The following is a 72,089-nucleotide window of genomic DNA, read 5'->3' as shown; positions in this document are numbered from 1 at the left end:
ATTCCCAACTCTCAGTACAAAATGCCTTCTAAGACTTTGCTTAATACCCCGCAGTGCAGGATAATGACTCCCACCTGCAAAGGCTTTAACCAGGCTGTTAACCACATAACGCTGGGAATATAGAATGCTCACAGCTTCTGCTAACATGAAATGCCTCTCTCACTTAGACATGTAGCTAAGATGGCTGCTATTATTGGCATGAAGCATGAATCTCGAAAGAAAAAAAAACATTTTAATAAAAAATATGAATAGGTTATGATGAAATATTAACCAGAAAGACATTATTTGGAAAGAGGAGATTGGCAATTTGAGAGGTGCTAATGTGTTCACAACTAATCAATGAATGTACTTTGCCTAGCTTGTTTAACAATGTACCATTGCTTTAAATACTCTCATAAGAGCAGCAAAAGATCAGGGTTCAAATAGGAGCAAGGGCGGGAAACTACAGACAACAGCCAATAGGAGGAAAGAGGCAAAGTATGACGTAATCGCGAGCAACGCAAACGTGTATCCTGCGGGATAAACTTTTCTATTGGGTGTCCAACTCCATAGAAATCTCATCCACCATACTATTTAATAATGCTTTAGGGTTTTGCACAGCATTTTGGTGTCACATACAATGTATTAATAAATTGCATACAACAGCAGTTTTAAAGAGCTGGAAGGCAAACACACTTGGTTTTTTTATAATGTATCTCCACATTTAAAGGACACCCACGCTGGATTCCCTTTGCAGAGCTAATATTAACTGCACATAAATATGCATACAGCTATACAGAAGCTGCCATGCGTTGTATTGCTGTGTTAATAATGTAATAATGTTTTATTGTTCGACTGTTGCATTAAGCCGCAGATGTCACCTAACATATGCACAGACATTAAGGTAATTATAAGACACAGGAAATGTAAATTATTGTTATTTGTTTTTATATTCAACTTTCGTAATGGCATGATATCCATTGCAAATGCAGCTTTACATTAATACTGTTAATTAATAAACATTGTTAATTTACTGCAGTAAGCTCCCAGTCAGCAGAAAGAACTGTAGCTAAGACAACAAAATCACTGACACCCCTAATATAAAAAATGTCTAATAAAGTACTCTGTGTGTACTTTATACCTTTTTGTGACAAGTTTTTTTTATTTTTTGACAAAAATGTTTTTTTTTATTTTTTTCCCCCTTTGTGACAGTGGGAGTTTTGACATTTCTGCAGTGTTTGTAAAAATATCCTTTTCTAGAGACCATTCTTTTGATCATATCATCTAATTTACAATAAAAAAATTATGATGAAAAATTAATTTATACTCTCACTCATTCACACAATTCATACAGACATTAATTAATTTATTATCTCACGCTTTCACACAATTCATCCACACATTAATTCATTTATTCTCTCACACATTCACAAAATTCATCCACATACCAATTCATTAATCTTCACGCACTCACACAATTCATCCACACATTAATTCATTAATTCTCTTACTCATTCTCACTCTTTCTTTCAAGATTCTTACAACCTCTCTTTCTCACAATCTCCTCCCCTTCTCACTATCTACCCCCTCTCCACAATTCTTACTATCTACCCTCCCTTTTTACTATCAACTCCCTCCCCCTTCTTACTATCTACCCTTCTCCCCCTTCTTACTATCTACTCCCCTACTCTTACTATCAAGCCCTCTGTCCGTGCCGAGTGCCCGATGCGTCAGTCCCTCACCGGGTATGTGGCCTCTGAAGGAGTGGGGACGATTAGTAACAGTGCTACAAACAACACATTTTAATTAATTGCTGTCTCTGGGGTATGAGACACGTTATCCCTGAATGTCTGTCACTAAAATCATTATCAAACTATGAAAAACTATTATTATCCAGATCAGACCTGTGTGAATCTTGGTGTCCTAAGTGCAATTTATAACCCCCAGGTGTAATTTATGCATCTTACAAAGCATTATAAAGCATTATGGAATAATATCAACACACCCCTAATATTTCTGTGACATAATACCAAAAAAATACAAAAAAAACATAATACAAAAACAAACTGATCTTTGTTCAAGTACAAAACATTTTTTAACCAATACAAAATGTAAAATTAATCCTACGTAAACATAGGATTTTTGACAATGCCAGATTATTCCTGTATCTGCCCAGGCAAGTAGACGTTGTTGCTGAGGAACTGCTGTGCCTCCAGGTGGGTGTTGAATAGATTAACCTGGTTGTGTCCAAATATTTTTAATTCTGCAGGGTAGAGCATTGCAAACCTGAACTTTGTTGAGACCAGCTACTGGCAGGCCTTGTTGTATTCCTTACCCTTGGAGGAGACTATTGCTGAAAAGTCCTAGAACCTGAAGATTTTTGGCCCTTGTAAAAGATGGACTGTTTTGTTCTGTAGGCAGCCAAAATTGTCTCTGAAGTTTAATAATTTAAATAAGTGGTCTCTAAACAGACTTGTAGCACATGCAGTAGCCATTGCTGTAACACTGCAAACAGATGATGTTAGTTTACCACTTCCACAAGTCCCACCAGTATTGTTGTTGCATCTGCTATGGTTCTTCAAATTGTCTAGTTTATCAGTGATCACCTGTAGTTGTTTAGTTTGATTCAAGATTGCATTTTGAAGGTCAAATACATTATCCTCTAAGTCATTGTGTCTGTATTCTAATTGTGAGACGTACTTGGTATGAGTAGTGACTTGGGACATTGTCTCTACTATGTTAGCTTGGAATTCTTGGAGTCGTTTGTCCAAAACCAATGTTAAGACCTCTTTTGCCAGTTCCATAGATTGACCCCGTAAGCTTTTCCCCTCCTCCTCCAGAGATCCCGGTAAGGGGTTTGGCAGGCTGATTGAAGGTTGTGAGCTAACAGGTTCCACCTGCTTAGATCCAATGCATGTTACAAACATACAGTGGCTATAGTTCTTTTTTCCCTGGATCTGCCTGCATTATTCTGGTCCGGTGTAGTTCTTCAACAAAAGGGGAGAGTCTCAACCCATTACTCAAAGCTTACTGATATGGGATAATGAAAAACACCAAACCCTTGTATTATATCACTGCATCAGGCATACAATGCTCCTGCTTTCTGCTCATTAAGTCTCTACAGTAGAGAAAAAAATAGATTTATTTTTTTTACTTTTGTTGACTTGGAATGACATAATGTGATTAGATCATTGGATTATGGCAGCTAGTGCAGCACAATAAATCTATCTAAAATCCATTCGTCACACACTGACAAGCAGAAAGAAGATCAAGAAGAGCATTTCTGAGCTTTTATCATGGTAAAATACGACCACACTGGCATCTAAACACTACAAGACCTGTTTGTTTTATTTTTTTCCCTAAAGTCTAATATCTTGGTAATTTTATAAGGGTTTTCAAAGTTAAGAGGAAAAAAGTTAGTTTGTATTAATGTGTTAGGTGCTATTCACTGTGTTTTGTAATGTCAGGATGTATGTGTGCATTTTGATTAACTACTGCTGTGTATATAATTACCAAATCCACACCCAGTAGCTGTTAATCCGATTCTTACTTGTATATATAGTTCTGTATTTGGTTCAAATAAAGAGTTCCTGTTTTACCTCAACACGAGTTCTGTCTTGTTATTGGGATAAACCTTGGTGCTGTCCTTGTCAGGACAGTAAAGCACTGTATTGCTACGTTACTGTGCCACGGAGGTTCCTGAGAGGCTGTATTTCCTGCTGTCGTCAATGCTATTTCCACCTGATGATCCAAGCCTTGTATTTCTGGCGGGTGTACCCAATTGGGGTACAGGTCGTTTCCATCACAATCATCTCTATTTTTCTTAACCCGAACTACCAGTTTTTGCCAGACCTTCAAATGCTCACTGATGTCCCATACACACTAATGTCTGAAGGATGCTGACATTCACAAAAAAATCATCCCTGGTATTCTTCTAAACCTAAATTTATATTCCATGTTCTGTGCTACTTAACAAAAAGCTTATAAATATTAAATAAGATGGATTACTTGCTATTTTAGTAATTTGCTATTGGAACATTGAACTTAGTTTAAGCATTTGTACATTGTTAAACCAGTAAGTATGTTTCATTGTATAAATAGTCATTTCTTATTTACAAAATCATCCATAGCAAATACTTTTTGTCATTATTCACTAATAAAAAAACTGCTTTGGGTTTTATTTTAGTGAAATTGTAGTAATTCTATCAATTTACTTAAAATTATGTGTTTTTACATTATATTTTTTGCTAAACATCATTTTCGTTATTTACTTTGGGTTTTAAATAACCTCAGGCAATCGAGTTGAAGAACATGTGCAATATTTATAGCGTCCCTAAGCTCCCTACATTAGTTTTCTGAACCAGCATGCCACGCATATCAAATAGGGGCTTAATATTTAGTTAATTCTTGAATCACAGCACCACCTACAGACAGTCACTCCCTGGAGAGGCCCTAGTATAAAAAAATATGTTTTCTTTATTAATAGAACAGTTATTTTTTGGTTCCATTTCTACTTATGTGTTAATCAGCTGCATAAAATAAATAAAAAAAATGTGTTAAATTACATAGCAATAATAGGTACCCAAAACATATTATATGAGCCAGTTGTCCCACATAAGGATTGCTCTGGTATGACATGAAAACAGAAGTAGTATGCTTACCCATTATACCTTATGTGTAAAATGGGTAAGCAAGACCTTTTATTTTGCCATACCTTCAAACTGAATGGGTTAAAGCTGACTAAACTTCCCAGTAAACTTAATTCAAGGTAAACTGGGACAAAGTTGTTAATAATAAAAAATTCCATTGTCAGTTTTAGTCAATTTTTAAACATTATTTGCTGGGCTTTTTGTTTTTTTTTCCCCATTTTGGGCAGGGCAGGGGTGCCTACTTCCACATCTAATTCACTCCTACTACATGCCCACGTGTCCTCCCATTAAAAGCTGTCTGGGGCTAGCTCTGCTTCTTGTAGGCCTAATGCCCCATGCATGACTAGCTCTGCCCCTAAAAAGCCACTCCCTTAGAAGAGGGAGAGATCTGGCTTGCCACGAGAGGTTTTCATGCATAATTATTCCAAGTAAAATCAGTTAGAAATTAAACTTATTTAATCAAATCTAAAGTTTGTATATTGCGCTATGCACAATAGTTGTTATTTATCTATGACCAGGATGGACAGAACATAAAAAAAGAATAATATCACGTACACACAAGAAACATTGTAATGCAGAATCATATAGCAAATTATTAGTAATATAATTAGTGGAATAAACATTTGTGCAGTGTCATTATGGTAGCTAATTGTGCTGCCATGTAAAGTTTCCAGCCTACAAATTATTAGTAAACAGAATGAACAATAAAATGTACCTTGTGTCATCAAAAGTATGCACATACTATTAGATTAAACCTACCACAGTAGGCAGACTACAAATATACTAATGGCACCACGGCCAACAATGCTCCACAGTTCCCCGATCTGCTGCTTAAGTGGCAAATAGGGTGCAGTAGTGTGTGGTCACCAGCTGAGTAAGCCCAGCCACATGCTACGTTAGCATGAAAACCCCTCTCATATCCAGCCGTTGGTTGCACTTATGGTATTTGGTGGCCAACTTTTCTATTCTTTTAGCAAACATCATTCATGTAAACTCTGTAATGTAAAAAATATGTACCCAGCAAAGGCTTACTGCTTTTGTACAATCACTTTCCACCGACCACAATTGTTTCCATGCCAATCTTTAGCAGGTTTTTCAATACAAGAACACATGGTTTTCTGTAAGGCAGTCTTTAATTCATAAAGGACTCTGCTCTGTAGACGTAAGTAGAACTACCTTCCAAAAACATGCTGACCATACCTGGGAACCTGGAGAGTTCTGGGAACCTGGGAACCGCTTCTCTGGTTCAATGCCTAATCCTCCGGGTTGCGGGAGCAGGGTCTTGACATACCCTGCTCCTCACCCATTTCCTCTTTAAATGGGGGTTCCCAAGATGTCAGCGGGAACGTCCACTGACATCGGCGGGAACACCCCTGACCCCATCAGGAACACAGTGAATAACAACAAAAAAGCTATATAAATAAGTTATAAATTGATTTGCATTTTACTCAGTAAATTAAGTATTTGACCCCTTTGCAAAACATGACTTAGTACTTGGTGGCAAAACCCTTGTTGGCAATCACAGAGGTCAGACGTTTCTTGTAGTTGGCCACCAGGTTTGTACACATTTCTGGAGGGTTTTTGTCCCACTCCTCTTTGAAGATACTCTCCAAGTCATTAAGGCTTCAAGACTGATGTTTGGCAACTCAAACCTTCAGCTCCCTCCACAGATTTTCTATGGGATTATGGTCTGGAGACTGGCTACTCCAGGACCTTAATGTGCTTCTTCTTGAGCCACTACTTTGTTGCCTTGGCCATTGTCATGCTGGAATACCCATCCATGACCAATTTTCAATGCCCTGACTGAGGGAAGGAGGTTCTCACCCAAGATTTGAAGGTACATGGCCCCATCCATCGTCTCTTTGAGGCAGTGAAGTTGTCCTGTCCCCTTAGCAGAAAAACACCCCCAGAGCATAATGTTTCCACCTCTATGTTTGACGGTAAGAATGGTGTTCTTCGGGTCAAAGGCAGCATTCCTCCTCCTCTAAACTCAGCAAGTTGAGTTGATGCCAAATAGCTCGATGTTGGTCTCATCTGACCACAACACTTTCACCCAGTTCTCCTCTGAATCATTCAGATGTTCATTGGCAAACTTCCGACAGGCCTGTACATGTGTTTTTTTGAGCTTGCATGGAGCCCCAGACCAAGGGAGATTGACAGTTATGTTGTGTTTCTTCTATTTGCAAAAAATAATCGCACCAACTGTTGTCACCTTTCTACCAAGCTTCTTGGCAATGGTCTTGTAGCCCCTTCCAGCCTTGTGTAAGTCTACAATCTTGTCCCTGACATCCTTGGACAGCTCTTTGGTCTAGACCATGGTAGAGAGTTTTAAATCTGATTGATTGATTGCTTCTGTGGACAGGTGTCTTTTGTACAGGTAACAAAATGAGATTAGGAGCACTCTCTGACACCTGGGAGCCAGACATCTTGCTGATTGATATGGGATCAAATATGCAAATCACTTGAAATGCGTTTATTATTTTATTTGTTGCTATTCTCTCTCTCACTGTTCAAATAAACCTACCATTATTATTATAGACTGATCACGTCTTTGTCAGTGGGCAAACGTACAAAATCAGAAGGGGATCAAATGATTTTTCGTTCATGTAATTTCTATTTCTTCACCGAAAATAAGCATACACTTAGTCTCCATTATTGTATCTAATATGTTAAGTCTATTAGACATGCGTTGGCTCTGGGCCCCAGTTGTGTTAAATCTATTCCTGCATTGAAAACTAAATTTGACACTTTTGCCAAAGTTGCTTTTAATTCTCTTATGAAAAAATCTAAATTTTATGTAACTCCCTGACTAACCAGGTAATCAGTGGGGCACCTACAGAGAGACCATTGTTTTGGATTGTACTATTGTCTGCCAGAAGACAGTGTTGTCTTCTCAAAGAAAGCAGCTTCAACTTTTTAGGTGAATTATGCCTTCTTAAAATTACTTCAACATTGCAAAAATGCCTATACCTCCAAGAAGACAAAGCAATTTTTAAATTTAGTGGCAATGTTGCTAATGCTAACGTTGAAGGAAATGTTTTTTCCCATTTATACAGGGAATTATTTTAAATTCGTGAAACAAATAACACTTTTCAGGTACCTTATTGTTGCCTCAGAAGTAAGGCTGGATAAGAAAACATTCCTCACCTTTGCAACTGCAAACAAGATCAATAGTGAAGTTATTTGATAAACTCTAGAATGTTTCATGCCCTAAATCTTTAATATAATTTTCTCATTTTGTGTCACATGTTGATCAGAATGAAACATTCACAGTACATACTCTAAATTGCACTGTACTACGTATATCTCAGTATTTTGGTTGTGATATACCGTATTTGCTCGATTATAAGACAAGGTTTTTTTCAGAGCAAATGCTCTGAAAAACACCCCTCGTCTTCTAATCGGGGTCGTCTTCTAATCAGACCTCAAATAGAGGTCTGATTATGAGACAAAGATCCAGATCCCCCGCACCGCTGCAGGGGACCTGGATCCTCCTGTCTCCCCCCCCCCCCCACACACACACACTTACCGGTGCTTCCTGCTGTATTGCCGGGGCAGCGGGTTGACGTCTACGTGATCCGCGTAGACAACGTCCGCTGCAGCCGGAAGGAGGTGTGGCTAGCAGCGGGGGTTGTCTGCATCCGTCGCGGATACCTTCCCCGACTGTCAGAGATCAGAGTTCCCCGCACCGGTGCGGGGAACTCTGATCTCTGACAGCCGGGGAAGGTATCCGCGACGGACGCAGACAAACCCCCGCTGCCAACTCCACCTCCTTCCGCCTGCAGCGGAAGGAGACGTCATCCCGCTGCCCCGGCAATACAGCAGGAAATTGGAAGCACCGGTAAGTGTGTGTGTGTGCGTGTGTGTGTTAAATGGGGGCATAGGGCATTTCTGGAATGCCTTATACCCCTATATGCCACTCTGGCATTTAGGGGGTTAAAAGGCATATTATGGGGCAGAGTGGCATATAGGGAGGTATAAGGCATTTCAGGAGGCAGAGTGGCGTTAAGGGGGCATTTAATAGAGCACTCTGCCTCCTGAAATGCATTTCTGGAGGCAGAGTGCTCTTTACAATGCCTTTTAACTCCCTTAATGCCACTCTGCCTCCTGGAATGCCTTATAGCTCCCTATATGCCACTCTGCCCCATAATATGCATTTTAACCCCCTAAATGCCAGAATGGAATATAGGGGTATAAGGCATTTCTGGAGGCAGAGTGGCACATAGGGGGTCAAAAGGCATACCATGGGGCACAGTGGCATATAGAGGGTTAAAAGGCATATCATGGGCCACAGTGCCATATTGGTGTGGCAAGCCTGGGGGCAGATGTGCGTAACTGGGGGACAGGTTGGAAAATACAAGGAAATAAAAACAAAAAAAATATTTTTCTCAATCATAGCTTTTATTTAAAAAAATAGTTTACATGAATTAACATTTACTGGTAAAACTTTTTTCCTTTAGGGTCGTCTTATATTCAGGCTTTTTCTTTTTTTCCTAAATTAATATTCAGATTTTGGGGGGTCGTCTTATAATCAGGGTCGTCTTATAATCGAGCAGATACGGTAGTTTCTTTTTTTTAAAATATTTTTTCTATGATAATTATCACTATTATAGTCCAAACTAATACCTAGAACTAGTCGAACCTATTCCAAATAGAGACAAACATTACACCAATTTTGGCTGATAAGTGAATTCTTTTTATATTTTTTTCAAATTAATGTTGTATATAGTAAATTGACACTAATTACATTTACACTTGATAAACTAGTGTTTTCTGCATGGTTCATCAATATACATTGGTGAAATTAGCTTTCAATAAAGAAGAAATGCCAACATTTACTACAGAACCAAGAAACAATCACATTATATACCACAGATTTGTATCGCAGTTATTTTGTCTTACACGGTTGCAACTACGTAAGTAAACTCATGTGTTCATGTAGCACCCCAATTCAGTGATCTGCACGTAAAAACTTACAAAAGACCTATTGGATTCAAGTTAAATGTCAGTATTCTTTGGCTCAAGGATATTCCTTTTGGGAAATATATTCATACTAGTCTATATGCCCGTCATAAAAATTATGTGCACTTTTTTCATCCCTTTGCTATCTCTTCCTCTTCCATTCTCTCTCTTTATTTCTTCTCTCTCATTCACCCCTCTGTCTTCTCTCTATCCCCACTCTTGATGTTAGAGAGCCCAGAGAGAACCGGAACACAGCGGGGTCACATAACACAATGTAATGGGCCCTGTAGTAAAAGCAAGGCAGCATACACGGTGTACATGCTGCCATACAGAAAACTGTGGATGAGGTAAGGGCATAAGGAAGGGAGTTAGTGAAAGGGTAAGGAAGTATTTATTAATATATTTATGTTAGAGTGAGAGTATGTATTAGTGTCTGTGAGTAAAAATGTGGAGGTGTGTGAGAGCAAGTATGTGTGTGTGGTGCATGAGTATGTATGTGTAAGTGTTTGTGTCCTGTACACCAACCATACCCTGACACATACAGTATAGAATAGCAACCTCCTGCCCCTCTACCTGCTCACAGTATGAAAGAGCAGGACAGCAGCTTACTGCTAGTAGTGCTGGGCTTAGCAAGGCAGTCCAATCGGATTACAGCATTTGTTCTTTATTAGATTCTGTGCCCTTTCTTATCTCATATACATGCCTTGTGATCATTGAGAATTGCCGTTTAGGAAAATTATAGTATTTATATCTAGCTCTGGTATTGAATGCTGATCATGTTTCATGTTTTTGTTAATTATGGATGAATTGTTATCCTGCTGCAGCCAGACTGGTCATATTCTTTCCATTTCTAGACTCTTTAACCTTCACAAATATTTTTATTAAATTCTATATCTAGTTACAAAAATGCATTGGATAAATATTCAACCAGTGCAACTTAATTGTACAAACCAGGAGAACAAACATGTTTGCCAGAAACAGTAAATACTATGTAACAGTAATAATCTTATCTTGTGTTGATTCCTGTGCATTTTTCTCAGTGTACATTTTCAATGCATGCATTAATTAACAAAATTGTGTAATATTAAGGCTGTTTTTTTAATAAACTATTTCTAAACATTAAGAAAATGAAACTACTTCCCAACAGTTAGATAGTAATACCAATTAACTTTGTACATTGTTAGCTGCCATATAAACACCCCAATTAAGATGGATTATAGGGCATTTAATTGAAATTAAATTGATATGACCCAAATCTTTAGACCAATGTAAACAGACATTTAAAATAGAAAACTGTTAAATTTGCAATTATTATTCCCTCTATGATATTCCAGATTTTACATATGTTTTGTAGAGTGTTCATTTTAATCAGATTGGATGCCTACTGGGCAATGCTTAGAGGGTCTGGTGAATTTTCTGCATAAACTAAAAGCAAGCTGTTAAATATTAGATATATTTCCAAGTCATCAACCAGCTAAAACCCACAAGGGACAAGTCAGAGCTTGGCACATATGCTTATTTTACTGCTTAAAAATATTAATTAGAAGATCCCAGTGAGACAAATACTGATCTTAAAGCCATATCAACCCTTGGTATATTGTGTAATTCTTATTAAAAAAATCATGCAGGGAGGAAGTTTCTAAATGAAAACTTTCATCTTGGGTTCACTAAAAATGGCCCCCAAATATGTAGGGAATTCTGCAAGGTGCAGGACTAACTAAAACTCATAAGTGAAGCATTATGCAACTCTAGTCATAAAAGAAACTATAGTAATTTAAAAAACCCTATCTGCTCACGTCAGTCAATATAATCTAAACTTGCAACAACTCGTGAGTGCAATGAGATGCTTTAATAAATTGTGAATTCCTAAAGCATTTCTCCTTTACCACTTGCATATTCTTGCACAACGCCATACATGTGAGTCTAACAGCTACAATTTAAAGTCACTGGTAATCCGCAAATTAGTGCATGCAAGGTTTTAAATTTTTTTGCGTGTGTCAAAGAGAGTTGGCTTTAGTGAATTTAAGAGTTGGATTTTTGTCTGCTGCAAACTCACATGCACTGATACCTCAGTGAATAGAACCCAGAGATCAGCAATGGTCAAATGAAGCTGAGCCACGAACACAGAGATTAGAAATGGTCAAATAAAGCCGAGCCAGGAACACAGAGATCAGAAATGGTAAAATAAAGCCGAGCCAGGAACACAAAGATCAGCAATCTTCATATGAAATTATTCTGGGCATACAAATGATCAGTGATGACCAAACGAATACAGAGGTAGCAGGGAACACAGAGATCAATACAACTGGGGAACAACTAAAGCAGAACTACAAAAGGGCAATTAGTGGCTAATCTGTCATTAGATGATATCATACACAGACATCATATGCCACAATATCGTATGCATGAGGTGTTCTTGCAAGGAAAGGGTGAAATATGCCTTCTGCAATATGGCAATGAGGATCATCCACAGGAGGAAGGGTAGATGCAACACGTGCAAGTATACAGCAGCCTGTGAACTGACAGGTTATAGTTATAGTTTGAGAGAAGATAAATTGTGTTTGCAGAAACAGAGATCTTCTTGCTCTACATTGAGCATACAGTATGTCTTTAGTAAGTACATTGCTGATTAAGGATATATATCAGAACCACCATCTTTTCTTCATGTTTACGACCAGGGTTATAACAGCCCCTTAGTGAATGGATTTTTTTTTGCTATTTTTGTTCCATCATGACTCCCTTTTCCCATATACTGCTTTTAAAGGAGAGATAAGGCTTTCTTTTGATAGCACTTCTTTGTATAGTAGGTCATTTAGTGTAAGGCACATTTAAAAAAAACAGAAATGCAAATTATCGCTATTTTATCTAGAACAAAATGTCTTACTTTTTCACTTTGATACCCACTGCTGGGCTCCTTTCCCCTACCCTGCAGAACCTAGTACCTGTGATCAGCCTGCAGTTGAGCTCTGGATAGGCAGGCCTGGAAACTATCTTACCTTGTTTGTTTTAAGCATTGTTGGCATTAAAACCATTGGCAGAGAATACTGTGGTAAAAGTTTGGGCATTCTCATTACTTAAGTATAACTGTTGCTTATGCCAAGTCCTGTTACACTTGATCTATCAGTCTGGAACCAGTAATGCCTGCTCCTCCTTACAGGGAAGACCCCAGGATGATTAATGACAGTCTGATCTCATGTATAACAGCACAGAAATGTCCTTGCTGGTGCAAAATTCATAGGACGTACCATTATGTCTCCAGTCATGTAGACCATGTTTTATAGGATGTAATAATATGTTCTGTAGTTATTGGACAGTGTAAGCTTTTATATCTGTATGTTTACAATTTGTTTCCAAATATGCCATTTATTACTACATTTAGTTATAGAATGCTAGCAGATTTCATATACAGTAAGGTGACAACACAAAATAAACAATTACATTAACAATATACAATGACAACCATAACACGAGCAAACTGGCATAGAAGAAGTCTAATTGTGCAAGCTTATAAAGTATAGAGACACACAGGAGAATGTGACTGTATTAAGAATGCACAAATTATTAAAACGTGAAATAAGAGGGTTAAGCAGTATTGAATTGCATTGTATACATAACCTGGAGAGACAGAGACATGGTAGGATTAACGAAGATTCCAGTTTGCAAACTGCAAGATAGTATATGGACAGGTGGGATATGTATTCAAGAAACAGCAATGGATGCCTCAATAGTCCAGTACAATCCCGTCTATTCACTTGTGATAAATTCAGTTTAAGAAGTTAAAGCAGACGGAGTCCAATAAGAGTCAGAAAGGTAATTAGGCCAAGAGGTCAGGACAAGTGGAGTTCAAGCAAATTAAAAACACTAGCGTCAGGAACCAAGCAGAAGTACTGTACAAAGAATGGACACTAAGAAACAGATCCTGGGAGTACAGATAGCCATGCATCATGTGTGCACAAAAAAAGTCACAGAACATTGGCCGTCTATGCACGGAAGATACATATAAATAAATACTTGGCTTAGTGACAGGGTGCAAAGAGTTGTTAATGGTAAATTCTCAAGCTGGACAGCTGTGATAAGTGGGGTGCCTCAGGGTTCTGTTTTAGGTCCAGTTCTCTTTAACTCATGTATTAATGATCTTGCAATAGATATTGGAAGTCACCTGTCTGTGTTTGCTGATGACACAAAATTAGGTAAGGTTATAAAGTCTAACCAGGATGTAGCTTCTCTTCAGAATGATTTGGATAAACTAGGGGACTGGGCAAATAAGTGGTAGATGAGATTCAGTATATGAGAAGGACTTGGGTATAATTGTAGCCCGTAGACTTAGCAACAAAGTGCAGTGCCAGTCAGTGGTTGGAAAAGCCAGTAGAGTATTACATCACGAGATTAAAATATAATTTTACCTCTTCATAAAGCAATGGTGAGGCCTCACCTTGAATATGCAGTGCAATTTTGGGCACCAGTTTTTAAGAAGGGTGTTATAGAGCTGGAGAGAGTGCCGAGGCAGGCTACAAAGTTAATTAAAGGCAGGGAGAATTTTAGTTATGAAGAAAGTCTAGAAAAACAGAACTTGTTTTTACTTGAAAAGAGACGTCTTAAAAGGAGATTTCAGCATCAGCATAGGAAAGGCATCTTCACACTAAGAACAATAAGAATATGTAATTCTCTGCCTAAGGATGTTGTATCATCTAACTCTGTGGATATTTTTAAGAAAGGTCTGTATGCTTTCCTGGTTAAGCATAACATAAAGGGCCAAAACTGTTAAAAGGACAGTAATATTAGAAAGTTAATCCAGGGAGTAGTTTTTTTTTTTGCTTTCCTTTGGATCACTTTTAGAACTCTAGAAGTGGGTATATGTGAAAGGTTGAACTTAACGGACTGAAGTCTTTTTTTCTTTTTAGGTGTTTTTTTTTTAGGCGCCCTGTGCAAACTACTCCTCTGGTGCCCCCCCTCACTACCCCCCCCGCCCCTTCAAACTACCCCCCTCTGCCCCTTCAAACTACCCCCCCTGTGCCTTCAAACTACCCCCCTCTGCCCCTTCAAACAACCCCCCCTCTGCCCCTTCAAACTACCCCCCTCTGCCCCTTCAAACTACCCCCTCTGCCCCTTCCTTCAAACTATCCCCCCCCTCTCCCTACTTCTCCTTATCCTAACTTACCTTGAGGAGTCCTCATTTTCAACATGAGATCCCGGCACCCCGACGGAGTCACGGAGAGTAAGGGGCGTCGAGCGGTTGCTGAGAACTTCACGAGCAACCGCTCGGCGCCCCTGCCCGGGACATAAATGAAAACATTGTTGTTTTTTTTTGTTGTTGTTTTTTTTTACTTTATTTAACATCCTCCATGTTAAATAAAGTTAAAAAAAACTTTATTTAACATGGAGGATGTTAAATAAAGTTAAAAAAAAACAACAAAAAAACCCAACAATGTTTTCATTTAGGTGCAGAGGGGGCGGCCGCGGACCCCGCAGCGGCGCCCCCTGGAGTGTGGCACCCTGTGCGGTCACACAAGTCGCACACCCCAAACTGGCCAGCACAGCCTCTATAGCTGCAACTATATTTATATTAACTCTTCTAGAAAACCAAGTTACATTTCTGTGCTAGATACTCTCTGCATTTATTTCCAAAAATAATTAATCATTCTCATCCCACACTCCTCTGACATTTTATATTCTACAAGAGTACCTTCATCCCACTGTGCCACAAGCACAGTCTGTGACATTTCCAGCAGCTGTTTTAGACAAAGAATGCAACTCTTTAAAAGGCTTCTACTGGAAAATGTTCTATTATACTCTGTATTGGCCTCTGGATTTGAACTGAAAATGATAGAACGCAACACAAAATGGACTCAAAAGTGACAATGTCTGTAAAAAAATGTTTACAATTTGTGAAAAAAGTAATTATTAGACTTGTGCATTCGTCTTCGGGCGAACATGAAAACGAGCACGAAGAGGCCGTTTTTTTGTTCGTTCCGAAGGAACGTAGAACAGAATACAGTGCCGGCAAACCGTAGGCGAAGACGAAGACTCACAATCACGAAGATTCGAAGATTCTTCGTGATCGTCTTCGTTTTTGCCGCGCAACCGCCAAAATTTCAAACAGGAGTGAGCTGATCCTCGTCTGTCCAATCAGCTCACTCTTGTGACGTAACGCTAAGGGTCTCGTCCAATGCCTGTGCTGCTGTTTTTTGAATTCTGAAGGCGCCTTTATAAGACCAGAGCTTGCCTGAGAGATCCATTCATTTTTCGCTGTGACTGCTTTGGCAACACTGCTGTGCTGCATCCGAGCGTTACAGAGAGAGATTGTTCTGTTCTGTGTGAGACTGGTAAGCCTTAGCCTGCCATTTCTCACTGTGTACTTCATCCTCACTTCAGTGCTACTTAATTAATATATTTAATAATAATAATTTGATTAATTTAATTTTTTTAAAATTAATTTGTCATCAACTTTAGTGTAAGTGCTGTTGAGTTGACAGTGCACCCAGTGCCTCAGTGGCACTGGGGTGCCCTTGCCCTGGGCTGGCACTAGTGCCTATTGCCTGTCCTGCTTAAATAAATTAAATAGAATTTATAAATTACAATTTAATAGAATCTATAATTTAATAGTTCATTATAATATTATATATATATATATATTTGTCAGTCATATATATATATACTATAGTATACTAGTGTAGAGTGTACTGTAGACATTCATCTACTAGTGTCTAATTTAAAATCAGTAATATTAATTAATATAATTAATAATTGAATTCATTATAAAATTATATATATATTTGTCAGTTATAGTTAGTAATAGTATACTAGTGTAGAGTGTACTGTAGACATTCAGAACATCTACTAGTGTCTAATCTAAAATCAGTAATATCAATAATTCTCTAATTCTTTCTTATCTTAATAGTTAATTAAATTAGCTATAAATAAAAGTAATAATATTAATTAATTACTACTAGCGTATAGTTCAGCTAATCTTATTAGTACTGGTGCTGCAGCTCTATAGTTTGTGCTTTGTTTTAGCAACAGTAAGAGACCAAGTCAATTTTTCTTAATTAATCTTTCATTTTATTTCATTTGTTTTGCTCACCTCAGTCCATCAGTGAAGTGAACTTGTTGGGCTAGTGAGTGCAGCCGCATAAGTGCTGTGTTTTTTTTTGATCAGCAAGCAGTGACGTTAACTGTTTTGCAAAGATTTTCTCATTTATTTTACATTTTATTTCAATTTTATTAAAAGTACCCTTAGTGTTTTGCTCACCTCAGTCCATCAGTGAAGTGAACTTGTTGGGCTAGTGAGTGCAGCAAGCAGTGAAGATAACTGTTTTGCTGTGACATTTTATTTTATTTCTAATTCTTTTCAAGAAAAATTGACTGTGACGAGCTGTACTAAGCAAAGCTTCAAGCTACTAGCTGTAGTACTAAAATAATTCTAATCTTCTTTAATCTTAATCTATAATATATTATAAATAATAATATTCTAATTCATAATCTATAATATAAGTAATTCTAATTCTAAATTCTAATTCATAATCTATATTCTTCTATCTATAATACATAATATATAAGTAAATTAGTTCTAATCTATTAATATTATATAACTTAATATTAATTAATAAATCATATACTGAATCTGATTTAACCTCACTTTAGCTTAGTGGGTTTGAGAGCGTCTGCCTAGAGGTAGACTTATAGTAAGGAAATATAGCTTTAGGCTAGCATAGTGGTAGGCTAAGCTCTTAGGCCCGTGTAAATTCAAATTAAAAATAAAATACTGCTAGTTATTAAATAGTTAATCTTGAGTTAATAATTTCAATAACTTTAGGATTTTGGCAGATTGCACACAGCACAGTGCAGTAGTGCATAGTTTTACTTTTTAAGCAGTAGCACTGAAGAGAACTTCCTCTAATTTTTTTGTCTTTAATTCGTTTTTCCTTTTTTTTATTTTTATTTTTTTATTTTTTTTTTTATAGTTTTTTAAACACTACACTACACTACACTACACTACACTACACACACAACACAAAATTTGAAATGGATCCTCCTTTTGGGACTAAGGAGGGACAAGCTCCATCTACCACCACCACCACCACCACCAGCACCACCACCAGCACCACCACCAGCTCTAAGATGCAGCCTTTGCGTCAGTCTAGTCGGCCAAGTAGGCCAAGCTCTCGCTTATCATTTGGGGAAGCATTGCTTGAAGGATCATCAAGTAAAGGAAAGGCACCAAAAGCAGGCAGTAGTAGTGCGGCTAGGCCCACAAGCTCTATGGTTTTTTACGGAAAGCCTAAAGCACCAGAAGCACGTTCAAAGTTAAAGGGTAGCACAAGTAGTACCAGCCCAGTGACTAAAAAGAAGTGCCTTTTGCCCCAAGCAGCATCTTCCCCATCCACCAGCAGCATGCAAGGTACCAAGCAGAGCCAAATTAGCAGCAAGACTCAGAGGGGTCCCAAACCAAAGCGATCTCATTCCTTTGTAGGGAAAACCACCACCACCACCACCCCCGCCTCTACCACCACTAGTGCTGCGCCTACTGTTCCCACTGGTACCGCCACGCCATGTCCTCCTAGTACCTCTAGCAAGCCACCAAGTCCTTACAAAATTTTTGTAAAGACAGTTAGAGAGAGGGCTACACATAGTGGAACTCCACCTAGCGAGGTAGCAGAGGAGCCTGAGACTGAGAGGCCAAGTGCAGAGTCTATTCTTCCTGCTCGCACTACTACTAGTCACGAGTCTCACGACGATATCAGTCTTAGCTCCAGCCTAGCAGGAATTCCATTCGATCTGGCTAATGAAGAGCTAGACTATGAGCCAGAGGAAGTAGAGGAGATGAGTGGTCAGGAATCAGATTCCTCAGGGAGCAGTGTCCAAATGACTAGTGCACAATTTTCCCCTGAGCCTCCACCTTCTCCGCTACGATCATCACCATCACCACCACCAGCAGCAGCAGCAAAACCTAGCAAATCTAAAGCAATTAGCAGTCCCACTATGGCCAGTACTGTTACCACCAGTCCCACCACCACTAGTTCTGCCTCTGTTCATCCACCCCGAGCAGTAAGAGCAGCACCCAAGGCACACTCCAAGGCTATGCGCGCCCCAATTTGGGAGCACTTTGAAAATGTTGAAGAAGGGCGCTATGGAAAGTGCAAACATTGTGGGAAGCTAATAAGCAGAGGGAAAGTGTCTGGCCATTTTACCAGTGCTAGCATGAAGCATCACCTCAGCACTCAACACAACGCTGTGCTATTGGGGAAAGATGCAGAGGTAAAACTTAGTGCAGGCAGCATAGCTGGTGGCCGTGGAAAAACCCCAACAGCTTCTTCTTCTGAGCCAATAGCAGCAGCAGCAGCAGCAGCAACTAGTGCTGGCAGCCAGAGACCAAGGCAGGTTGGAGCACTGCATGCCCAGCCCACCCTGGAAGAATTTGGGGCATTCCACTCCAAGAGAACGATGCCCAAACAGCAGGCCAATAAAGTAACGCGACTTATTGGTCAGTTCATTGCTGTTGGAGGGGCATCCTTCTCCATGATTGAAGGGGAGCCTTTCAAACAATTGATGGCGGCTGTGGCTCCACAATACACAGTTCCGTCACGTTCCACTTTCAGCAGGAACATTGTCCCCTCGCTGTATCGGTCCTGTGTTGCAGCAGTGAAAGAGGAGCTTTCCAAGGCTGCTGGTCAGTGTGTTCATTTCACTACAGATTTGTGGAGTGCACCTAGCGCCCAGCATGCCTTTCTTTCTTTGACAGCACACTGGTGGCAGCCCGGTGTGTCTAAGGAAGTTGCTGCAGCAGGCTACCGATCATTCCTTCTCCATGCAGAAGTGATGGATGAAAAGCACACTTCCCAAAATATTCTGCATGCGATTAGGAAAATGTTTAGCCTTTGGGTGGGAGCAGAGGCGGGCACCAATGTTGAAGTTGGTTTTGTGGTAACTGACGGAGGTGCCAATATGGTGAAAGCGCTGCGAGATGGTCATATTGTTGGTGTGCGCTGTGCAGCCCACATCATCCATCTTGTAGTGAAGGCAGCAATGTCAGAAGGAACTAATGTGGCAGCAGTAGTTCTGTCCCGCTGCAGAAAGATCGCTGGGCACTTTCACCATAGTGTTAAGGCTAGCCAACTTTTGAGGGAAGAGCAAGAGAGGTCAGGTCTTCCCGTACACTGCCTACGTCAGGATGTCAGTACACGGTGGAACTCCACGTTAGACATGCTAGAGAGGATTTTGGAGCAGCAGAGGGCAATCCATAATCTTGCCTCAGAGCACAATATTGGGATTACCTCTCCATTGAATAGGGAGGATTGGACAGTGATCGCCCAGCTAGTGGCAGTCCTTAAACCATTCAGGGATGCCACAGAAAATTTAAGCTCAAACACTGCCAGTCTGGCCCAGGTAATCCCAGTGTTCTCCCATCTAGGCAGCAAGATGGATGTGTTCCTTGGAAACCGTGAGGCTGTTCAAGGTGGCACTCTACATCCTGACGTAGCAGCCATAGTCAGGAAGCTGAAGGATCTGCTAAAAGTACACCTTCGCAAGCGAATGGAAGAGAGTCCCGAAATGATGCTAGCGTGCCTTTGTGATCCAAGAATTAAGGGAAAGCTAGCTTTGAAATTCAATGTTCTCAGTAGCTACCGGGAGCAATTGGTCAACAAGGTGCGTGACTGGCAGCGTAAAATGGGAATGCTGTCCGAGGAGGGTGAGGTGCAGGAGGAGGAAGAGATGATGTGGTCTGCTACCCCTAGCAGCAGCATCAGCAGCAGTGCCACAAGCAGCACAACACAGCTGAGTGGAGCAGCTGCGTTTTGGGAAGAGGCACTTGGCAGTATAGTTGGACCATCTGACAGAGCTAGCAGCAGAAAGGAGAGTAGTGCTGCTGAAATGGTCAAACTTTACCTCTGTGAAGTTCCTTCTGCTCCTAATGTTGATCCTCTTAGCTACTGGGATGAAAAGAAGAGTGTGTGGCCTGCACTCTCATGGGTTGCGCAGCAGCTTCTATCATGTCCGCCAACCACTGTTCAAAGTGAGCGCGTGTTTTCTATGACTGGAAACATACTGAGTCCACAGCGCTCACGCATGGCACCTCATCTGATGGAGCAGATTGCCTTTCTTAAATTCAATCTGCCCAAATTGGGTTACCCAGCTCTTAGCTTGGAAAGTTAAATTTTTTCTCTCTAATGTTTAAGGTAGTTTCTCCCCCTGGTTGCACTTGCTGCGGTGTGGCAATGCCTGCTACCTCCGCTGGTGTAGCCAATTTACGCTAGGGCCTAGTGTCTGAGCTCTGTAAGTCCGCTCCCAAACGCCTAGGACTGACAGTCTTTGGATGCTTTGCCCTGGGGTGAAACAGGTGAGTGGGTCGTCAATTGCCCACTCATTCACCTTTTTCCGTTTCCAACGCTGCTGCTGGTGGTGGTGCCAGTATCTTTTGCCAGTTCGCTTCCTGGCTGAAATCATGCCTCAGATGTCCCTAATGGAAAGGGTAGTTTCTCCCCCCTGGTTGCACTTGCTGCGGTGTGGCAACGCCTGCTACCTCCGCCGGTGTAGCTAGCTTATGCTAGGGCCTTGTGTCTGAGTTCTGTAGGTCTGCTCCCAAACGCCAAGGACTGACAGTGCTTGGATGCTTTGCCCTGGGGTGAAACAGGTGAGCGGGTCGTCAATTGCCCACTCATTCGCCTTTCCCAATTCTGCTGCTGCTGGTGGTGGTGCCAGTGTCTCTCTTCAATGCCAGTTCGCTTCCTGGCTAGTGTCATGCCTCGAATGTCCCTGATGGTAAGGGTAGTTTCTCCCCCCTGGTTGCACTTGTTGCGGTGTGGCAACGCCTGCTACCTCCGCCGGTGTAGCCAGCTTACGCTAGGGCCTTGTGTCTGAGTTCTGGAAGTCCGCTCCCAAACGCCAAGGACTGACAGTTTTTGGATGCTTTGCCCTGGGGTGAAACAGGTGAGCGGGTCGTCAATTGCCCACTCATTCGCCTTTTCCAATGCTGCTGCTGCTGCTGCTGGTGGTGGTGCCAGTGTCTCTTCTCTGCCAGTTCGCTTCCTGGCTAGTGTCATGCCTCAAATGTCCCTTATGGTAAGGGCAGTTTCTCCCCCCTGGTTGCACTTGCTGCGGTGTGGCAACGCCTGCTACCTCCGCCAATGTAGCCAGCTTACGCTAGGGCCTTGTGTCTGAGCTCTGGAAGTCCGCTCCCAAACGCCAAGGACTGACAGTGTTTGGATGCTTTGCTCTGGGGTGAAACAGGTGAGTGGGTCGCCAATTGCCCACTCATTCGCCTTTCCCAATTCTGCTGCTGCTGCTGCTGGTGGTGGTGCCAGTGTCTCTTCGATGCCAGTTCGCTTCCTGGCTAGTGTCATGAATCAAATGTCCCTAATGGTAAGGGCAGTTTCTCCCCCCTGGCTGCCTCTGTCTGCGGTGTGGCAACGCCTGCTACCTCCGCCGGAGTGGCCAGCTTACGCTAGGGCCTTGTGTCTGAGCTCTGGAAGTCTGCTGCCAAACGTTTAAGACTGACAGTGTTTGGGTGCTTTGCCCTGGGGTGAAACAGGTGAGTGGGTCGCCAATTGCCCACTCATTCGCCTTTCCCATTTTTCAATGCTGCTGCTGGTGGTGGTGGTGGTGCCAGCATCTCTTCTCTGCCAGTTCGCTTCCTGGCTAGAGTCATGCCCAAAATGTCCCTAGTGGTAAGGGCAGTTTCTCCCCTCTGGCTGCGTCTGTTTGCGGTGTGGCAACGCCTGCTACCTCCGCCGGAGTGGCCAGCTTACGCTAGGGCCTTGTGTCTGAGCTCTGGAAGTCTGCTGCCAAACGTCTAAGACTGACAGTGTTTGGGTGCTTTGCCCTGGGGTGAAACAGGTGAGCGGGTCGCCAATTGCCCTCTCATTCGCCTTTCCAATTTTTCAATGCTGCTGGTGGTGGTGGTGGTGGTGGTGGTGGTGGTGCCAGCATCTCTTCTCTGCCAGTTCGCTTCCTGGCTAGAGTCATGCCCAAAATGTCCCTAATTGTAAGGGCAGTTTCTCCTCCCTGGCTGCCTCTGTCTGCGGTGTGGCAACGCCTGCTACCTCCGCCGGAGTGGCCAGCTTACGCTAGGGCCTTGTGTCTGAGCTCTGGAAGTCTGCTGCCAAACGTCTAAGACTGACAGTGTTTGGGTGCTTTGCCCTGGGGTGAAACAGGTGAGCGGGTCGCCAATTGCCCTCTCATTCGCCTTTCCAATTTTTCAATGCTGCTGGTGGTGGTGGTGGTGGTGGTGGTGGTGGTGCCAGCATCTCTTCTCTGCCAGTTCGCTTCCTGGCTAGAGTCATGCCCAAAATGTCCCTAATTGTAAGGGCAGTTTCTCCTCCCTGGCTGCCTCTGTCTGCGGTGTGGCAACGCCTGCTACCTCCGCCGGAGTGGCCAGCTTACGCTAGGGCCTTGTGTCTGAGCTCTGGAAGTCTGCTGCCAAACGTCTAAGACTGACAGTGTTTGGGTGCTTTGCCCTGGGGTGAAACAGGTGAGCGGGTCGCCAATTGCCCTCTCATTCGCCTTTCCAATTTTTCAATGCTGCTGGTGGTGGTGGTGGTGGTGGTGGTGGTGCCAGCATCTCTTCTCTGCCAGTTCGCTTCCTGGCTAGAGTCATGCCCAAAATGTCCCTAATTGTAAGGGCAGTTTCTCCCCCCTGGCTGCCTCTGTCTGCGGTGTGGCAACGCCTGCTACCTCCGCCGGAGTGGCCAGCTTACGCTAGGGCCTTGTGTCTGAGCTCTGGAAGTCTGCTGCCAAACGTCTAAGACTGACAGTGTTTGGGTGCTTTGCCCTGGGGTGAAACAGGTGAGTGGGTCGCCAATTGCCCACTCATTCGCCTTTTCAATGCTGCTGCTGGTGGTGGTGCCAGCATCTCTTCTCTGCCAGTTCGCTTCCTGGCTAGAGTCATGCCCAAAATGTCCCTAATGGTAAGGGCAGTTTCTCCCCCCTGGCTGCCTCTGTTTGCGGTGTGGCAACGCCTGCTACCTCCGCCGGAGTGGCCAGCTTACGCTAGGGCCTTGTGTCTGAGCTCTGGAAGTCTGCTGCCAAACGTCTAAGACTGACAGTGTTTGGGTGCTTTGCCCTGGGGTGAAACAGGTGAGTGGGTCGCCAATTGCCCACTCATTCGCCTTTTCAATGCTGCTGCTGGTGGTGGTGCCAGCATCTCTTCTCTGCCAGTTCGCTTCCTGGCTAGTGTCATGCCTCAAATGTCCCTAATTGTAAGGGCAGTTTCTCCCCCCTGGCTGCCTCTGTCTGCGGTGTGGCAACGCCTGCTACCTCCGCCGGAGTGGCCAGCTTACGCTAGGGCCTTGTGTCTGAGCTCTGGAAGTCTGCTGCCAAACGTCTAAGACTGACAGTGTTTGGGTGCTTTGCCCTGGGGTGAAACAGGTGAGCGGGTCGCCAATTGCCCTCTCATTCGCCTTTCCAATTTTTCAATGCTGCTGGTGGTGGTGGTGGTGGTGGTGGTGCCAGCATCTCTTCTCTGCCAGTTCGCTTCCTGGCTAGAGTCATGCCCAAAATGTCCCTAATTGTAAGGGCAGTTTCTCCCCCCTGGCTGCCTCTGTCTGCGGTGTGGCAACGCCTGCTACCTCCGCCGGAGTGGCCAGCTTACGCTAGGGCCTTGTGTCTGAGCTCTGGAAGTCTGCTGCCAAACGTCTAAGACTGACAGTGTTTGGGTGCTTTGCCCTGGGGTGAAACAGGTGAGTGGGTCGCCAATTGCCCACTCATTCGCCTTTTCAATGCTGCTGCTGGTGGTGGTGCCAGCATCTCTTCTCTGCCAGTTCGCTTCCTGGCTAGTGTCATGCCTCAAATGTCCCTAATTGTAAGGGCAGTTTCTCCCCCCTGGCTGCCTCTGTCTGCGGTGTGGCAACGCCTGCTACCTCCGCCGGAGTGGCCAGCTTACGCTAGGGCCTTGTGTCTGAGCTCTGGAAGTCTGCTGCCAAACGTCTAAGACTGACAGTGTTTGGGTGCTTTGCCCTGGGGTGAAACAGGTGAGCGGGTCGCCAATTGCCCTCTCATTCGCCTTTCCAATTTTTCAATGCTGCTGGTGGTGGTGGTGGTGGTGGTGGTGCCAGCATCTCTTCTCTGCCAGTTCGCTTCCTGGCTAGAGTCATGCCCAAAATGTCCCTAATTGTAAGGGCAGTTTCTCCCCCCTGGCTGCCTCTGTCTGCGGTGTGGCAACGCCTGCTACCTCCGCCGGAGTGGCCAGCTTACGCTAGGGCCTTGTGTCTGAGCTCTGGAAGTCTGCTGCCAAACGTCTAAGACTGACAGTGTTTGGGTGCTTTGCCCTGGGGTGAAACAGGTGAGTGGGTCGCCAATTGCCCACTCATTCGCCTTTTCAATGCTGCTGCTGGTGGTGGTGCCAGCATCTCTTCTCTGCCAGTTCGCTTCCTGGCTAGTGTCATGCCTCAAATGTCCCTAATTGTAAGGGCAGTTTCTCCCCCCTGGCTGCCTCTGTCTGCGGTGTGGCAACGCCTGCTACCTCCGCCGGAGTGGCCAGCTTACGCTAGGGCCTTGTGTCTGAGCTCTGGAAGTCTGCTGCCAAACGTCTAAGACTGACAGTGTTTGGGTGCTTTGCCCTGGGGTGAAACAGGTGAGCGGGTCGCCAATTGCCCTCTCATTCGCCTTTCCAATTTTTCAATGCTGCTGGTGGTGGTGGTGGTGGTGGTGGTGCCAGCATCTCTTCTCTGCCAGTTCGCTTCCTGGCTAGAGTCATGCCCAAAATGTCCCTAATTGTAAGGGCAGTTTCTCCCCCCTGGCTGCCTCTGTCTGCGGTGTGGCAACGCCTGCTACCTCCGCCGGAGTGGCCAGCTTACGCTAGGGCCTTGTGTCTGAGCTCTGGAAGTCTGCTGCCAAACGTCTAAGACTGACAGTGTTTGGGTGCTTTGCCCTGGGGTGAAACAGGTGAGTGGGTCGCCAATTGCCCACTCATTCGCCTTTTCAATGCTGCTGCTGGTGGTGGTGCCAGCATCTCTTCTCTGCCAGTTCGCTTCCTGGCTAGAGTCATGCCCAAAATGTCCCTAATGGTAAGGGCAGTTTCTCCCCCCTGGCTGCCTCTGTTTGCGGTGTGGCAACGCCTGCTACCTCCGCCGGAGTGGCCAGCTTACGCTAGGGCCTTGTGTCTGAGCTCTGGAAGTCTGCTGCCAAACGTCTAAGACTGACAGTGTTTGGGTGCTTTGCCCTGGGGTGAAACAGGTGAGCGGGTCGCCAATTGCCCACTCATTTGCCTTTCCCATTTCCTTTTCCATTTCATTATTTTCCTTCTGATACACAACCAACCAAACATAACACACACAATAACACATATAACACATATAACACACAGTGACATCACACATAACACACATACACACACACTTACAATGCACAAAACACAAGGACCTTTTCCTTGTTATTTGCCCTGGCCTTCACTCACTAATAGCATTACATTAACACTATAACTCACACTTCACCCTATAACATTTTTCCATCCACATACCTGCCAACAGACCCAACTTTTTCAGGGACAGTCCTGCTTTTTTCCAGTCCTGTCCCATCTAATTTAGCTAAACTAGGTATGCAAAATGCAAATACACATAGGTAGTTATAGCTCGGTAGGTAACGCTACTATAAACATTTAATAAATATAATCAAGTACTAAATAATAAATCTAACTTTAAAATACATTTAAATAAACCCCTATTTTTTTTAAAAAAAAAACATTAAAATTTAATTATTATTATTTAGACATAATCCATCTTTAACCAAACCAGTGCACTGCTACTAATCTTAAACATAACCGTACATTAACCCTAAGCTATTTTTTAGTTCTTGTCCAACATTTTTCCATCAGCATACCTGCCAACACACCCAAGATTTTGGTGGACAGTCCTGCTATTTTCCAGTCCTGTCCAATAAGTAAGTTGGGTTGTTGCAAAGTATGCCATTGTAAATAGGTAGCAAATGTTAGGCATGTAAAGTGGTCCAAAATCAATTTAAAAATGTAAAATATTCCCTATTCTTTTATTAAACATCTATGGACAGTACACCTCGGTATGTGTGTGCAACTCTATTGGTCGTTTCGGCAGGGGGCTCGCCTGCCATCAACGAATGAAGTGCATTCTGCAGTTCTGCAATTCACTCGTTGATGCCAGACCAGCCCCCTGCCGAAACGACCAATAGAGCTGCACACACGTACCTTCACGGCAGCTGCTGCTGCTGTGATGTGTTATTAACCCCGTATTAACCCCTGCTAGGCAACCAGGAGGAAAACGAAGATTAAACGAGCACGAAGAATGTCCGCGAATATTCGCCCGAAGAGAAGACAGGAACGGGCGAATATTCGCGGAATACGAAGATTTTTTTTTCCCCGAAGACGAGCACGAAGACGAACACGAAGAGCCCCCTGGTGCCCAAGTCTAGTAATTATATCACAAATCTCATACAAAAATAAAGTACTTCAAATTATGAAGCACAATTTGAACATAACTAGTAAACTCATCAAACTTAATCACGAACTGTCATCATCACAGTCTTTACTATAAATATTTTTATTAAAAGTGGTCCTTGCATTTTTTGTTTGTGATCAGTGTAATGGTTTTGGGGATATTTGGTTTAAAAGTAACAGGCTATTGTAGCACAAGGAAGCTGAAATGTGTGGCACTAGTGTATGAATTTTCTACCCTACTGTTATCTTACTTTCTCCTTACTTACATAACCAAAGAAGGTCAGTAATGTAACAAAAGTATGATGAGACAACTTAATGGGAAAGAAATAACATCTAGACGATGGTATACACAAAACTTGGGTTTCTAAAGCACATGTATTGCTTGTGTTAATCTGTAAACAACTTCACCTAGATGTTAGACACCCTTTATGTCTGAATCCAGTGGTGAACCATTCTTTATACTGTAGTCTGCATTGGAACATTAGATGTCGTAATAGAGTTTGTTATTATTTTATGTATTTGTATTATTTTTGGACATTCACATTAATTGTCATTGACATGGTCTAGTCTTATCTGATGATGTATACAGGTTAATTTACATGCTCAAAATATTGTATGTACTGTGGATGTTCTTATGGTGTTCTGAATAGAAACTAGTAAACAGATATTTAAAATTTAAAAATTAAGGGAATGCAAATGGTGAGAAAGTTTCCAAGCAACAGTGATCTCATATTTATTGATGAGCTCCATATTTATTTACCATGGGAAAGATGTTTTCTATTTTAGAAATGAAAAATGTGAAAAAATATTATTGTATAGAATATGTTCTCAAAATCATTAACCCCTGACGGTAAACCGAATGATTTCTGCTCCCGTTATCTCCGCAGCATCACAGGGGTTAACGAGAGCAGAAATCAGTAAATTCCCCGTCAGGAGTTAAAAAGGCCGTGCGAGTGAGCCTATTGGTCGTCTGCATGCTCTTCCTCTGGCATCAACCAATTGGTTGATGCCAGGGGAGGACCCTGCAGGCGACCAATAGAGTTGTTTGCACGACCCCTTAACCCCTGACGGCGAACCTACGAATTTCCGCTTCCGTCAACCCCCGCGATGCTGCGGAGTTAAGGTAGGCTAGATGGGGAAAGGACCAGGGAGATTAGTAGACGAAGACGAACACAAAGATTCTTCGTGTTGTGTGTCTTCGTCTTCATGTACGTTTTACTGCCGCTATCTTTGCATCTTTGTTTCATCGGCACTCTTCGTGTTCGTTTTCATGTTCGCCCGAAGGCAAATGCACAAGTCTAGAACCTACAGTAAAGTCTGGTGGAGGGGAGGGGAATAATTACCAGGGTACCCCTGCTTAAAACCAAAAAGAGATATTTTCTTTTCTGTAAAAATGAACTTGCATTTCTATAAAGTATAATTCTCATCATGAAAATGAGAACAATTTGTGAGTTTTCATTGGTACAAAATCTCAAATTCTCTCAAATCCCCTGTTTTTATTCACAATCACTACATTACATTTATTTATATAACAAACAGGGAAAAGAAAAAATGTCGGTGCACTAAGCTAGTCACAGGCTCAAATAATACAAATGTATAATACGAGGCCTACCAAACAGGTGTAAGCATGCTGCAAAAACAGTGTATTGGCTGTACAATGTATACAAAAAACAAAAACTGTCTGCGCTTCTTACCCTAATAAAGTTGGCAACAAATATATAAACATAATATAAATGAGAGGTTTTGGTTATATGAATTGGCCAAAGCATAATTAAGCTCACCCGCCACGTCAAGGTACACTCTCAATAGGGTGAGAACCTACGCACACAAAGCAGTTTATACTGCTACCAAAACCTTATTAATGTGTTGGGGGAGGTGCAATTAAACCTCCTCCCTATTAACCCCTGGACAGCAATTTATTTATATAGCGCCAGCATATTCCTAATAAATCACTTCCAAATGACAGTTTATGAGTATCACTTGACCAGTACAGTATAATAGCCGATCCTTAGTCTTTATTGGTTTTCTTCTTCCACACTGTTCAGTTTGATAATTCAATTCTTTACAGCTCTGTATTTCACATTTCCTATAAAGAGATATTACATTAATCCACCTTTTTCATCGCTTAATACTTCTTTTTTGTGACCCTATAGCTTGTGTAAGTTTGATTATAACAGCTCCTGTAAAATGGAAAACTTTAAGATAGGGCAATTTATAGCATGGATTTAATCAAAACCTCAGCGCATAAAATAAAACGGAGGCCATAGTTTATATTTATTGCTCAGGGATAAAGATGTTCTTTTCTGCCTCCTGCACATGTATCATAACCCACCCAAGTGTCAGCCTCGAAGCACAAAGTGTGAGGCAAAATAGTATGTGCTTCCTGATCGGTATCCTCATCTTAAATTTATATAAAAGGGAACATACTATCAAAAGTGGGTGTGCAATCAACCTTATGCTTAAGCAAAGCCAATAGCGTGTAGAGCAAACATAATCATGTGTAATATAGATAATTCAATTGCAGATGTGATATCACCAATCTGAGATGTGGTGGGCAGTATTGCTGGGCTTTCATGGAGCAAAAAAAAAATTTATACATTAAATACCAACAATGCATTCTGTCAGCCTAAGCCTAAGGTAGCATGTCCCCCTGCCGCAAAGCTAAAACATTAAATCAAGACTGTGTCAAGCTGGCACAGCCTCCATAGACGCCATCAAAAGGCGCTGTATACCTTAACAGATGGAGCGCCGGGATATGATGTCATATTCTAGTGCACTGCAGTGATGATGGCAGACGCAGAGGGGGCGGCGGGGGTCGTTGCTGTGGGTCAGGCCTATGGCAGCCCCTGAGTTAAATACATCTCATTGAAACCAAACACTTTATATGACATGCTGTAAAGCCTTTTCATTCACATCTACTTTTTGGCATCTTTGTTGCAATCCAGAAAATATGGTGCCACAAATGATTTTTCAGTTTCTTTGCCTATGATGTCTTTGTGTATCTCTGATGTGTTTCTTAACAATAGCTCTAATATATATTCCTAAACCAGGACTATTTTGTGTGTGAGAGGTGAGAGGTTAAAATTGTAATATGCCACAGGAGTGCATAATGAAGACACTGTGGTTGTTTATTTAATGCTAATCAAAATGGATCCTTGTTTATTATTTAATCATTATTAAAAAAATATTATTCTATAATCCATATTATGTAATATTTATTGTTTGAATCAAAAAAAATGATCATATTCCTCCTACAACATCACAATGTATCACAGATCATTTACTAAGGTCATTAGTTTTAAATATATAAAGTAACAATGACCAAATGTGCATTGTATATATGCCTATTAAAGTCAAATAAAAATAATCTCATATTTCTTTAGCTATTACATATTAATTTAGCATGGTTGGATATTGCAGCTATGTTGTAACAGCACAAACATGGCATATGTATAAATTATATGTGTGTGTTTGAACAACATATTCCATTATTACATTTTATTTGCATCTATTAGATTATGATAGCTATGTTATTAGTACGCTAATTAACTACGTTAATTCAACATCTGTCATCTGCATATGTCCATTTTAAATAGTCTTTCACTGGCTTACAATGTCTGTTATCTTACAAGATTCAACATTATGTGAAGAAACCTTGATCTAGGGTAGTACAAAGTACACAGTGGTGGTCTATTTGTAATGCTTTATTGAAGAATATGTCAGTTGCCTGTCAATCCTGTAATTATGCACAATTTAGCAAATGTATATTATATAAATAAATATGCTCATTGTGATTAATTATGCCTATGATTAACTATTCCCTACATGTAATTAGTAAAATGTTAGTCTACTATTATCTCTTTAGCAAAAGATCAAGCAAGCTTGAGGTGTCCACCATAATAATGTAAAATGCAAACGTTCTTTGAAGATTTCAAATTAGCAGGGTCTGAAAAATAGTATGCTGATTACCATATTGTTCTGCTGGAGGACCGGCATGGAGGAACTGTATGATTTTCTCACATGACCATTATTAAAGTTATTTTTTAAGGCAATATATAGTTTTCATGTTACCTTTAGCATTAAAATTTACTTTAGATTTTACTTTAATAGAGAAGAGAAGCAAAAGGGGTGACATAATATTGAAAAAGCATATATAGAAAAGGTCTCATTGAGTGATGCATGAACAGACCTGGGACAATTGAGCCCATATCTGCTTGCATAATGCTCACATCTCAATCTTCTTATTTACCCCAAGGCAGAGGGCAGTGCTGGATTTGGACATGGCATGAGTAGGGAAAGTGAAAGCTTTTCCTAAGGCTGCAAACCACAGCATGCACCAAGGGAAATTATTATTGTGAGTTTATGAAGTATGGTTATTACAAAAGACATGAGAGTGTCAAACAGATTTATTGTGGGCTCTAATGAAGATACTATACTTGAATTTATATACTAATGTTCTATTACAAAACTGGGAAAACATCAAGGATTGTTAGATCCATAAAGGTTACTACTTTACAAAATACTTCTCACTTGTTAGTATTTCAGGTCTTCTGAATAACCATCAGAATGACTTATAAACAAAGTGGATTTGAAAAATGGAAAATAATTACATTCATATTTTATTGCTTAACATACAGACTTCTTTCCCAAGCCTGTCATCTTTTAGGGTAGTGTTTTAAGACTTTGATCCTCAAGAACCACAGACAACGCAGTTTTTTGTTTCGAACTATATATTGAGTGACAATGTGTATGGGAGAGTTGTGGAAGGAAGGCATTTAGGACCCAAAATCCTCCATAGTCTTTACCCTCATACCTGCTCCTAATTTGCTGGTGCAACGTGCTTAATCCCAGTTTGCAGGGGTTGTTAGTCCTGGTAACATGGCCATATAGTGTGCCTTACATACAGTATATGTTTTTGAATAGTATTTGCTGGGTATGTGCTGATTCTTTGCTTTGTTTTGTATAAATATTAGACTTATGCATTCGTCTTGGGGCGAACATGAAAACGAACACAAAGAGTGCGTTTTCGTTGTTCGTCCCGAAGAAACGAAGAAGAGAATATAGAGCCAGTAAAACGTACACGAAGACGAAGACACACAACACAAAGAAACTTCGTCTACATCTACTAATCTCCCTGGTCCCTTCCCCATCTAGCCTACCTTATCTCCGCAGCATTGCAGGGGTTGACGGAAGCAGAAATCCGTAGGTTCTGCGTCAGGGGTTAAGGGGACTATCGGTTGATGCCAGAGGAAAACCCTGCAGGCGACCAATAGGCTCACACACACTGCCTTTTTAACTCTTGACAGCGAACCTAGGGATTTCTGCTCCTATTTACCCCTGCGATGCTACGGAGATAACGGGAGCGGAAATCCGTATGTTTACCGTCATTGGTTGATGGCAGAGGAATGCCCTGCAGGCGACCAATAGAGTTGCTTGTATGGACATTTAAACTCCTGGCGCCAAAGCTGCTGCGTAGTCCGTACGTACCGCGTTAACCCTGTATTGACCCCCTAAAAACCTGAAAAAAAACGAAGAAAAAACAAACACGAAGAACGCACATGAATATTCGCCCGAACAGAAGACAGGAACGAGCGAATATTTGCGGAATACAAAGATTTCCCCCCCCCCACGAAGACGGACATGAAGAGTTGGCCGGCCCACAAGTCTTATAAATAAATATATATATAGTTCATTTTTAGCAGCAACCAAGGAATCTGAATTGTACATATTTCTTGTTAAGCATCTTTGCAGGTCCTGACCAAAAGGTTTAACCGCTTAAGGACCGGGCTGTTTTTTTTTCCTTCTTTCTTTTTATACCCTTCATGACCAAGGATGTTTGCTGTCCTTGTGTTTAGTTGTATTGTTCTTCTCAAGTTTTATTGTTTTCTTATCACCTAATTTCCTATAAAAAATAAATAAAACATGGTGAATAATAATAAACACATTTTTTCAATAGATTCTCACTAAATTAATTCTAATATTTGTCCTGAGTTTAGAAATAACCAATGTTTTTTTTTATTTTTTTTACAAGTTTTATGGCAATAAGTACAAGTAACATTTTGTTATTTCAAAACTATTTTTTTTTAAATCTAGTAATCCTGTCTCCATGTCCTATTTGGGACATCTTTGAAGCCGTCCAATTCAATTTACCCTCATCAAACCTAGATACCTCAGAGTATTTCAAATGCTGATATTTTAGCTCTTTCCATGCACTAATTCTACTACAATGCTTTGTTAAAGTTTATGGTGGTAATTTATTTTGTGTGTTTTTCCCCACACAAAATTGTATTTCAGCTATAAATGTACAGTTCCTGGTATAGGTCAATTTGTGTTCAGCAACATCTCCTGAGTACAGTGACACCACCCATGCATGTTTTTTTCAGATGTTTGGGGTCTAAATTGGAATATATGCAATTTTCAAGTTAGGATTTTATAATCTGGTCATAACCTTTGGTCGCTTTCTAAGCTTACCTAATGCCACCATGTAGACATGATATGGCAAGTCATTGGTCATTAAGAGGTTAAGCACCCCACTTGCCTCATTAATGGTGTCCAGAGAAGGTTTTAAGTTGCTTGAGAGTCTCACTGGGTGATAATGCTATGCAGTACCACTGATTCAGCTCCTTGGTAAGCAATATAGTAATTTAAAATTAGATAGGATTCACCAAACTTGGCGTACTTTGATGTAGCGACAGGCTGAGCAATATATGGCGATTTAGTGTGATTTTGTTAGATTGTCACCCTAGATCAGAAAGGAACATTATTTAATTTTAGTACGTGCTCAAATTGAGCTATGGTTTTGATACATTTATTTTCTAGATTACTTGAATTACAAAGAAACTAATTGTTTAGAATATGTGCACAATTCAAATAAACCTGCACTTTTGTATTATAAGAGACTTTTGTCCTGTACATATTACCCTAGAGGACTGTGCTTTCTGTCCATAGAAGGAACAGCCCTCTGACTTGCAAGATCACAAGTGTCTATGCTACATTTTACATTTGACAAATAGTTATGAGTTCAGAGCTAAGCAGCCTTTTATTGCTACATCACACTTGAAGAAAATGAGAGTACCTTATCACTGTTATTGTTAAATGATCATTTTGGCATTTGCTTTTTATGCCTTTCTGACAAATGAAATAAAAAGATGTTTCCAGAGCACATCAGAAACTGCTTTAATGTTTTATTTACACTGTCTTAACATAAATTCACTAATTTAGCTACAACACTCACAGCTTTTAGAGAGTACAGCTTTAAGAGTGCATCAATATATATATATATATATATATATATATGTTGTGAGCTGGGTGACCAAGGTTCTGTTGGTTTAGGGATTTTAGTCCTTTTTATTAAAAGTCCCAGCAAACAAACCAAAAATAAAACAAACAAAAGAAAAGCCTTGCTCTCTGAGCCCTAACTAACAGTTTAAACTGACTATAGTTGGATGACTTACCCGCTGCTAACAAAACAAGATGTAGCACAGACCTTTTTCTTCTTAAGGAATAGTTCAGCAGACTCTTGTGGAGAGAAATACAGTCTCACTCACTGCTTGTATCCTCCCCACTAAATCCCTCACAGGGAAACTTCGTAGCCACCTTCTGCTGCTCATTGCTAACAGGTGATTAACCACCTGGGAGACGCGAACACCTGGACTGGACTCCTCACATACTGCAAGTAAACTATGGAATGGAGCACTGGCCCTCCTTCTCTCCAAAATTCTCCACCCTAGGGACCCAAACTAAAGAACAGAATGCCACTTATTCTGACTGCAACAAAACATTTCCTTGGGGTTAACAAACACATTGTACTGCAATAGTTGCCATGACATATATATGCCCTCAATCACCATGCCCTGCTCCCTGTCACAATGTCTATTGGAAATTGGTAATGTATTTACATTTTTTTAGCCTGCCTAGCTCTGCCTAGTTCTAAACGGTGTAATGTTACCAACAATATTAATATAGTGGTTGTTATTTTTTCTATTTTTTTAATTAACCTATTAATCAGTTTTATAGTTTGATAAATATACCGTATTTGCTCGATTATAAGACGAGGTTTTTTTCAGAGCAAATGTCTTCTAATCGGGGTCGTCTTCTAATCAGACCTCAAATAGAGTCTGATTAGGAGACTAAGATCCAGATCCCCCGCACCGCTGCAGGGGACCTGGATCCTCCTGTCTCACCCCCCCCCCATCATACACACTTACCGGTGCTTCCTGCTGTATTGCCGGGGCAGCGGGTTGACGTCTACGCGATCCGCGTAGACAACGTCCGCTGCAGCCGGAAGGAGGTGTGGCTAGCAGCGGGGGTTGTCTGCGTCCGTCGCGTAGACCTTCCCCGACTGTCAGAGATCTCTGATCTCTGACAGCCGGGGAAAGTATACGCGACGGACGCATACAAACCCCCGCTGCCAACTCCACCTCCTTCCGGCTGCAGCAGAAGGCGACGTCAACCCGCTGCCCCGGCTGGAAGCACCGGTAAGAGAGGGCTGAGAGGGGAGAGAGGGGAGAGAGGAGAGAGGAGAGAGGAGAGGGGAGGGGAGGGGGGGAGAGAGTGTGTGTGTGTGTGTTAGTTAAATGGGGGCATAGGGCATTTCTGGAGTGGCGTTAAGGGGGCATTTAATAGAGCACTCTGCCTCCTGAAATGCCTTATACCTCCCTATATGCCACTCTGCCCCATAATATGCCTTTTAACCCCCTAAATGCCAGAGTGGCATATAGGGGTATAAGGCATTTCTGGAGGCAGAGTGCTCTATACAATGCCTTTTAACTCCCTTAATGCCACTCTGCCTCCTGAAATGCCTTATACCTCCCTATATGCCACTCTGCCCCATAATATGCATTTTAACCCCCTAAATGCCAGAATGGGATATAGGGGTATAAGGCATTTCTGGAGGCAGAGTGGCATATAGGGGGTCAAAAGGCATACCATGGGGCACAGTGGCATATAGAGGGTTAAAAGGCATATCATGGGCCACAGTGCCATATTGGTGTGGCAAGCCTGGGGGCAGATGTGCGTAACTGGGGGACAGGCTGGAAAATACAAGAAATAAAAACAAAAAAAATATTTTTCTCAATCATAGCTTTTATTAAAAAAAATAGTTTACATGAATTAACATTTACTGGTAAAACTTTTTTCCTTTAGGGTCGTCTTATATTCAGGCTTTTTCTTTTTTCCTAAGTTAATATTCAGATTTTGGGGGGTCGTCTTATAATCAGGGTCGTCTTATAATCGAGCAAATACGGTAGTTTGTATTCTTGTTATGTACACAATTAAAACATTGCCAAATCCAGTAGCAGTGCACATCAAACATTTTAGGTTTCAGCAGGGTGACCCTCGGTGAACAGTGCTGTTTCCTTGGAGCATCCAACAAGAATTGCAGATGGAAGACATCAGTATCTTTCCTTGCAACCAAACTAGAAATTAATGTGCAGTCGTCAGCAAACATCAGGCTTCAGTGAGCATTGGACATCGGGAGCAAAATAAGAACCCCGGACTGTTTTAGAAATTCCTGGGTTCTCAGGATGACACATCTCACTTTATACACTGATTTATGACATGAATAATACTGGATGTTACATAAATCCAAAAATTTTGGCTTGCGGTCCTGGAAGACAGAGTTTGAATTTCAATTCTGTTTATTCAAGCTACAAGTTGTCACAATATGTAACCAGATTACTCATTGTGGTGTCACCAATTACTTGATATATGGAAGTTTGTTTACCAGACTGCTGAAATGCTGATGTACACAGTAGGCACACATCATACTTGCTTAGTGCAGTTATTAAAGTGTAATTGGTATGATTCGCAAATGTTTACCAGGCACTCAAATGCGCAATCGTAAATTAAGAAATGAAGGGGAAAAGGCGGCAGCTGCTGTACACCAGACGGTTTAGGGCATTAATACCTGGGAGATAGAGAGCAGAGGGGAAAATAAGGAAATAGCGTATTGATCTGCCTCATAATGATTGAAAGTTCCTTTCCACAAACATTAGCTACAAAAATAATGTTGTACATCATTCTGTCCATTTTCAAATGATTGTAGTTTTTAACTTCTCACTGACATGCTTACGCTGAACTGTACTGATTTAAATAAATGGGTTATTCCAATTGGGGATTGCATTAATATTAATGTGAAGACCAATACAGCTATAAATACTTAAAATACATCAAAAATGAATATAGTAAGCCCCTAAGCACCAGAGTAGAAAAGGGTAATATGGAAAAGCACCAAAATGATAACAGACTGAACAACACACACACAAGATGACCTGGGTATATGTAGCTAATGAACTAACAAAAGGTTCCTGGGTAATACAGAAGAAAAATGGTACAAGTGTCAACCTGCTACTGTTAAATCATTGAAGATATTGAAAAACACTAACAGAGGCTATGTCTCAGGGCTGATTTGCAGCAAGGTTATGCAAGGTAAATAACTGGTTTCCTTTGAGTTTCCAACTTTGAGTGATGGCCCACATTTGGTTGACCTGGTACCTTTTATTGTTTGAACACCACCTTGTCTAGGATAAATTAGCAGAACATCAGAAACACAAACATGGTCAGACTTGGGCCAAATATCGGCTTATCCTTTGATACTAATGAATCTCCTTTCATTTCTTATATAATTATGAAATAAGTCATTGGTTTTTAGGATAGCCATTGTGTTCGACATTCATGACCAGGGGAGGGCTGGCAGCCTAAGGCCTGGGGGGCAAGTCAAGTGAAGTGGCTCCGCCCCCTCGCACTCACCTTTCACCCCTCACGCTGCTCCCATCACTATGCGGCCGTCAGACTGCTGGAAAACTTATCTAAACGGCCGCTGGGTGCTGATGCCACCGTCCGGAGCTACTTTAATCCTTTTTTTAATTTATTTAATATGCCGGATCGGCTTGCCATATTAAAAATAAATAAATAAAGTATTAAAGTAGCGCCGGCCGGCAGCATCAGCACCCAGCGGCCGTTTAGATTCGATTTCCAACAATCTGATGGCCGCTTATCTTTTTAATAAGATCTGCTTATTGAAATAAAGTGAATAACTCAATAGCTCACTGATTTCTGGGCATTGAATGTCTTGTCCTCTGAAGTGATGAATTCAGGAGGGCGTTTTATCTCTGGATAAATAAAAATTACAAAGTTCTATTTATTCCTACAGTAAGTAGAGTGCCAGAAAACTGACCAAATAAACACCAGGACAGGCTATGCCATACCGACACCCAAATATATACACCAGTACAGGCTCTGCCACACCGACACCCAAACACACACACACCAGTATAGGCTCTGCCACACCGACACCCGAACACACACCAGGACAGGCTCTGCAACACCGATACACCAAACACACACATCAAGACAGGCTCGCCAGACCGATACCCAAAACACACACCAGAACAGGCTCTGCCACACCGACACACACACCAGGACAGGCTCTGCCACACAGACGCCCAAACACACACACCAGGACAGGCTCTGCAACACCGACACCCAAACACACACACCAGGACAGGCTCTGCCACACAGACACCCAAAACACACACACCAGGACAGGCTCTGCCACACTGACGCCCAAACACACACACCAGGACAGGCTCTGCCACACACACACACACACCAGGACATGCTCTGCCACACTGACACCCAAACACACACACCAGGACAGGCTATGCCACAATGACACCCAAACACACACACACACCAGGACAGGCTCTGCCACAATGACACCCAAACACAAACACCAGGACAGGCTCTGCCACACCAATCCCCAACACACACACACCAGGACAGGCTCTGTCACAATGACACCCAAACACACACACCAGGACAGGCTCTGCCACACCTACATCCAAACACACACACCAGGACAGGCTCTGCCACACTGACACCCAAACACACACACCAGGAAAGGCTCTGCCACACCAACCCCCAAAAACACACACCAGGACAGGCTATGCCACAATGACACCTAAACACACACACACACCAGGACAGGCTCTGCCATAATGACACCCAAACACAAACACACCAGGAGAGGCTCTGCCACATTGACACCCATATCAGGACGGGTTAAGCTACGCAAAGCATAAAAGATGCTTTCCCCCTTGTGTATTGATGCCCCAAACACACACACACATCAGGACAGGCTCTCCACACCGACACCTAAACACACACCAGGACAGGCTCTGCCACACCAACACCCAAAAATGAGAAGTCACCGTAGATCATATTTTTCAATTAATAAGGCAGGGCATAAGAAAGGTTTTTTAAGCAGGGCATAGCCTTTTCTTTTTTGTTGCTCTGTGTTTTTGTGTAAGACATCTGCCAACCTAGCCATTGAAGGATAGCATTGTCATGCTTAGAATCATGTTCACTCTAACTTGCCACTATTCTATGTTAACTGTAAATTACATTGTATGAATGATTTTATCATAATGAATAACTGTAAAAGCTGGTTTATCATACAATAATGTGACTCCTTTCATTTCCTTTGCATAGCCATTATCTCTTAAACTTGAAATTATGATCACAAGAATGGGTTTAAGACATAAATGTTAAAGTTGGAAAAAATGTAATTCTTTTCTCTAACAATAGCATCAAAATTGGTGTGATAAAAAAGGAAAGATAGTCATATTATGTGTGGATTTTTTACTCTTAGTGTGACAATGTGATTTATATAGAAACCCAGAATGAAATTGAAAGAGTGTGACTTTTTTAATACTTGTTCCTGGTTTGGAACGCTTATTTCAGGCAGTCTGCAATTAGATGATACATTCAGGATATTAATATAGCCAATGATTGGTTTTGGCATTTTCTATCAGATTTTCATTATAGGCTAGCAAATTAGAAGGTGCTTATAATGAATCACATGTACAGTAAAATTTTACCAATACATTTTTCTTTCCAATTACTGATTAGACTGAAAAGGTTAGGAAGCTATCAAAATGAAATATGCTTGTTTATTATTAAATGATTATGGAAAATTACCATGATTGAACTTTACTTTCCCGATACATTAAATCTATTTTAACTCCCAGTGAGTAAATATTATGTGATAGAAAAGTGAACTAGGTGCTTTTTTATATAAATAGATATCCCCTATATTCCCATCAGATTTGCACTCACATTCTGGTTTATGCGGCATATGGATTGCAAATCTCAAACTGTATGAGGATCCTTCCCCGTAGAATACTGATCCCTTGTGTTGCAGAAACACTAATATAAAGAAAGCATTGAGGAGAGACCGGACATAGTGTAAAACAGTAAAAAGTATACTTTATTTGGTCCCTATAAGTGCAGCTTACTTTAAAACACAATAATGCGCTTCTCATAAAATAAAACTTGCTTGTCACCGCACAGGGCCCCAGTGAGAAAATTGTTCCAGGGCCCCCAACATCACCAATCAACATGTCCCACTGGGCTCCAAGTAGCTTATCTGTGTCATCCTAACACCCAACCAACTTGTCTGTTCCATCATTGCACCCAACTTGTCAGTTCTTCAAACAGCGTATCTGTGCCATCTTTACCCCCAAAGAGCTGGTAAATGCCACCTTGTATGTATCTTCTTTGCCCCTTGCCACCCTCCAATATATACTCTGGCTCACATATGTAAACACACTTAAACAAATTTACACATGCTAACACACAAACGTACTCATACTTACTAAAACACATGTAACCAGTTATTCTAACTCACACTCCCTCTCACACCACTCATGCTAACACACACTCCATCTCACACCACTTACACATACTGTCAGGCACGGAGTCCAGGCACCCTGGTCCGCACCGCCACGCGGCACGGCACGGCCGGACCTCCCAATGGCAGGACACGACCATCCCCCGTACGGTCGCGCCGCGGCAGGGCAGTTCCTGTCCTATTAGCGGTGCGCCCGCACCGCAGCGTGGCAGGCGCGTGCCACATCTCTCACGCGTGGATGCGCCTCCAACAGGGAGAAGACGTGGCCTGAGAACTGGGGGTGTGGTGGCTCAGTAGGAGACGCTAGGGAGATTGAGGGGAGGTGGGTTCATCAGCCTCCATCCCCCCTCTTGCCTACTCACGGGATTGGAGATATGGTGGACAAGGGGAGGGGCTTCTTCCTACCACCCCTATATAAACCCAGCTACCCATACACTCAGTGCTTACTTGTAAAGCTGCGAACCTGTGTGTTACCTGCTCTACTGTTTCAGTGCTTACCTGTCTACTGACCCTTGCTTGTGACCAGAGCCGGCCTTAGGTGTTCTGGCGCCCTGTGCGGACTACTCCTCTGGCGCCCCCCCATCCCAAAAAAAGAAAGGAATAAAAACTTGTAACAAAACTTGTAACAAAACCCCAATCACTATATCCTACGCCAAACATTGATGTGGTCTAGGCCTACCACTTAATTGTCTGGCTTAGTAGTAGGGATGCACCGAAACGAATTCTGGACTGAAACCGAAAGTGCAGCATTTACTTGGCCAAAACCGAATATGACCCCCCCAACACCATAAAAAATCTAACACTTTTATTTAAAGTAAGTAACACACCAAAATAGGAGAAAACAATTAAATAATATTATATATATATATATATATATATATATATATATATATATAAAGTCCAAAAATAGTTACCGGCACTCCAGGGACTTTCCAAATAACCACACAAACAACTTCGGTTTTCAAGTCTATATATATCATATATATATATGATTAACAGCAATCACATTCCTATCATGTCCAGGCATACCCAGATTCCAGGATTTACTCGCAGACTTGGCATGATAGGAGTATGATTGCCTTATCTACCCCTTCTCACTCTCTTCTGCCGTATCTACCCCTTCTCACTCCCTTCTCCCTATCTACCCCCTTTCCCCTGTCTCACTCCCTTCTCCCAATATACGCCCTCCTAACTATCTACCCTTTCCCTCTTTGAAGTTCACTTACCTTTCAGGAGTCCTGCGGTGGGGGTGCAAGGCCTCTGCCTCCCAGCTCTGCCACTGTATGGAACAGTATAGAATAATGGGAGTTATGATGTACTTTTAGAGCATAATTAGATCATGAAAAAGACTTTGGAAATGGTACAGCATAACACCCATCACTCTCACACACTTACCAATCCACACATATACTAATCCACACGCATACCAATCCACACGTATACCAATCCATACGTATACCAATCTACACGTATACCAATCCACACGTATACCAATCCACACGTATACCAATCCACACGTATACCAATCCACACATATATACCAATCCACACGTATACACTAATCCACACATATATACCAATCCACACATATATACCAATCCACACACATACCAATCCACACATATATACCAATCCACACACATACCAATCCAGACGTATACCAATCCAGACGTATACCAATCCACACGTATACCAATCCACACGTATACCAATCCACACGTATACCAATCCACACATATATACCAATCCACACATATACACTAATCCACACATATATACCAATCCACACATATACACTAATCCACACATATATACCAATCCACACACATACCAATCCACACACATATACCAATCCACTCTCCCTGAATACTTTCCTACCTTTCCTCTTTTCTCCTTACAGCTCCTTTTCCTCCTCTTCGTTCTTCTTCTTCAGTTCTTCTGTCTTCTTCCGGGTCAGAGGGCACGGACAGCGGTGGGCACGGCTTCAGTGTTGTGCGCCGGGATCTGACAAGAAACCCCGGCGCACAGCAGCTGTTGCCGCGCGGACCACAAGAGAGCGGTATCGGAGGTCTTTAACAGACCTCCGGCTCCCTTGAGTGATGTTAAGCCGGGTTCAAGGGAGATCCTGTTAAAGACCTCCGATACCGCTCCCTTGCGAGCCTGCTCCTCCAGCGGCGGACATTACTGTCCGTCTCTGGAGGGGTGCCGGGTGCCCCCCTGATGAGCGGCACCGGGTGCCGCTCCCCCCCCGCTAGGTACGCTGCTGGCGGCAGCGGTACGCTACGGTGGCAGCAGCGCCCCCTGGAGTGAGGCGCCCTGTGCGGTCGCACACCCCAAAGGCCGGCCCTGCTTGTTACCCTGTTACTGAACGATCGCTGCCTGCCTTGACCTTTGGACTGTGACCCCAACTTCTCTATTCGGATTTTCCCCTGTGTACATTTGCCTGAACTGTTGTTGTCCGCTTCCTGCGCTATGCTCCGTGAGCTATCCTGACACACACATGCACAAACACGCATACATGCACAAACATACATGCAGCTGCCCTTCATTGGTGGATGCTGGAGGAGGCCCCTGCTGGCAACAAATAGAGTCGCTCATATGGACTTTAACTCCTGATGCCTAAACTTGACTTGGGGATCAACTCTTGAAAGCTCCCCAGGCCATATTTAGGCATCAGGAGTTAAAGGTCCATATAAGTCTCTCTATTAGGCAGCTGCCATTTATTAGTTGATGCCAGAGGAGCTCCCTGCCACCGACCAATAAAGTCCCTTAGCTTCTGATGCTGAAACTTGGCCTAGGGAGGGAACAAGAGTTAAAGCTCCATAATAGCGACTCTATTGGTTGCCGGCAGGGGCCTCCTCTAGCATCAACCAATGAAGGACAGCTGCCCTTTATTGGTTAATGCCAGAGTAGGCCCCTGCAAGCGACCAATAAAGTCGCTCGCACAGACCTTTAACTCCTTGAGCGATCCTACAGATTCCCGCTCCAGTTAACCCCTGTGATGCTGCTTAGACAAGGTAGGCTAGAGAGGGAAAGGACCACGGAGATTAGTTAGGAAAGACTAACGAAGACGAACATGAAGATTGTTCAGCTTTGTGTACGTTTTGCCCCCGCCATGTTTGTTTTTATGTTCGCTCGAATAGGAATGCACAAGTCTAGTATATAGTATTGATAAGCAAGGGACATCCCTTCCATGTCTTAATGGTTTCCAAGTAAATTGAGTGCCCAGGAGTTCACAGGTCTGCTTTACTGCATGGGAACTAGTTGCAACGGGCAGGGCTTACTGGCAATATGACTACAGGAGCTCGGTTCATGTCTACCCAATATTTATGTCTTCCATCTCAGGTACTTAACTGAAATCTAAATTAAGCTTGGTGAAGAAGTCAGAGCGCAGTGTAATGCTGTTTAGGAGGCAAATATTTCACTGAAAAAATGTTAGTAACAAGTTGTTGGTGGACAAAGATGGCACTGACAAGCGGTTTGGGGACAAAAATGGCATTGACAAGTTGTTTGGGCACAAATATGGCACTGACAAGCTGTTTGGGCACAAAGATAACACTGACTAGCTGTTTGGGCATAAAAATGGCTCCAGCAAGCCGTTTGGGCACAAACAAGCAGACAAGCAGTTTTGGCACAAATATGGCACTGTTTGAGGACACAAAATACACATACATGGTATTTTGGGGGCAAATATGGCACTAACTAGCTGTTTGGAGACAAAGTTGGCACTAACAAGCTGTTTAGGGGCAAAGCTGGCACTGTAGGACGTTAGTGCCATGTTATTTGGTGAAGTTGGAGGGCCATAAAAATGGGCATGGTTAGAAGGGTTATGTTTGTTAAGGGGAGGCGTTAGCAATATAGCCACACCCACCTGGGGCACAAAAAAACCTTGCACCCAGGCATCAGTGACTTTAGGCTCGGCCATAATTGAGATTGCACACATTGACATGTTTCAACATCATAAGCACCTATGCAACTTGCCTGAACAGATGGGGGAGTTTTTTCTACTTGGCACAATTTGAATTGTAAATAGTTAAATATAAGTTTCACTGTCATATATAAGTGAGTAATAAATAATTTTAAAAAACCTTGCTTGTGTTCCATATTAAGTAGAAGCACCCCGTGCATGAGTTGGTGGTGGGGTAGAGGGGCACTAACATCACAAATTTTAGTGAGGTCACCCCTTAGTGCACCCTACTGTACATATAAATGTTATAATTATTGTACTTCTGCTTTTTTAGATAATAATGTCAACACACAAAGTGCAATTGCTGGTTCAAAAACATGTTTTTCATTTTCTTTGCAAAGGTCGTTTATATATATATTTTAAGGCACACTATGCACTTAAAATAATACTGAAATATTTTGAACAGCATTTCCTCCAGTAATTCATTTAAAGCCTGCAATTGTGATAAATAAAAGTTTACCACCGCACAAGTCTGTGAATGCTTGTTAGCAGGTGACTACCCTGAGTGCTTTACAGTTCATTCATTTGTGCTGTGAGGAACAGTTGGAAAGGAACATTAAATTAAATTTGTGCAGAAAACAAGCAACCAAATAATTTGTTAGGGGGAAAAATCCATAGATTTTTAAGACCATTATAAACCCCCAGGTGGAACACAAATGCTTTCCAAACTTTTTTAGGTCATCGATAGTGGCCTATGCAATAAAAAGAAACAGTTTGATTTCTCTATTCAGATTTAAAAGAAAATTACACATTGATAATTGCTTCTAGTGCTGCTACAAAGAAACAAAAATAGAATCTGTTTTTGTTATGAATAAATAACCTTTTACTCTATTTCTAGACTTAAAAAATAAATTATCTTTTAGAGAAATTAAACCAAGCAGTAAGCTTTTTGTAGTGGAACTTAATTGCATTAAAAAAGTATATATATATAAAAGTGTTGGACTAAGATGCTATTGTATGTCCACAAAGGAGCCTTTGATCATTTGGAACGGCAATGTAGATGCAAATGTTTATTTATCCAAAAAGCTACAGTGTGTAAAAATTAAGAGAAACTGCAGGGAATTGCAACACCATCCCCTTGGGCGATCACCAGGTATTATCTCCCTCACTCAAATTTTCATCATATTTTCTTATTTGTTGCCCATTTTCTTCTTTTATAACACTCCCACTACATCACATATCTCACCTTATCTTCTCTCATCATCTCAGCTCACTTTACATGCACAATCTCACTTTTCTCCTTTCATAAAACCTTCTCAACCTGCTAACCAAACTCAGGTGACGGCACATTCCCACACTCTCAATCTCCCATGTCCTTTCTATATCTCTCCTCCTCCATCTATGCTCAGGGAACATTAAACCCATCCATATGTCTCCTTGTCTCCTTATTCCTACCTTCTCTTAACATGCAAATTTGCTCAAACAGCCACTTAATCTAACAACATACACTTATGCATGCACACACACACTATCTCTTCCCTCCTCTTCCTTACATCACTAACCCTAGGCTCACCCCTGACATTCTTTTGCCATACTTTGTCTTGCACTCATGCTAACACCACATACTAACACACACTCATGCTATCACCATACATTAACACACATGTCAACACTATACAGTAACACATACACGTGTTAACAGTATCCTCTAACACATGTCAACACCATACAGTCACAGTATACACTAAGAGTTACCTCACCTAAAAATAAACAGGGAGAACTGCAGTTTTGACCTTATTTGAAAGGAGGAACAAATCAGTCTAACATCAATTTTTAATAGATGTGGAGGGACATGATTAGTTTGCCATATTATATATACTGGAATAATTTAAAAAGTTTTCATCTTTCTAGTTAGCTATTTTATTTTAGACATTTGTTTAGAGAGACCATCTGCCCTTTAGAAATTTTGCTGGAATGGGTAAGCAAAGTCTTGATTGACTTTGACAGCTACACAAACCTTGCCTGAAAGTGTTAACTGCTTAGAAAATCGTTTTCTTGGTCAGTTAAAAAATAGCAGAGGTCCCTGTGCTATGCTTTTTCATGCATGCTTTTGTCCTTGATGATCTAATCTATGACTATTGAGATATAATATCCCCTTTGCTCTACTTTAGAGTAAGTTAAGGTGCTAGACTATTGGGATGTGACATCATATTGAATACTCGTGTGTCTATTCAAATGTCAAATGGTCACTCAAGTGAAATTGCATGTACTTTCTGGAAACTGGAACAATTACAACCCCCCCACCTGCTACATTTCATTGAAATAAATATATTCATAAATAATTAACCTAAAAAGAGATCCCAAGTAGTCCCATTTAACCAAGGGGGCAATAATTACCCACTCTTCCTCTCCCAAAACCCTGCTAATAATATTAAAAAAAGCCCAATGGAGGGAACATCAAGCTAGGCCTTCAATCACCCAAATTTCATTCCAAAGTTAAAATAAATCATCCATGGGGGTATATTTGCCCCCACCCCCTGTCAATTGGAGTGAGTGGGATTAAAAAAAAAGATGAACAAACTCATGTTTACATATCCCAGGCAACTCTCAGACTACCGAATTTGCTTACCTGTTTTTTTAATTCACATAACGTTTTATTTCCCTTACATGGGAATGTATGTTAGTTTTTTTTAAATTTAGTAAGTGGTAATGCAAATTGACTTTAGTGAATTGTCACACTTGTTTAAGCTTGCTCAGGGTGGTCTTTAATGTGGGACAAAAAGGATAGCTGCCCTGGCCCAGTCATTCCTGGGGGCCTAAAGTAGCTGCCTCTTGAGCACAGGCAGGCTCTGTGGGGGCAAAGAAGGCACAGACATGCTGTTTGGGGGCAAATATGCCACAGGCATGCTGTTTGGGGGCAAAGATGTCACATGGAGGCTGTTTGGAGACAAATATGCCACAGGGAGGCTGCTTGGGGCAAAGATGGCAAGTCCTATGCCTCCTATTCTTGCCCAGGGTTCAATCAATATTAAAGATAGCCCTTAGCTTGCTGCTATAAATCTGCCAGAATCCTCACTTTAGTGCGTAGACCTGACTGATTTAAGAATTAAGAAAGGGATCAGCGCCGCAACAGTGTATCAATAGCAGGACCACAGAAAACACAAATAGTGGATTTTAATGTCAACAGGCCACATCTCTTTTAAATAGTGAATAGGTCAAAACGAATAATATTTCAGAGATGGAGTGGGTTAAGAAAACACAATTCAGGCAAATGCTTAGTCTTGACTAAAAGTATAATGACTACTATTCTATTATCAGAATTGGGGTTATTTAGTTTGGAAAAAAGACGGCTTAGGGGGGACTTAATAACTATGTATAAATATATAAGGGGGCAGTACAGAGATCACTCCCAGGACCTATTTATACCCAGGAATGTATCTATAACAAGGGGACATCCTCTACGGCTGGAGGAAAGAAGGTTTCTACACCAGCACAGACGGGGGTTCTTTACAGTAAGAGCGGTGAGATTATGGAACTCTCTGCCAGAGGAAGTGGTGATGGTAAACTCAATAAAAGAGTTCAAAAGGAGCCTGGACGTGTTTCTTGAAAGCAATAATATTACAAGTTATGGATATTAGATTAATAGGGACAGAACGTTGATCCAGGGATTTATTCTGATTGCCATATTTGGAGTCGGGAAGGAATTTTCCCCCTGGTATGGGGCAATTGGTATCTGGTTCATCAGGGTTTTTTGCCTTCCTCTGGATCAACACAGTAGGGACACAATATGTATATAGGTTGAACTTGATGGACTTTGGTCTTTTTTCAACCTTATGAACTATGTTACTATGTTACTATAACACTGGAGGTAAGTGCCTTACATTTAAGTTCTGTTTTGAAGCTGTCACAGAGCAAGCATTTACAACAGACATCGGATTGCATACAGTAAACGTCATACAATCTAAGAAATACTTCATATTGACAGCTAATACATGCAACATAAGATGTCAACACACATACCAGTACATTTACTGTTAAATCAGTGAACTATACTTATGCTTTTAACAAATAATAAATAACTAAAGTAACTTGAGTTTTGCTGTGTCCCCCATTGGTGATAAAGTCACACAAACTTTTGTGCGAGAAACGCTAAGGATGCAAAGGCTCATTGTAACAAAAGGTCAAAAGGTATGCTTATTTACAGCAATACCATAATTCTGTATGCAGGACAGGTGGGAGGGCAGGGCCTGAGACAACCGATTTTGTCCTATATAAAGAATAACTCGGCTACTGTTGTAATGTAAAAGATAAGTGCAAAGTAGTATATCTCTTAATAGTTTTTTACGGACTCATGAAGATGGGGTTTCCAGAACTGTATAAAATGCTCTAGGTGAGGTCTGACCAGAGATCTGTAAAGTAGTAGAAGCACCTCCTTCTTTCTGTTACTAATGCCCCTTTTTGACATGATGGGGTCTACCCACCAAAGCTGGTGTTGGAGGTAAATTAAACATTTTGATAACACTTTTCTGCCTTATCAAAAACAACCCCAGTAAGCTTGTCCAGCAAAAAGGGGCTGAGTTGATTGTATATAATGGTCAAGGTGTGCCCGGAGCCAGAAAACAGAGTAGTCCCTTATGGCAGGAAACAACTAGCACGGTAAAAGCCAGGCGAGGTAACAAAGGGTTAAATCCAAATTCCAGGTCAGGTCACTAAGCAGAGGTTGAGGTAGGCTACAAGAGTCACTGTTCAAGATCACGGGGGAGGGTCTGGTACAGAGTCAATCAGAATAGCAAAACAAATAGGGAAAAACAGCTGATACCTGAGCAAAGGGTATAGGGAGGTCAGAGTTTAAATACCTTTTGATTTTGGCACCACTGTGACATCCCCGTAAAAGACACATCGACATAGAGAGTGTACCTCTCCTTTCTGTTTTCTCTTGGCAACAGGAAGGGTGTGCGTCGTCATAGAAACCTTGTCTCACTTCCATGTCAGCGAACAGGTTTAGGAGAGGAGACACGTTTTTATGACATTATAATGTATAATAGAATCACATAGATTTATTCAAAGTTACCGTACCAATTAAAGTGTGCATTGCACAGAGCCTGCTGAGCGCTACAGTTGGAAGAAACTTGCCAGGATCAACACAAGGCACAATGTGTCTCTGTGAGTTCTGCTTGGCTTTTGCAGTTGCATTTAGCTTGGACACACAAGCGAATCCTGAGCTGGGGCGAATCTCCTAAGTGACATCTCTAAGTGAGGAGTTACAAGCAAAGAAGGAGTTAAAAAGCAAGAAGGAGGGTAAAGTATAAATCCTTGTGATTCCATATATTTATATATATATATATTGCACCTTACTGTCTGTTTTTGCCAGTTATTTGAGCTATCCCCATTGCCAAGATGTCCTCCATGTTTGACAATGCGGTCAGGTGTACATCTTGCTCAATGTATGCAATCCTTGATCAGCTCTTCGAGGGTGCATATTGCTGTGCGAGATGTGTGCGGGTTGCTCATTTGGAAGCACAAATCCTGAGTCTAGAGGAGCAACTGGCAACACTGAGATCTATTGACAACTTGTCTGCTGCTCACTGAGCAAGCTCTCTCGGGGGTAGAGGTGGGGGAGGATAGCGGGATGGAGGTACAGGACAGTCGGGCAGCTAGCTGGGTTACAGTTAGAAGGCGGGGTAGGGGGAAAAGCGCCAGGGAGGCTAGTCCTGATCTAGCACACCCCAACAAGTTTGCCCGGTTGGCAGATGAGGGGGATGTTAGTTCAGAGTTAGCAGTACTGCAGCAAGTCACTGCCTCTGACCACCAGAGGGGTGTCTGCTCCAGTAAGGAGGGAAGGAGGAGCGCAGGGCAGGCCAGACAGGTGCTGGTAGTGGGGGACTCAATTATTAGGGGGACAGACAGGGCGATCTGTCACAAAGACCGGGATCGCCGAACAGTGTGTTGTCTGCCTGGCGCTCGCGTTCGGCACATCGCGGATCGGGTTGACAGATTACTGGGGGGGGCTGGAGAAGACCCAGCAGTCATGGTGCACATTGGCACCAATGACAAAGTGAGAGGTAGGCGGAGTGTCCTTAAAAATGATTTCAGGGACTTAGGTAGCAAGCTTAAGGCAAGGACCTCCAAGGTAGTATTTTCTGAAATATTACCTGTACCACGTGCCACACCAGAGAGGCAGCGGGAGATTAGGGAGCTAAACAAGTGGCTCAGAAGCTGGTGTAGGAAGGAGGGGTTTGGGTTCATGGAGAACTGGGCCGACTTCTCTGTCGGATACAGGCTCTACGGTAGGGACGGGCTGCACCTCAATGGGGAGGGTGCAGCTGTGCTCGGGGAGAAGATGGCCAGAAGGGTGGAGGAGTGTTTAAACTAGGTAAAGGGGGGGAGGGAAACTACAATATAGAAGGGGAAGATAGTGTAGATAGAAAGCTGGGGCTTATAAATGTACCTGGGGGTGGAGCGGAGGGAGGGGTTAGAACAGTCAATAGGGATAGGCTTCATAGGAAAAAAAACATACACCTCTAAATTGTAGGCTTACTAATGCCAGAAGTCTGACCAATAAAACTGACGAACTGGAGTTAATAATGTCTGAAGAAAACTATGACATAGTGGGTATAACAGAGACATGGTTGGATGATAGCTATGACTGGGCGGTTAACATACAGGGTTATAGTCTATTCAGGAAGGATCGAAAAAAACGAAAAGGGGGAGGAGTTTGCCTTTATGTAAAGTCCAGCCTAAAGGCCACACTGCGGGAGAATATATGTGAGGGAAATGATAATGTGGAGTCATTATGGGTAGAAATATATGGAAAGAAAAATAATAAAATACTGATCGGGGTTTGCTATAAGCCACCAAATATAATGGAAGCAGCAGAAGATCAATTATTAAAGCAAATAAACAAGGCAGCAAATCACAATGAGGTGGTTATTATGGGGGACTTTAACTATCCCGACATAAACTGGGAAACAGAGACCTGGGAATCTCATAAAGGAAACCGGTTTCTGACTATAAGTAAGGATAATTATCTGTCCCAAATGGTACAGGACCCGACCAGAGGGGGCGCCCTACTGGACTTAATATTAACCAACAGACCTGACAGAGTAACTAATGTGCAGGTCAGGGGGCATCTAGGAAATAGTGATCACAATATGATACATTATAACTTGTCCTTCAATAAGGGAACTCTTAGAGGAGCCACAAGAACCATGAACTTTAGGAAGGCAAAGTTTGATCAACTAAGAGAAGCCCTTAACACTGTAAATTGGGAAAATGTCCTCAAAAACAAGAGTACAGACACTCAATGGGAGATTTTTAAGGATATCTTAAATTCTCACTGTGAAAGGTACATACCGTATGGGAATAAAAGAGTCAGGAACAAGAGAAAACCAATGTGGACAAATAAAAATGTAAAGGGGGTAATAAATGGCAAAAAAAAGGCATTTAAGCTACTAAAACAGGAAGGCTGTGAGGAAGCACTAAAAAGCTATCGGGAAAAAAATAAAATATGTAAAAATCAGATAAAAGCAGCAAAAGTGGAGACAGAAAGACTCATTGCCAAAGAGAGTAAGACAAACCCCAAAATGTTCTTTAACTATATAAATAGTAAAAAGGTTAAAAATGAAAGCGTTGGCCCCTTAAAAAGTAATGAGGGAGAAGTTATAGACGGGGATCAGGAAAAAGCTAATCTATTAAATATATTCTTCTCTGCTGTATTCACAGAGGAAAATGAAATGCCAGGTAATATACAGCAGGATGAGATAACTGCCCCAGTACATGTCGCCTGTCTAACCCAGGAAGAAGTGCAGTGCCGCCTAAAAAAAATCAAAATAGACAAATCACCAGGTCCAGATGGCATTCACCCCCGCATTCTAAGGGAGTTAAGTAATGTAATAGACAGACCCCTATTTCTAATATTCAAGGACTCTATAGTGACAGGGTCTGTTCCCCAGGACTGGCGCATAGCAAATGTTGTGCCAATATTCAAAAAGGGGACAAAAAGTGACCCGGGGAATTATAGGCCTGTTAGTTTAACTTCTGTTGTGTGTAAACTGTTTGAGGGTTTCCTAAGAGATGCTATTTTGGAGTATCTCAATGAAAATAAGTGTATGACTCCATATCAGCATGGGTTTACAAGGGATCGGTCCTGTCAAACTAACCTGATCAGCTTTTATGAGGAGGTGAGCTCAAGACTGGATCGGGGTGAATCGCTGGATGTCGTATATCTTGATTTTTCCAAAGCATTTGATACGGTGCCACATAAAAGGCTGGTACATAAAATGAGAATGCTTGGGCTGGGGGAGAATGTGTGTATGTGGGTAAGTAACTGGCTCAGTGATAGGAAACAGAGGGTGGTTATTAATGGTACATACTCTGAGTGGGTTACTGTTGCTAGTGGGGTACCACAGGGGTCAGTTTTGGGTCCTATACTTTTTAATATATTTATTAATGACCTTGTAGAGGGATTGTATAGTAAAGTATCAATCTTTGCAGACGATACTAAGCTCTGTAACGTGGTTAACACAATAGAGGACAGTGCACGATTACAAATGGATCTGCATAGGTTGGAGGCTTGGGCTGGGATGTGGCAGATGAGGTTCAACACAGATAAATGTAAAGTTATGCACATGGGGAAGAAAAATCCAGGCTGGGAATATGTATTAAATGGGAAAACACTGGGGACGACTGACATGGAAAAGGACTTAGGAGTTTTAGTTAACAGTAAATTTACCTGTAGCGACCAGTGTCAGGCAGCTGCTGCTAAGGCAAATAAAATCATGGGGTGCATCAAAAGGGGCATAGATGCCCACGACAAGGAAATAATTCTACCACTGTACAAGTCACTAGTCAGACCACACATGGAATACTGTGTACAGTACTGGGCACCAGTGTACAAGAAAGATATAGTGGAGCTGGAGAGGGTTCAAAGACGGGCAACCAGAGTAATAAGGGGAATGGGAGGACTACAGTACCCAGAAAGATTATCAGAATTAGGGTTATTTAGTTTGGAAAAAAAACGGCTTAGGGGGGATTTAATAACTATGTATAAATATATAAGGGGACAGTACAGAGATCACTCCCAGGACCTATTTATACCCAGGACTGTATCTATAACAAGGGGACATCCTCTACGGTTGGAGGAAAGAAGGTTTCTACACCAGGACAGACGGGGGTTCTTTACAGTAAGAGCGGTGAGATTATGGAACTCTCTGCCAGAGGAAGTGGTAATGGCAAACTCAATAAAAGAGTTCAAAAGGAGCCTGGACGTGTTTCTTGAAAGCAATAATCTTACAAGTTATGGATATTAGATTAATAGGGACAGAACGTTGATCCAGGGATTTATTCTGATTGCCATATTTGGAGTCGGGAAGGAATTTTCCCCCTGGTATGGGGCAATTGGCATCTGCTTCATAAGGGTTTTTTTGCCATCCTCTGGATCAACACAGTAGGGACACAATATGTATATAGGTTGAACTTGATGGACTTTGGTCTTTTTTCAACCTTATGAACTATGTTACTATGTTACTATGTTACTTGGTGAGTTAAAAATTACACCTTTGTCTTTGCCTCTTTGCCCTATGAATCTTTTCACGTGTTCATATTAATTGGTTTATCTACCCTGCCTTGACTCACAAGACTCTGTTGCATCTCCTAGTACAGAAACTACATGTTCTTCTACATAGTGACCTCAGGAATCAGAAATGTTAAAATAAATAAATGTACAAATAAACCTCTTAGTATTGACTATAGGCCAGACTCTCATGAGATGTGCCAAATAAAAAGGGGAAAATAGAATTAGGATTATGACTGCTGGATAGGTAGGAACACTGCAATGTTAAGAAAAAATAAAATGTGCATTGATAGAATCTATAATCTGATGTTTACATTTAATGTCATATTTTACACCACATATAATGCAAAACCTCACCTCTTCTTCTCTGACCTTTTCAGCTGACCTGCTGTATCTATGTTTGGGGAACTAAGCTCCAGGCTCCCCCATCTGTTGGATACATCTGCTTGGATTTTGTGAGGTCAGCTCAAAATTTGATTAGACCATCCCTCACTGAGTATCAGCAATTACATGATATTTTTCAAATCATAAGTCATCTGAAGAGTCAAAACAGAAGCTAATATATATACATATTAACAGAAATGTATTTTCTACTATTTTTGTGATCAGAAATGTATATGATAAATAGTAGTTAACAATGCAGCAAAAAAGAATGTCAAATAGATTTTCTTAAATTGCTCAATACAGCTATGAAAGACAACATATACCTGAAAGACTTTTCGACTGTGCATAACGATCTTTCGCTTCTATGACAAGATGTCATAGTATAAAGCTAAAGGGTCAGAAGCTTACAATGTAATGTAAAAAAATATATAATAGGATAGCCCAAGGACCAAATAAGGTTGGAAGTTTTACAATAGGACACAATAGGTAGACTAGATTGGCTGAAGGGAGAAATTAAGGTGAAGAAAAAAAACGCTACTCACGCTGCAACAATGTTTTAATTATCCATATATGTCAGGAATGTTTATCGGGTCCCAGCTATATTGTTTTTTGACACTTCGACAAATCGAGCAGGTGCATGTAATGGAGACTTCCAACTCTCCCAAACAAGCAAAACATAACACAAAAAACAAAGCACTCTTCTACTCATAAAATGTATTCATCCAAAAGAAGAAATTTATTGTAGGGTGGTTAGCAAACACCAGGATGCGGACAAACCACGCCTAACGCATTTCACAATAAATTAGTGTTTACTCAAAGGCAAATATTGGCTGAATGAATCAAACTGTCATCAAATTAAATGATTCTGTGTTGGCACCAGTCTTGCATACATGGGGCATTTCTTGGATCCTAGGGGTTTGTCTGAAAAAGCAACGTTACCATTGAGAAAAAACTAAAGCTCCAAAATAAATTTTGGTTGAGATTTTGTTTCTGACATTAGCATTTGCTCTTGCTTAGTAGACACCAGCATCTAATTACAAAGGTTGCTTCTCCAAGTTGTTAAATCTGTGAGATAAGTACAGTACAATAGTGCAGGAAATAAATGTGAACATTACAAATGAAATAATATATAAAGACAATTAATTGACAAGCTCCTTATACAAGTCAAATTTCATTCAACATTTTGCTTATACCTTGAATGTTCATTTCACGTGATGAAAATTGAGTGTATAAAAGATAGCTTCTAAAAGTAAGCTTCTATGATACTTAGTTGCTCTTTTTGCAAAATAAAAAATAAGGCACAATATACAAGATTCTGACCATTACATGTGGCATATATTTTAGTTAGAACATCCATTGCCAATATAAAAAAAAATGCAGACGAAAAATAGATCATAGTGTTCCTTGAACCATAGCATTTATCGGCTTCAAAAACCTCATATAAATTTTTACACTCTGTTACCACTTACACTTTACATATTCATCAACTTGAAAAATGTTTGTGATATTGCAATATTGCCTAAAAACTGAAACATAAATGGACAGCAGTGGCAATAAAGCTGTATTGTACATTACAGAGCTGTTTTACAACCAACCAACGCAAGTGAAATACCACAAATTAAAAAAGTAACAGATCATTTTAATAATAGCTATGCAATGTTCTAGAGGTTTTAAGACTAAGCCATCATCGTGAGCTTGTGCTTATTTTGATGTAAACACCCATTCTGCTGTCTATTGCTTTATTAAATGTCTATGCATGTCTTAGAGTATTCTAATTAATTGTTTCAAATGGACTTCTTGTGAATATTAATTCTACCGCCATTCAACAACTGGGATGAAAGTTTGTTATAAAATAATAATAATCATTCTGCAAAGTCTACCTTATCAGGAAACCATACTCTGCAGAGGTGAAAAAAGCAAAAAAGTCTAAAAAATAAATGCTACTGCCCAAGTTTGGGGTGTCACCCTTTATTGCATTGGCTTAAGTTTAGGCTCATTTATTTGTACTAAGGTTTGGTGTCTTTGAAATTATATCTGTTGTATAGTGGTTAAGTAGTAGCAGCCCCAGCTTAGCCATTCTTGCTGTAGAAAATTGAAAGTGTGGGTTCTTCATAAAGAGAGGAATCAAAATCACAACCCTCCTGCATACTCTCCTTCTTACTCTCCCTTTAGTGAATAAACTACATTGAACTTCTGAAGAGAGGCATTGCATACTTTGTGTTCTCAACTTTGTATTCTCAACGGAATGCTCCGTCCTTCATTCAGTTAAGAGGTTGGTGCCCAAGAAATCTGCCCAAGCTAGAGTCAGTGAGGCTATGCTGAATTCCAAAACCAGCAGTTGATTCAATTACTCTTATTTTATGATTTTTTCAGAGAGCATAAGTGTTTGAGTTTGGTATTTAGTACATGTTGTCATAAATAAATAAATACAGTTTTCAAAATGATCTAAGGCAGGCATTTAAAGTTTGGGTTTCAAACCAACATCAAAAAAACATACAATACATTTACTGTAGTTCTGCTAAATACATTGGATGTACAATTTATTTTTTATTGAATTATGCCATGCAAAATACTCCCATAATCCTGTTATCAACATTTTGTTACAAATAATTACATATACAAATATGCTCCATGATTGATAACCTCAAATGATTTATTTTAAAAAACAGTTAAATACAGTTTAAAAACAGTAGAGGAGCAATGTTTTTCACTCCAAAGTGTCATGTTTCCTGTTGTCATAGTGTTTGAAAATACTTTTTGAAATTATGTTTGTAAAACAAATTGAATTCTCAAAAACAGTAAAATTAATTTCAATTTGTTGTGTGAAATAGTAAACTAATAGCAATTTTTGGTTGCAAAAAGTCCACCAATAAATGGTCATAAATGCATATCGCTGCACACAGGTCTAAACATTCAACCAAGACTTTCAGAATCTCATATTCCAAAACACTATTATCTTTCTACCATAAATATTTTGACAATGATGATGCCAGCTGAATACAAAACCTGGTCTGGAATCAGGTAACAGTGGTTCAGATTAGTAACAATAGTGGGTAAATTTTTTTTTTAAAGAAAAGAAAAGAAATGAGCTTTTGGATATTGAAGCAAAAAATATGTTCTGCGTATTAATGATACCATCTGTGACCGTGTGAACCCCAGGGAGATGATTAGCATGGCATCTGAGTACAGCTGCTATGCAGATTATACATATGGGTCCCTGGGGTGGAGCAATTGGAGAGCAGGGTGGGCCAATGCTCCATTCCCCCATTCTGTGGAAACTCCATGCCGGGTTTTCCAGGAGGCAAGAAATCTGCAGGATCCGGTCCGGGATTTCTATGAGGCTGGCGGCAGGCACAGGTGCTGGGCATTAAAAACCCCTGGAGCCTGATACTCAGAAAGACTGTTGGGGGAAGAGGAAGTTCCCTGTGCTCCCAGGGCAAGGAGAGGCCCTGAAGAAGACTATCCCTGAGCCAAGTGAGGCAATACCTGCCTGGACATTTTGTGTGCTGTCTGGGGGAGGTTTTCCAGAGCCTGGCGTAGCTGGGTCTGGTTGGGAGGTTGAGGTAGTGGGTGATTAGGCTGGTCAGTTTAGACCAGCATTGTTCAGTTAGAGAGAGCTCCAATTGGGAGCTAGGTTTTCTTTTTATGATTTGGTTTTTGGGGTTTAAGTGGTTAAAATAAAGCGCTGTTTTGTTTAAAGCTGCTGTTCCTGACTCTGATTGCCCTAGAGGACTGTGCTTAGGACCCCTAAAAGTGACATGTATGGCCCTCATGCTATAGGGTGTGTCACACATCATTATGGGTTTTTTGTGACCTTGGCCAAGGCTGTCCTGCTTCAATTCCACCTATAATAAAAGAAAACATTTCATTTTGCTGATTGTGTGTATATTTAACAGATGCAGAAATGATAAAATAATTATTCATTGTAATCTTCTACTTCAGTTTTTATGTGCAATTTTACAAGATATTTTAATTTATAATAAACATAATGGTAGTAATAATAATTTTTTTGCAGAGATAAAAGACACTCTTACAGTTTTATTCTCAAATAAAAGGAAATATGCCAATTTGAGAAGTTTATCAAATCCATAACTAAATTGCTGGTTTCAAGACATAATTTGGTATTCCCAGAAGCAGTGGGATTTCCAGAACCATATCATATATTAAATGTTTAATTATCCATATTTGTTGAACAATGTACTATGCACTAATGTTTGTCTGAAGTTTGCTAAAATATAACATTTTATAAAAATAAACATCCCTGCTATCATATGAAGAATTTGTACTATGCAAGAAATGATATATAGGCCAGGAGTGGAAGTACAGCCAAGTGCCCCATGTACCTACTTAATATTTAATTTTACACTCACACACATCCATTCTATCTCATACTCTCACGCACTCCCAAGAGCTTACTTTACCTTGTCTGATGTCTGAGTTTGCTTTATATCTGTCCTAAATTCATGCTTGCACTTTACCTGAGATAATTCTGGTTTTATTATTGTGTTAAGCAGTTACTACACCTGTAGTTTACTGAGTGTTAGCCAGGAAAAAAATTGAATCAGCCTTGCACACAAAAGAAACTTAAAAAAACCATTTTCCGTCTTTATTTACATCTGATATATCTGTATGTAAATTTTTGTAGCTGCAGTATTGAGTTCTGTGGTGTCATTTTGTTTTTTGTGTCCTGATTTTGTGTTTTTTGAGATACATTTTGCATTCCCTAAACACTAAGCTGAAAAACACATCATGACATTAACTACGCATTGATCTGACTTACCTTTATTAACCCCTTCGAGACAAAGGCTGATTTTACTTTTTGTACCCTTTGTGACAATGGCCTTTTTAACATTTCTGCGCTGCTTGTGTTTAGCTGTAATTTTCTTCTTTCCCGTTTACTGAACCCACACACATTAGATATTGTTTTTTTCAGGACAAGAAGGGCTTTCTTTAGATGACATTGTTTTGATTGTATCATATTATTTACTATTAAAAAAATTATAAAATATGGTGAAAAATTTAGAAAAAAATGACTGTTTCTAACTTTTAGTTGAAAAATCTTTTTACTCATCTATAAAAGGTAAAGAAAAAACCTGCTAAATAGATTCTACTATTTGTCCTGAGTTTAGAAATACCCAATGTTTTTATGTTTTTTTGCTTTTTTCTACCCATTATGGGGCAATAAGTACAGGTAGCGTTTTGCTATTTCAAAGCCATTTTTTCCAAATCTGGTAATTCTTCCCCCCATGTGCCATTTCGGGTATCTTTGAACCCGGCCAATGCAATTTACCCCATCAAGTCATATATTTTTGAAAACTAGACAGCCCAGGGTATTCCAAATGCTAGTATTTTAACTCTTTCCATGCACCATATCTACCACCAGTCTTTGTCAAACTTTATGGTAGTAATTTTTTTGCATTTGTTTTGTCATACACATTTTACTTCAGGTATGAATTAAAATGTTCTAGTTTATGTCACTATCACAAAACACCCCAATATGTGTTCAGCAACATCTCCTGAGCGCAGCGATACCCCACATGAATGATTTTGCCTGGCTGTTTGGGGGCAAAAGGGCCACATTTGGGGCATGCGCATTTTTCAATGTTGAACTTTGGCATTTGGGGATCCACTGCCCATGCCCTATTTGGTACATCTTTGAGCCGGGCCATTTCAGTGTGCCCAATAAACCCATATATTTTTGAAAACTAGACACCCCAGGGTATTTCAAATGCTAGTATTTTAACTCTTTCCATGCACCATATCTACCACCAGTCTTTGTCAAACTTTGTGGTAGTCATTTTTTTGCATTTGGTTTTCCACACACATTTTAATTCAGGTATGAATTAAAATGTTCTCGTATATGTCACTATCACAAAACACCCCAATATGTGTTCAGCAACATCTCCTGAGTACAGCGATACCTCACATGAATGATTTTGCCTGGCTGTTTTGGGGCAAAAGGGCCACATTTGGGGCATGCGCTTTTTTCAATGTTGAACTTTGGCATTTGGGATCCACTGCCCATGCCCTATTTGGTACATCTTTGAGCCAGGCCATTTCAGTGTGCCCAACAAAACCATATATTTTTCAAAACTAGACACCACAGGGTATTTTAAATCCTGGTATTTTAACTCTTTGCATGCACATATTTTACCACCAGCATTTTTTCAAAGTTTGCAGTAATATTTTTGTGTGTGTATTTTTCCCACACACACCTACTTTATGTATGAATTTACAGCTCCTGGTATATGCCGCTGTCACACGACACCCCATAATGTGTTCAGCAACATCTCCTGAGTGCAGTGATACCCCACATGCATGGGTGTGCCATTTTTTGGGGGAACTAAAAGGCCACATTTGGTACGTGTGCATTTTTCTAATTGGAAATTAGATGTGTGGCCATCCTTCCCCCCGTGTTAATTGGGACGTTGTTGAACCTGGCCCATTCAATTTACCCCATCAAATCATACATTTTTTAAAAGTAGACACCCCACGGGCATTTAATATGCCAGTATTTTAACTCTTTCCATGCGAGAATTGTTTTAAGCTAATATGCTAATTTTAGGACTTGCTCACAAAAATATATTTTTTATATATATATATATTTTTTTTATTATTTTTTTTTAAAAAAAATTTAACATTTTTTTTCAACTTGGAGGTTCCCCTGATAGTGACATCAGTGGGAAATGATTTTTACATTTTACTGTTTTTTTACTATTTTTTTCTAATTATTATTAATTTTATTTTATTTTTTAATTTATTTTTACTAATCACACTGTGATTAGAAAGCTGGGCTCCATTGACTTGCATGGTGAATGCAGTACCTGTATTCAACCTGCAAGTGGAGCCAAAGTTCTCTAGATGGTCTGGACCATCTAGCGAACTTTTAAAATTTGTGGTTCCTGTTACAGGACGGCGGCCATCTTCCTTGATGGCGAAGATTGCCGGCAGCTGCGGCTGTGACCGCTCTCCGGAGCGGTCACAGCCCATCAGAAGGTTAGTGTTTGGTGTCGCTGGATGCCTCCTGATCGAGGCATTCCAGCGACACCATTTAAGTTTAGGAGGCGATCTTCGATCGCCTCCTAAACGCTTTTAAAACGGGCGTCCGCCGCCATACAAAGTATGGCGGATGTTGACGCCCCGTGGAGGGGCCAGAGATGGCCCCTTCGTGCCGATCGCGGCGTTGCTGAATGCCTCGAGGTCGAGGCATTCAGCAACGCTTTTTGGGTGCAGAAAGCGATAGTAGATCGCTTTCTGCACCCGTTTAAAGACGTGCCGGTCCTGGCACGTCAATTGTCGTAAAGCACATGCTTTTCCGTGCCGTGCCAGGACCGGCAATTGTCATTAAGGGGTTAAACATAATTATCCACAAAGATTACATAATCAGAAACATATTTTGGACAAAACAAAATGGGATATGGACAATATATAAAGATAATACTAGGTGATATTTTAACCCATGAGATTACATAATAAATGTCATAAATTGATATTGATTGTACATCAATATATTTTAAAGCAAAGTTATTTTACATTAAGAACTAAAACTAAGATTCTTCCATCTAGTCTACCCAGGGCCGGATTAACATAGGGGCTGATGGAGCTGCAGCACGTCCATCGAGCAGACCTTCCCCGGTGCGGGGAACTCTGATCTCTGACAGCTTTCTGCACCCGTTTAAAGACATGACGGTCCTGGCACGTCAATTGTCACTAACTGTACGCAATTGTCATCAAGGGGTTAAGGAAAGATGTGATAACCTTTGTTGCAGCATGTCATATCTATGTACAAAACCCCCAGACACCTTCCAGTGGGTCTGCTACAGCCCATACCTAGTGGTGAGTGCCCCAGGATGCATCTGTCTATGGATTTTATTGTGTATCTACCCACTTCTAAAGGTCATACAGTCATCTTCATGATTGTCGACCACTTTTCCACGATGTGTCACTGTGTGCCACTTAAGAAACTGCCCAGGTCTTAAGAGCTTGCCACCATATTCACTTGGGAGGTCTTCTGACTTCATGGGTTACCCAGGGATATAGTCTCTGATTATGGGTCTAAATCATCCATGAAGACCATCTCTGGGAAACTCCGTTCCACATAGGTATGGGTCCAGGGATCACTAAATTGGTCCATGCAGCAGAGATGCAGAACTCTTACCTGTGAATTAAAGTTCCTTGTCCACTAGAGAGATGTCTCCCGCCCTCAGGAATGGCAGGAACTAAAAAAAAAGGGAACCTCCCCCTTCATCCCCAGTTAGTTGAAAAGACGCACTCGTTATGAGAAATAAAGCAAGAAAGAAAAAACCTGGAAATGGACAAGGAAAGAGAATTCCCAGGTAAGAATTCTGAATTTCCTTGCTATAAACAGCAATTTCTTTGTACCTAACAATAAGGACGCTGCAGAAAGAAAGTTATAGGAGTGCCACATATCAGAAAACAATATAAGAACAACGCAATGTTATTATTTTTCATTAAGTCAGATAGAAGTACTATTGGCCTGACTATGCTAATGCTACAGAATGCTGTGTCACCTAGAAATTAAGCAGTTTCATTTGCTACCTCTGCATCAGTCAGTTTTCAATAAAATGCCAGAACATGCAATTAGTTGGATGCAAATATTTATCTTGCTCGCCAACTCCGCTCTCTCGTCAGGATAACAGATGACTTGTATTCAGTATGCATCTAATCTAAACAGCTGAAGGCACAATTTCTCACTTGGAATAATGCTTCCATGGCAAAATATGAACCTAGTTTTGTAGTTTTTCTGACAACCAGCAAGACTATTAAAAGAGAAATGGCTTTGTGATTATAAACTAATAATAACAATAATAATATATTTTATGTTCTTTTGATGAATTGTGAGTCTGGTTTTATTTCTGTATGTATCCAGGTAATTAAATATTATTTAAAATATTTTTCTGATTATCTGCCTGGTTTTGGAAAATTCTAGAAACTGGACATAAAAAACTATATGTAACATTCTAAAAATATAATTTGTTTGAAAGTTATAAAACACTGTAATCCAGTGCAGAGCCAGCTCCTCACTCTCAGTGTCCATCTGCACCCAGGCATGAAGAGAAGGAGGCAGGGCCAGACTGGGAATAAACCTCTGAATATCAGCCCCATGTTTCATGGTGCCATTATTGTGCATACAACACACGTGTAGGGTAACGGTCAACTTTTTTATTTTTTTTTGTGTTTAAAACATGGACAAATCTTGTACAAACTAGTTATATTTACTGCAAAACTATGCAAAGTTTTTGTTTAAGGGTAAACATGTACAAAACATTTGCCTGCCTATGCCACCTGTGCCCCTAAAGCAGCCTGCCTGTGCGACCTGTGCCCCTGAAGCAGCATGCCGGTGCCACCTTTTGCCCCTGAAGCAGCCTGCCTGTCCCACCCTTTAACAACCGGTGCCACCTTTTGCCTCTGACGCAGCCTGCCTATCCCCCCCCTTAACAGCCTGCTTGTGCCACCTCTGCCCCCCCAAACAGCATGCATGTCCCACTTCTGCCCCTAAAAACTTATACATTCACTCAATCATTCTCCTGCACCCCCTTAGCTCACTTACAGATTTCACTGGTCCAGGGGGCGGCCGAGCAGCACTGGGGCTGAGAGGTTGCCTATGCAGGCCCCCAGCTGCCTAACGCAGGCCCTTAGCTTAGCCCTGTGGCACTCACTGTGTGAGGAAACTCTCTTTTTCCTGCCAAGGGGAAGACGGAACTTGCGCGGGAAAAGAGAGTTTCCTTGCACAGTGTGTGAGCTCCACGGCAGTAAACTGCAGGTTCGTGTTAGACGGCCGTCGGGTCGCATGGGCATCTGCAAGGCCGGCCCACCAGGCACCTCCATGATGTCCTCTCCCCTGATTGGAGAATCAGAAGAAGACGTCACCGCAAGTGCAGCTTTATTGCCCTCAGTTGGCACTTTCAGTGATGTCCTCTTCCTCAATAAGGATTGAAGATAGAATAGAGAAGAGAAGGGAGAAAAACGAACCGAAAAATGTCTACTGTACATATACAGCGCTTATTTTACAGTGAAACATGGTTTGTACACGTGCATTGATAAGATTGAGAGGTGCATAATTTGAACCCAACATTTTATATGAACAGACCGTGAGATCATAAAGAAATGTAAACCTGCAATATTTGTTTTTAAATTTACATTATTTAAACTGTATGTGTGTAATTATGGAAAAATAGATGGGGAACAAGAAAAGAGTATTTAAAAAAAAAAATTAAAATAAGACCGCTTATTCCCCTCTTGTGTGGTGCAACGATTCTTACTACCAGTTGACTGATTGAAGCAGTGGGAAACACTGCGCATGTACATGGGGTCTCAATAGATGCCTGTTCACAACATTTGCCAAGCCAGCTGTGGAGCTGACTGGTAGTAAGTAAATCATGTGCAGGGAGAAGTGTTTGACTGAACACATCCCCTACACAGAAAATAGCTGGGAGGTGGGGAAAGGGACAAATGCATATGGGGGTAATGTAGAAGGGGGACACCAAGGGATATTAAGGAATATATAACAACTGGTGTGTCCCTTTAATTGGGAAGCAGATGTTTAAATATCCCATCAAATTACAGGCAACATTTGTACATCGAGTCTCTTTTGTTGCCTATTAAGAACTCTTTAAATGTCATTGGTCAGTAATGCCTCTCAACCTCAAAATAAAACTTTAAGAGCACTCTTCAAATAGTAAAAGAAGTTTGCTGTATGGAATCCTGGGTATAATATGCACTTGCTACATTTTTACGAACACTTTACATAATAGTCACATTATTTTGTACTACTGTATAAGACATACACCTTCTCTAAGGGTCCAAAAAACATGGAAAAATGGGAATATCATGTGAGCTTTTACAGTAATTCATTTAGTGCTGCATTTTACAGTTACAGTAAAAATATAAGGTATATTGAAATATGTAATTTAAAGTGTTTTTTTTATGCTTTAATGAGTATTAAAAATGACAGACTGCATTAGCTACTTAGAACTAGGGTTAACAAATGCCACCTTTAACTGGGAAAGCTTTTAAAAAAATCACGCAGGGCACCCCTGTCCTACACAATTTCTGTGAACATCTCCAGTTAGGGTCAAGCGTCATCTGGTGACCCCAACCCTTGCTATCCTTTTAAGGACACAATGAAAGCCAGGTGTTACATATAACAAATGAGAGTAAAATATTGCTGTAAAATTGTTAGTAATTGCTAACATGGTGCATGGAGCGAATCAATACGAGACACATCCTACCCAAGCCAAAAAGGTGCTATATATGTAAACGTATGCTCTATATTCATTATATTAATAATTTATACAATACTAATTCAGCCAGAAAAGGCATCATTTCAAAAATATAAATATAAGGGGATTGTTGGCAGGAGAGTTGTGGTTGTAACGCTCTTAAATCACTATTCATTATGAAGGGCCAACTCTGGCAAGTTTCTACAGCAGGAGTGAGGTGGCCATGTTTAGTGAATAATTTAATGGATAAGGAGACTGAATTACTCTTGCTAATTTAAGAACGCATATAGGACAGACCTCCTCTTCATGCAGCAGAAGCACATTGGCGCTGGGCCTTATAATGTATAGTGAAGGCAATGAGCTGAAACACAACTCTCCTGCAAACTCTCCATGTTGGTTGCTCAACTGATTAAGGCTGCTTTGCAATATGCGCTGATTACCGCATGAGTGTTACATACCGCAAGGCTGTGCTATTTAAAGGGACAATAATGACCAGGGATCAGTAAAACAAGCTAAGCTTGCTTCAGTGATCTCTATGTGACCTCCAAAAAATCTCCCAGCACATTTACTCCTAACAGCATTGTTTAGTGAGTGTTCATTGATAAGGTTCCCAAGTATGATTGTAACTTGAGGGTTAATAGTTTTAGAGATTTAAATTTTCATTTAGAAATGCTCCAGAAATTCTTGTTGAATTGATAGGAGTTGATACATTGAGGGTCAAGATTGCCTTCCCATAATAAAACATTCCTATCTTGTTCACAAGACTTTAGATGTTTAAGGGTTTAAATCAAATAAATTGATAAATGCTTACACATGATTTGATCTCCAATGACATTTATGCAAATTCAATTTTGCCTTGTGATCCTCAGAAATGAATTCTGGGAGCTGTAGTTTGTCATTATCTATTAGGTAATGGCTGCCTGATGAGAGCAGAGCTTTTTTTCCCCAGGTAAAGGTTTTTACTTTTCAGAAACTTCCAAAGTAAGTTTATTAATTTGTTGTTAAAGAATACTGTGTTGTTTGCATTTGAGCTAAAATGAATGCATCAAACTACCAATTGAACTGTTTGGTAAGATTCTAATAAGGGAATCAGTAAAATGAAGATTTTATGCCTTTAATGCTTGCTGTAATAATTCTTTGAAACCAGTTTGCTGGTTCACAGTACATAATTTATGTGGTGTGTTGAATTAATGTTATTGATTATACTCCAAAGTTTAGAGTGACATTGTCTTATAGGGCAGCTTGCCTTTTAATATAAAGATGTTACTGGGAATCCAACTATAAATTCAACTTCAGACACAAGATCAAGTCTCCCCCCCCCCCCCTTTTTTTTTTTTTTGTGGGCGCCACATTAAAAATGATTTTTTGTATAATTAATTCCCTTACAGAAAGTATACATCCATATATGCATTTTAATTAAAACATATAAGCAGTGAAATGATTTATTGGGTTGGAGTAAATTGCTTAAACCACATTCAGTAAGCAACATATTTGCTTCAGGTTAAAGGTAATTAACCCTTTCATTGTCATGGACTGACTATGGGCCCAGGGCATGGCAGGATGAAATTTAAATATGATTCAGAATTTACAAAACAGTCCTTAACATTCTAGTTCCAATATCTTAGCACTGTGGCTAATATTTTTCCTACATCATTGAAAAATCCAACATATTTTGAAACTCCAAATGGTCATGCCTGCCACTGGTATACTATGGTACAGATATCCCATAGAGTGCTTTCAAAATGCCAAAATCTAACTGGAGTACTGACCAACAAAATACTGCTTTGAAATATCAAGAATAAGTCAAGAACACAAATAATGCAAATGTGCCATAGTTTTTTTCTGTTTGTTAGAAATATGGGTAATGTTATGTATTTAAAGTATTGCTGCCAAATCTTGGCTTTTACAAATTTTCCCTTTGACTTGTAATTCACTTGCAATAAATGTTTAGATACTTTATAACTTATATTGAAACATGTTAGAAATGATGACTATAATTCACCAGTGTAAAACAAATACAAACTCCGGAGTAGAGAAATAGGTCACCAGTGAAAATCAATACTTCAAATAAGATGTGTATGTCTATTGTAGAACTGTATTACTAATGTATTTCCATTTTTAAAGCCTAATGGCATTTTTTCAGTCACTTCAAGCTTTTTCTTTAGTCCTCTTTTGCTTCTCTTCTTTTGTTTGCTAAAAATGGTATGTTTGTAACTGATTATGCTTACTAACACATCTGAGTTATTTAAAATGATTATTTTAATTGACATGATGGGTCAAGCATAGCTCTTCAATATAGTTAAATACAGTTAGGATGAAAAAGGATTGGAACATAATAGCTATCTATGACCCCCTTGTTACCTTGTGAGACAGTGTTCCTTGGATCAAAAAGAATCTGTGCAATCTTGACTGATGTTTGTACAAGTTCCATAACATTTAGATACATATTCACACATGAAAACATTTTGTGTTTTTGTTAAATTATTCTTGGTTAAATTTTGCAATGCATTTTAGGCAGCACCTTATATAAGCTATGGTAAGGCACGGAAAACCTTAAATACGTGCTATCCTGTTTTTTTTGTTTTTGTTTTTTTGGTCGTATGTTAGACAAGTAAAAGTACATATGACTAGATGCGTGTGTGTATACTGTCTGCCTTGTGTATAACCATGCTTTTACAGGCTAATTATCTTACTGTGTCCATGCATGTGATCAACTGTAAAAGTGATCACGTGCATAGGAGTGCAGGGGATCACTCTGGCTGTGGAGTGGTGAGCAACAGCAGTATCACCACAGCATAACATCATTTTTAGCCAGTGACATACCAGGTAGTTCATTGGTCCTGTAGGGAAATCCTTTCATGATGTACTTGGTACGTCATCGGTTGCAAATGGGTTAATGTTACCATCAGCTGTCTCAATCAGTTGATTTATTTTATAGGCAACCAATGCCTATATCATGTCTGAAAAACAGCTGGCACTACCTTTTTTGGACTATTCACCTCTATCCATCTCTTATGTCTATGTGCTATAGTCTAAATTGCTTTGTTCCAGCTGTGGCCAAAGTACAGTGTAAAAAGGACATTGTTCATTATTTTTTTTACTTGAATCTATTGTTTTATGTGATTTAGTCAGTTTCCAAACAAGATTTGTTTTATATTTCATATATATATATATATATATATATATATATATATAGCACTACGTTTTCTAATCCTGAGTATTATTCAAAGTATGCAGAGCAAAACAGGCAATGTTTTGTCTGTTTCACGCTTGAATGAGGAGGCAAAAGGCATAGATTTTATCCATTTAAGTGACAGGTAGCATCTGCGAATAACGTTTTGCAAGATGCAACGTGCATAGTACAATATGGATCATTCTAGGTAAAGACAGAGCCATCAATTCTGCATGTGTCACCGGTTAGGAAAAGTTGGAGGGTTTATTGTTTTCAGTGCAAATTGTAGACAAAGATAGAATGTTATACCTTAGGCAGCAATACAGCTTGACAGATGTCTTTTGTGTGCACCTCTTCTCAGTGTTGTATGGTCATCGGCAATGACATCCTAGCATTGGGATATACATCTTCATGGGCAACATTTACTTGAGCTGCCTTTTTTGTATATGATTAAAGATAAGGCGTCGCATTTTTTTTCTGTTTCTCATTAATCTTTTAGCCAAAAGCTATAAATATTTAACACTCTCAAAATATGAAAAGAAGTAGGTGCTTTGTGTTTTTACTAAAGAGACAGTTGGCAGGAGAGCTTCTTTACTTTACATTAAGAAGGGACAATCCCAGTAATCTTATACTTCTATATGTTTGCCCTATATAATGCATATTTAAATTCACATTTCTTGAAAGTATCCCCAAAGATTAAACTATGCATTAAGCAGGGCCCACTTAGCCCTTGCTTGTAATGCATGTCGAATTCACATTTGCCAACAAAAATCTTTTTTTTTTTTTTTTTATATATATTGGCCACCGAGTACCGTAGGTAACATCACTTATAGAATGAAAGAAACCTTTTTGCTTTTGTGGACTTTCTATGTCATTTTCTAAACACATTTACTTAACATTTTGAAGCTTGTTTATTTCCCAGTATGCAAAATTGGAGCCCATAGGGCCCTAAATTATTAGAAACTTCATTATTTGAGTCATGTTTGACTTATTGGGAGGCTCCAGGGTCGCAGGTTCAAATCCCGACATGCTCTTCGTCCTACCGAGGTTGATAACATGAGTATCATTAATTGGGTAATAATAACATCTATTATTCATCTTCCAATTTGGTTAATTCTGTGAGCGTGCACTAAAAGCACTTTGAGTCTCACTGGGAGAAAGGTGCTTTATAAATACCGGAGCTCACAAGCAGAGCCGGCCTTAGGCGTTGTGGCGCCCTGTGCGGACTACTCCTCTGGCGCCCCCCCCCTCTGCCCCTTCAAACTACTCCCCCTCTCTACCCCTTCAAACTACCTCTGCCCCTTCAAACTACACCCCCTCTGTCCCTTCAAACTACACCCCCCCTCTGTCCCTTCAAACTACACCCCCCCCGCCACTTCAAACTACACCCCCCCTTCAAACTACTCCCCCCCCCTTTCCCCCTTCAAACTACCCCCCCCCACACACTTACCTTGTTGCCGGAGTCCTGCGGTGAGAGCGGGAGGCATCCGTCTTCTCGCTCTGCCGGCATTTCATGTTGAGCGCCGGCACAGTGACGGAGTCACGGAGAGTAAGGGGCGCCGAGCGGTTGCTGAGAACTTCACGAGCAACCGCTCGGAGCCCCTGACCAGGACTTGGATTAAAGCATCGTTTTTTTCTTTAAAACTTTATTTAACATGAATGATGTTAAATAAAGTTTAAAAAAAAAAAAACGATGCTTTAATCTAAGTCCCGGTCAGGCGCCCCTGCAACCATGGCGCCCTGTGCGGTCGCACAGGTCGCACACCCCTAAGGCCGGCCCTGCTCACAAGTGCCAACTTTTCCAGAAGTAGGCATTGGGGTATATCCCAACTAATAAATACAATAAATGAAAATGTATAAGCATGCAGAAAATTCAGATAAATCAACATTTATTCATACAGTGTAAAAAAAAACAAAAAAAAAAAACTGTGATGAAAATAGTAGCATGTAATGCCAATGCAGTTTTCTTTTGCTGACAATGGAGTATAGAAAAATGCTAGTCTCACTCCACTTGGATATAAATAAAATCATAAAGAACCTTATGTGTTTAATAGTTCATCCACTACTTCCTCAGGGGCAACTAACAGAAATTGAGTCTTTATAAACTGGTCATCATTACTTAATGTGCCAATATTTGTAATCAGAAAAAATCATGATTAAAATAAAATCAACTCATTGAGAAATCTCATCTAGTTTACCAAACCTAAATAAGTTATATTTAAATGTGTAATAAATATTACATATATAGATAGATATAAATGTTAATATTCCTCAATTCATGGGGAATATATAGAATTCATATAAAAAGTTAATATACACAAAGTAAACAAATATTAAAACTACATTTATTTTACAAAGCTTTCAATTCAAAATCTATAGTTGGACCACCTGGTTGTAAAGTGCAACGTTTTTATTTTAAAGATCCAGAAGGCCTCCCTCTTATTCAATTGTGTGTGCTAAAATCACCATTTTACCATTTCTATAGCTTAAAAGTTTAGACCTTTTGGGCCCATGTTATGAGCTGATAAACTATTTGTCAAATGCCTCTTAATGTTAATATAATCCCATATTCTCTTAAAAACCCCTTTTTGTCCTTCCAATATATTGTAGACCACAGGGGCACATCAATAAATGACACCCTTTGAGTTACAAGAAATAAAACTGTTAATCTCCTATTGAGTTACTTTGCTTTTAAAGGTACTAAAGAATTTGGGACTCATTTGGAATAATTATTGAACCCTGCGCAGAGGCCACATCTAAATAAACCTAAAGTGTTTTTTCTTTTTACTGTAGGGGCTAGCAAAGAATTAAAATTTGTTGCTTTGGAAAAGATATGTTGCTTACTATGCAATTTATCTCCGAATATCGGATCCCCTTATGTTTTGATATCATTTGTTTAATATCATCGCTGTGTTGGGTAAATGAAACTCTTAACTGTTTGGGGACGAGAAGCTTCCAATCTGCTTAGTTATATATTTTTATATATTTTTTTTTTTATATACTCTTTAATTTGGTGCATATACTCTATTGCCCAATTGAGGATTAACTTGCGCTAGTGTGCTCCTGTTTTTCGCTTACACACATTTTTGAAATGTAATGGGTGCTGTTTAAGTGAGTGCAGCTTGGTTTAT

The sequence above is a fragment of the Sceloporus occidentalis genome, unplaced genomic scaffold, assembly GCF_023333645.1.
Source record: "Sceloporus occidentalis isolate IW3139 unplaced genomic scaffold, rSceOcc1.0.p SCAF_37, whole genome shotgun sequence".
NCBI lineage: Eukaryota > Metazoa > Chordata > Lepidosauria > Squamata > Phrynosomatidae > Sceloporus > Sceloporus occidentalis.
This window is presented reverse-complemented; position numbering follows the sequence as displayed.